The 60,948-nt window shown below is 41.4% G+C and overlaps 2 protein-coding genes and 1 pseudogene across 9 annotated transcripts; 1 reads left to right on the forward strand and 2 right to left on the reverse strand.

Annotated features, from left to right (window-relative positions):
• Positions 1–7,522: 7,522 nt before the first annotated feature.
• Positions 7,523–8,165, reverse strand: LOC118520113 (mediator of RNA polymerase II transcription subunit 20 pseudogene; annotated as a pseudogene).
• A 6,845-nt stretch (positions 8,166–15,010) lies between these two features.
• Positions 15,011–20,520, reverse strand: HNRNPDL (heterogeneous nuclear ribonucleoprotein D like). Of its 2 annotated transcripts, none has more exons than XM_036067802.2 (8): positions 19,668–20,520; positions 18,703–18,871; positions 18,443–18,604; positions 17,832–17,963; positions 17,582–17,696; positions 16,874–17,044; positions 16,428–16,520; positions 15,011–15,270 (listed from the first exon to the last, which is right to left on the reverse strand). In XM_036067802.2, the coding sequence occupies exons 1-7, from the start codon at positions 20,108–20,110 to the stop codon at positions 16,450–16,452; spliced, it is 1,263 nt and encodes a 420-aa protein (XP_035923695.1). In that variant the 5' UTR covers positions 20,111–20,520; the 3' UTR covers positions 15,011–15,270; positions 16,428–16,449. The 2 variants fall into 2 exon arrangements, with proteins under 2 accessions (XP_035923695.1, XP_077924959.1); XM_078068833.1 differs by lacking the exon at positions 15,011–15,270 and adding an exon at positions 15,952–16,056.
• A 58-nt stretch (positions 20,521–20,578) lies between these two features.
• ENOPH1 (enolase-phosphatase 1) lies at positions 20,579–59,987 on the forward strand. 7 transcript variants are annotated; one of them, XM_036067814.2, is made up of 7 exons: positions 21,027–21,349; positions 34,138–34,205; positions 47,117–47,218; positions 48,837–49,039; positions 51,393–51,525; positions 53,401–53,524; positions 58,882–59,987. In XM_036067814.2, exons 1-7 carry the CDS (start codon positions 21,295–21,297, stop codon positions 59,019–59,021), a joined length of 825 nt encoding a protein of 274 aa, XP_035923707.1. In that variant the 5' UTR covers positions 21,027–21,294; the 3' UTR covers positions 59,022–59,987. The 7 variants fall into 7 exon arrangements, with proteins under 7 accessions (XP_077924960.1, XP_035923734.1, XP_035923707.1 ...); XM_078068834.1 differs by lacking the exons at positions 21,027–21,349; positions 34,138–34,205 and adding an exon at positions 20,579–20,732; XM_036067841.2 differs by lacking the exons at positions 21,027–21,349; positions 34,138–34,205 and adding an exon at positions 20,589–20,726.
• The last annotated feature ends 961 nt before the right edge of the window (positions 59,988–60,948 follow it).

The following is a 60,948-nucleotide window of genomic DNA, read 5'->3' on the forward strand; positions in this document are numbered from 1 at the left end:
CAGAGGGAGAGGGAAAGAGAGCATCTCAAGCAGGCTGCATGCCCAGTGCGTGAGCGCAAGGTGGGGCTCTATCTCACAACTCCAAGATCACGACCTGAGCCAAAATCAGGACGCTTAACTGACTGAGCCACCCAGGAGCTCCCTTAATGTGTTTTAAAACTGTCTTGTCATAGCTGATAGTTCAAATCTTTTTCAAATATAGGCATATAATTTGTATTGGATGGATATTTATTTATTTATTTTAAAGATTTTATTTCTTTATTTGACAGAGAGAGACACAGCTAGAGAGGGAACACAAGCAGAGGGAGTGGGAGAGGGAGAAGCAGGCTCCCGGCTGAGCAGGGAGTCCGATGCGAGGCTCGATCCCAGGACCCTGGGATCATGACCTGAGCCAAAGGCAGACGCTTAACGACTGAGCCACCCAGGCGCCCCGGATTTATCTTTTTTTAGTAACAACTTTAAAGAGATATAATTCATAAAGTTTAAAAATTCATCTTTTAAAATGTACAATTTAATGGTTTGTAATCTGTTCACAGAGTTGTACAATCATCACCACTTTAGAACTTCTTCTTCACTCAAAAAAGGAATTGCATACACAATAGCAGCCATTCCATACATCTTCTCCTAGCCCTTGAGCAACTGTTAACCTATCTTGGTCTCTATGGATTTACATATTTTGGACATTTCATATAAATGGAATCATATAATATGTGACCTTGTGTGTCTAGCTACTTTCACTTATCATGATGTTTTCAAGTTTCATCCATGTTGTAGTATGTATTAGTGCTTTATTACATTTTATGGCCAAATAATGTTCTATCATATAGATATTCCACATTTTGTTTACCCATTCATCAATTGATCCAAAAACATTTGGATTGTTTCCACTTTTTGGCTATTATGAACAATGTTACTATGAATATTTAAGTACAAGTTTTTGTGTGGACATATTAACATGTTTTGGGTGTAAATTTAAGAATGAAATTGCTGGGGGGCACCTGGGTGGCGCAGTCAGTTAAGCGTCCGACTCTTGGTTTCGGCTCAGGTCATGATCTCAGGGTGGTGAGATTGAGCCCTGGGTTGGGCTCCACACTCCACACGGAGTCTGCTTGAGATTCTCTTTCTCCCTCTCCCTCTACCCCTCCCCCTGCTTGTGCTCGCTTTCTCTCTCTCTCTTTCTAAATAAATAAATAAAATCTTTAAAAAAAGAAAGAAATTGCTGGGTCATATTGTAACTCTACATTTAACTTTTTGAGGAAATGGCACATTGTTTCCCAAAGTTGCTCCTATTTTATATTCTAACCAATGATATATGAGGGTTCTAATTTCTCCATATTCTCACCAAAACTTGTTATTGTCTGTCTTTTTGATTTAGTTATCTTAGTATGTGTGAAGCAGTAACTCACTGTGGTTTTGATATTTGCATTTCCCTAATGACTGATGATGTTCAATATCTTTTCATGTTCTTTTTGACCATTTGTATATCTTCTCTGGAGAAATGTCTGTTTGGATTTTTTGCACATTTAAAAATTGGGCTATTTGTCTTATTTCTGAGTTGTAAGTGTTCCTTATATATTCTAGATACGAGTGTTTTATCACCTATATGTTTTGCAATATATCCTATGTGTTGCCTTTTCACTTACTTGGTGTTGTCCTTTGAAGCACAGAAGTTTTTAATATAATATAAAAAGAATTATACACTACGACTAAATGGAATTTATCCTAGGAATGCAAGCTTTATATTAATCTTGTACCCTTTAATCTTGCTGAGCTCATTTATTACCTAATATTTTGTGGAGTCTTTAAGATTTTGTCATATACAAGATTATGTCATCTGCAAATAGAGAGAGTTTTACTTCTTTTCAATCTGGATAGCTTTTGTTTTTCAATCTTGCCTAACTGGCTTGGCTAGAACCTTCAGTACAATGTTGAATGGAAGCGACAGAGTTGACATCCTTGCATAGTTCCTCATTTTAGGCGGAAAGCATTCAGTCTTAAGTGTGATGTTAGCTGTGGGGTTTTCTAGACAGTCTTTATCAGGTTGAGGAAGTTCCCTTCTATATGTCTGCTCAGGTTGTCATAACAAAATACTAAAAACTGGATGGTTTAAACTATAGGCATTTATTTTCTCATAATTCCGGGGGCTAGAAGTCCAAGATCAAGGTGTCAGCAGGGTTGGATTCTGGCGAGGCATTTTTTTAGAGATTTATTTATTTATTAGAGAGAGAGAAAGAAAGAGAGAGAGAGCATGCGAGTGGGGAGAGGGGCAGAGGGAGAGAGAAAGAATCCTCAAGCAGACTCCCTGTTGAGTGTAGAGCCCAATGCAGGCCTGATCCCAGGGCCCTGAGATCATGACCTGAGCTGAAATCAAGAGCCAGCGTCCCTACCGACTGAGCCACCCAGGTGCCCCATGGTGAGGCATTTTTTTCCTGGCTTACAGATGTGTTTCATCTTGCTGTGTCCTGGCATGGCCTTTTCTGTGTCTGCGTGTGTGTATAGGAAAAGATTGATCTCAGGTGTCTCTTCATTTTCTTTTTTTTTTTTAAAGATTTTATTTATTTATTTGAGAGAGAGGGAGAGAGAGAGCACACAAGCAGGGGGGGGATGGGCAGAGGGAGAAAGAGGAGCAGACTCACTGCTGAGCGGGGAGCCCGATGCGGGACTCAAACCCAGGACCCAAGGATCATGACTTGAGCCGAAGGCAGATGCTTAACCAACTGAGCCACCTAGGCACTCCATCTCTTCCTTTTCTTATAAGGATACCAGGTCTATCAGATTAGGGCCCTATCCTTATGACTTCATTTAACCTTAATTATCTCCTTAAAGGTCCTATTTCCAAATACAGTTAGGGGTTAGGGCCTCAACATATGAATTTTGGTGAGGGAACACAATTTAGTCCATAACACCTTGCATTCCTAGTTTATTGAGTTTTTTGTTGTTGTTGTTGTGTTTTGTTTTTTTTTTAGATCATGGAAGGGCATTGGATTTTGTCAGGTGCTTTTCTGCAACTATTGAAGTTATGTAGTTTTTGTTCTTTAGTATATTAAAATATGGTATGTTACATTGGCATTGATTTTTATTTATTTTTAAAGATTTTATTTATTTATTTGAGAGAGAGAGAGAGACAGTGAGAGCAAGCATGAGCAGGGAGGAGAGGGAGAAGCAAGCTCCCTGCGAGCAGGGAGCCCGATGCAGGACTCGATCCCAGGACCCTGAGATCATGACCTGAGCTGAAGGCAGGTGCTTAACTCACTGAGCCACCCAGGCGCCCCAGGCATTGATTTTTAGCTGTTAAACCAACCTTGCATTCCTGGGATAAATTCCACTTGGTCATAGTGTGTAATTCTTTTTATATGTTGCTAGATTCTCTTTCCTAGGATTTTTTGAGAGTTTGTGTGTGCATATCCATAAGGGATATAGATCTGTAGTGTTTTTGTTATATCTTTATCAGGTTTTGATATCAGAGTAATACTGGCCTCATAGAATAAGTCAGGAAGTGTTCTCTCTTCTTTTGTTTCTTGGAAGAGTTTATGAAGGATCGGTGTTAATTCATTTTTTGGGGGGGGAGTGTTTATTCTTTAAACATTTTGATAAAATTCACCAGTGAAGTATCTGGTCATGGGTTTTTCTTCATAGAAAGCTTTTTTTTTAATTTAAAATTTTTACTTTAAAGTAATCTCTACCCCCCCCCCAATGTGGGGCTTGACCTCATGACCCCAAGATCAAGAGTTGCATGCTCCACCAACTGAGCCAGCCAAGCACCCCTCTTCATAGAAAGTTTAAAAAAATTATTAATTCAATCTCTTGTTCAATTTGTCTGTTTCTTCTTATGTAGTTTCAGTAGTTCTTATCTTTCTAGGAATTTGTTCATTTCACGTAGGTATCTAATTTGTTGGTATATAATTGCTCATTGCATTCCCTTTAAGGGAAGTTACAACATCATAAAGCTCTCTTTTCTGAGATTCAGTCATTTAAAAAAGTGCACCTTGGATTGTTGCAAGACTTTATTTCCAGAGTTCTAAAAAAGTGGACTTTGGCAGTTTTTTGCCACTGTTCTCATTGCTTTTACAGGGAGTGAAATTTTGGATGCCCTCATTCTGCTGTTCTGGAAGTGCTTCTGATTAATACGTCTGTTGAATATCTACTCATGTATATATTTAGCTAAAAATGAATTTAATAATGTCTATTTTAGTACCTTACACCCTCTAGGAGAGTTGGAAAGCCACATTTGGGAACTCTCCTCCAGCAAGGATTTCCAAATCACACCACAAAACTGGCTCCACTGAGATGCTTCTGTTTCTACTGCTGTTGCTCCTGCTGCACACAGACACCGCTGTTTGAACATCGACCTGAGCCATGCTAGAGCCTTAGGAAAGTAGCTCCGCTGAGTGGTTGCCACCATGGCTGCCACCTCTCCTAGCACTGACTCCACTAAATCATCTTGACTCACTAGTTCCTGTCTCCATGTCTAATGTAGGAGAATTCCGATCGATAGGCCACATATCTATGCTCTGGCTCTAAGGGAGCCTGGGAATGTGATTATTAAATTTCGATTTTCAGTGTTACTCCTCATTTCTCACCAAGACTCATATGAGAATTCTCCAGACATGGGAAGGCTGTCTCCATTTTCCATGTAACTCACATAATGTCATAATTAAGGCAAAATGATTTGCATTTAAATGCTTGCTTGCCATAATAAATCTTGCTTTCCATAAGTCTTCTTTAATCTTAGAACCACTTCCTTCCACACTTTTTTTCACACAATCTATTCGTTGAAGAAATGGAACATTCTAATTGTTGAGTTCTCCATATTCTAGGTTTGGATGGTTGCATTCTTTTTTTAAAGATTCATTTATTTATTTGAGAGAGAGAGAGCATGAGTGAGGGGAGGGACACAGGGAGAGGGAGAGGGGGAGAATCTCAAGCAGACTCCTCACTGAGTGTGGAGCCTGACATGGGGCTTGATCCCATGACCCTGAGATCATGACCTGAGCCAAAATCAAGAGTCAGATGCTCAACCGACTGAGCCACCCAGGCGTCCCTGGATGGTTGCATTCTCATGTGCCTCTATTTCTTGTATTTCCTGCTTACTGGTAGTTGGATCTAGATTTAGCTACCTTGAAGGTTTTTCTCTCTCTTTTTTAAGATCGATGCATTTTATTGTGTGTAAATGACATCTAAAACACACCTCAATTTAAAAAATCAAAAACAAAACAAAGAAACAAAAAAGCCAGGGGAAAAGGAGAACAAAAAAATGCAGATGGCACATCCTATAGTTAGAAAATTAAATTGAGCTTTCTGCCAGTGAAAGCTAAAAGAGAAACACGACTACTACCTGATTCTGTTGCACAGGCTTTAGATCTCAAAATAATTTCTCTTAGGTACCTTCAATGAGGGACAGTATCCTTGAGGACAGCTCTGTAGTATGTATATTCTTTTTTTTTTTAATTTTTTTATTGTTATGTTAATCCCCATACATTACATCATTAGTTTTAGATATAGTGTTCCATGATTCATTGTTTGTGCATAACACCCAGTGCTCCATGCAGAACGTGCCCTCCTCAATACCTATCACCAGGCTAACCCATCCTCCCACCCCCCTCCCCTCTAGAACCCTCAGTTTGTTTTTCAGAGTCCATCGTCTCTCATGGTTCGTCTACCCCTCCGATTTCCCCCCCTTCATTCTTCCCCTCCTGCTACATTCTTCTTCTTTTTTTTTTCTTTCTTAACATATATTGCATTATTTGTTTCAGAGGTACAGATCTGAGATTCAACAGTCTTGCACAATTCACAGTGCTTACCAGAGCACATACCCTCCCCAGTGTCCATCACCCAGTCACCCCGTCCCTCCCACCCCACCCCCCACTCCAGCAACCCTCAGTTTGTTTCCTGAGATTAAGAATTCCTCATATCAGTGAGGTCATATGATACATGTCTTTCTCTGTTTGACTTATTTCGCTCAGCATAATACCCTCCAGTTCCATCCACGTCGTTGCAAATGGCAAGAGCTCATTCCTTTTGAAGGCTGCATAATATTCCATTGTGTATATATACCACATCTTCTTTATCCATTCATCTGTTGATGGACATCTTGGCTCTTTCTACAGTTTGGCTATTGTGGACATTGCTGCTATAAACATCGGGGTGCACGTACCCTTTCGGATCCCTACTTTTGTATCTTTTGTAGTATGTATATTAACATGTTTCCTAAGACCATCCCTGACTGCATACACCAATGTTAGCCCTACTGAACATTTCTGCAGCAGGAGTTGGGTGGGCAGGCAATGTTAAGTCAAATGAGCAGCTTGGAGGCTCAAATGAGAGGAGGACCAAGAGCTCAGGAAGCTGTGAACCCTTAGGCAAGGGGTGCAAAATTGACTGCCCAGTGTGACTAAGCCAGCGAAACTCACAAGTGGCTTTGGCACCTGCCCTATTACAATGCAATTCACAAACAAATGGCTTCGTTACAAGGGTACTCTGCAAAATAACAACCAAGGGCACTCCTGGGCTCATCCATTGAGCTCCATGTAGCAGAGGCTCCTGACTGGGCCCCCACATCCATTTTCTCCTTCATCTTTTAGTTGTAGAAGCCCCTGAGTTTTAAATGGACACATGGTCACCCAAATAAGAGGCTCTATGTCCCAGCGTCCCTTTCAGCAAAGTGTGGCCACACCGATTTGAGTGAATCCAGGTCATATCCTTTAAAAAGAAACTGCTTTGTTCTCTTTCCCCAGTGTATTGTAGACACGGAGCTGACCTTCTGGGCAAGGTCAACACCCCAAGGTTGGCTGAACAACAAGATAGAAGGAAACCGAGGTCTCGGTGACCTTGTTTATTCTTCTTTCTTCTAATAGTACAGGTGTAATCAGATGGTCTGGGGCAGATTTTACTAAGAGCCACTGTACTTTAGGTTCTCTTTGTTATAGCGGCTTAGCCTGTGGCTTAACCTCATTCACAACAGAATGGAAAGATGCCAGAGGGAGACTCCAAAGGACTCCGGCAACACCCTAGAAAAGTCAACTCACAGTTCACTTCAGCAAACAGGTCAGGAAATGATAGCCATCACACCAAGGGATGCCTCTTACTCCTTCTCCAGGAGAAGCCTAGCTGCATCCCTGGAGTAGAGGAAGAGGCCTTTAGTACAGCGCAGCCCAGCCTGTCCACGGCGGACTTAGGCCAAATCCTCAATAGCTGGAGATACAGACTGCTGTTCCCACCAACCCTAGGCAGGCACAGCCCTGTCCTACCTTTTCCCCTCCACACTTCTCCACTCTTCATAATTACCATTCTTGAGAACAGGCCAAGTCCAGTAAGGCATAGGGTGATGCCGCTGCTGGGGGGCTGTGTGTGAGGGTCAGGGGAGGGGAGTCCAGATCCCCAGAACAAAAGTCACAGCTGGGAAGAGGGAGAGAAGCCTCCACGTCTGCCCTGGGTTTGTGGGGTCCAGGGGTCTCAGGGTGCAGCACCTCTCCTCCTGCGTGGCCCCCCTGGTGACAGAGCTCAGCCGGGCAGCTGCCAGTCACTAACAAATCCCAGCCACTAGCACCTGCTGCTGCTTGCGGATCTTACTGAAGAGTTCCATGTGCTGGACCATGGTCTTTGCTGGGCCGTACATGGCATTGCTGTTCCCAGACTCTGTTCCCTGGTGCGTGTCTGCCTAGAAAACTCTGTGGGAACTTGAGCAGCAAGCTCCAGCTGCCGCTGGCTACCACGCAGGGGCCATACTCTAGCCATGGAGATGCCTCGGGCACTGGGCCCCTAGATGGGTGGACTGTGTCCACCTTCACTAGGAAGTCACAGTGCTGGTAACAGCTACTCCGGGTCTCAATCTTGCTGGCCTTGGCACTCTGGAAGAAGCCCTTGAGCTTCACCATGAGCTCATCGAAGGTGTTGTCGGAAATAGGCAAGGGCCATTCTCAAAGGGTACTCTGAGTTGTGCATCACGTACATCAGCTTCCCAGTCTGACCTTGGCTGCCAAGAGTAGAGGCAGCTGTGCGGTAGGTCTCACAATCCACACAAAATGTTCCTTGCTTCGCCGCCTCAAGCATCTCCAGTTTCCAGTGAGGAGCTCCACGGTCTGCGGGACACTCATGCCCTTAGCCACAGGCATCTGGGACACACAAGTCACACCCACAGTATTGAGCCAGTAGGGTGGCAGGTTCAAACAGTTGAATCACAGTATTCTCCAGCTGCCCACAGTAAGTGAAGCCCCCGAATGCAAGGTTCTGTCGAGAAGGTTTTTCCTCTTTGTTGTTAAACATTTTAGTTTCACCAAGATGCATCTCTGCATAGATTTCTCTATATTTTTCCTACTTGCAATTTGTTGGTATATTCAATCTGTAGATTGTATTTCATCACTTCTGGAAAAATTTCAGCCATTTTCTCTTCATATACGGTCTCATTCTGTCTTTTACTTTTTTGGGGGGTGCCCCCACCCCACAGGAAGAGTCTAAGGCTCCTCTGCCATCCCTGCCCCGTGCTCACCTTCTCAGTGGGCTTCTGTGGGAGCCTCTGTCTCTTCTTCTACAACCCCAATTAAACATGTTATGCCTCTTACTATAACCTTTATGTCATTGGCTCTCCATGGCAATTTTCATGTTTTTGTCTTTCCATGCTACATTTTGGGTAGCTTCTGTTCATCTCTCCTTCAGTTTACTAATTCTTAACTTGCATCTACTCTTTTTAGACCCATCCATCCTTAGTTTTTTTTTTTTTTTAAAGATTTTATTTATTTGACAGAGAGAGAGACAGAGCGAGAGAGGAAACAAGCAGGGGGAGTGGGAGAGGGAGAAGCAGGCTTCCCGCGGAGCAGAGAGCCCGATGCGGGGCTCGATCCCAGGACCCTGGGACCATGACCTGAGCCGAAGGCAGATGCTTAACGACTGAGCCACCCAGGCGCCCCCCATCCATCCTTAGTTTTTAATTTCATTTATTGTTTTATTTGTATCAGTTCTGTTTGATTCTTTATCAGTTCTACTGCGTTGCTTTAATAGTTTCCTCTTCCCTGAGGTATTTTCAAGCTTATATTTTATTTCAATGTAGTAAGCAAGGAGACCTGTTATCTTCTGGGTTTGTTCATTGTGTTCTCACTCATGGTGGATTTTAATTTATTATGTATCGGTCATTATGTTTGAAAAAACATTCGTGGAAACCATCAGAAATCTAGGGTGAAGAAATGATTTTCATTTGCTTTTTCCAGGCGCCTGAGGCCCCTTACATGACTAGAACTATCTTAATCTAAATTCTGAGATTAAGGTTCCCTTAACTACCCAGGTGAGGAAACTGGGTTCTCAGGTCTTTTGGAAGCCCTTAGTTTAATGGGGGTGATTGGGGTATCAGAGTCTCCACCTGGGGGTGGCCTAGGCTTTTGACTTCTGTGCCCTTTGTCTGGTAAGGCCATCAAACCCAACTTTGAATGCCAGGCTTACTCTCTAGGTTTTGACCTTCTCTAAATTTTAGCCAGGTGAGCTTTTCATTATATTTTTAGCTCTTTAGTTCTTTTAAGAAGACTTAAAAATATATTTCATCCTACTTGTGTTCAGGATTAATTTGAATTACTTAGGCCATAGTTGGTGAAAACAGAATTAAGTATTAAATACTTTTTGAAAAAATGTCTAATGAAAATTTTATCTAATATAGGTGTATACCTGAGTACATATTCTTACCCTATTGTGAGGAACGTGCTAATGCATGGAAATATGAATATGTACTGCTAAATTAAAAAACAATATGATCTTAGGAGCATTTTATGGAAGAATTTAAGAACTGACATCTTCATGTAAGGCATTTTCTTTTCTCATGGCAACAACTGGAGTTAATAAACTCTGACCATTGTTCTTAACCAAGTTATACTAAAAATTTGCATACCTTTTCCAGAATTGCCAAGAGAACAGTAATTAATGCCTGTGTATTTCCTGGCTGAGTGTCTGCCTGTGTCTGTTAAAGGCAGGGAGTGAAATTTGCCCCCTGGTGGCCTTAATAAGTAAGAGGATGATTTCATCAAGGGGCAAATATTTATACCCAGGAGAATTTAAAAAGATTCAGATTAAACAACACTCGCCTGTAGTACTGTGGCTCTTGGCTATGGGTCAGTGGCAAATCTCTGCACCTGCCACTAACACCAAGACCCTCCTCTCTTGGGGGGTCAAGATAATAAAATAAATAAAGAATCCCACTGTCAGCAGAGAACGGGAAGTGAGATGATGTCCCCGAATTTGTCACTGTGTTGGATGGGGAATAGAAGAAAAATAAAAATCCTTCTGATGTATCTCAGTGTTCTAAAACATCATGATAATAGCAATTAAAATAACTTTAATTAAAAGAATAAGGGAAGACCTAGGCCAGGGTGAAGTTTTTCTTAGTTTTGACAGGCTCTAAATCCTAGTTTACGTGGAATGTAACTAAAGAATACATATATGAAAAACATAGAAGTATATATTTCAAATGACATCAAAGGTATAATTTGGAGGTCTGTTTCTGATTAAGTCATTCAAAAGCAGGATTTAAACAAATTTAAATTGGGGCACCTGGGGGCTCAGTCAATCAAGCATCTGCCTTCAGTTCAGGGGCCTGGGATTGAGCCCCAAATTGAACTGCATCGGGCTCCCTGCTCAGTGGGGGAGCCTGCTTCTCCCTCTCCCTCTGCCACTCTCCCTGCTTGTGCTCTCTCGCTCTGTCAAATAAAATCTTAAAAAAATTAAAAAAGGAATTTCAATTGTATTCATACTGCAGGTACTTTAAAATCACTTTCCCCAGAATATGAAATACATACTCAAAAATGCATTTTCTTTTTCCTTATTCCCAATGATGTGGTCAGTGTAGTGCTCAAGTCCTAGAAAGCAGTAATGAAAATTCTTAAGACTTATTTTCAGTATTTTAGAAGTCTGATAGAAATCATGTATTTTTAAAAATCTGCACAAGCTAATGAAAGTATTGTTTCTTTGCTTTTAGCTGGTATTGTAGTTGATGGTATGATGCCAATTATCACTGTGGAGAATTCTGACAGCTATATGCTTTTTTTTTTTTTAAGTAATCTCTACACCCAACGTGGGGCTCGAACTTAGAATCCTAAGATCAAGAGTTGCATGCTCTACCGACTGAGCCAGCCATATGCCCTATGTACCTTTTTAATAGAAACGTCATCACATAATGAGCAATATATTTGGTAAGTATATAGCCATTCAAAACACAGTCCAGGGGCACCTGGGTGGCTCAGTCACTTAGGCATCCGACTCTTGATTTTGGCTCAGGTCATCTCAGAGTTGTGAGATCGAGCCCATCAGGCTCTGGGGCAGGGCGTGGAGCTTGCTTGAAATTCTCTCTCTCTCCCTCTGCCCTTCCCCTGCTCTCAAAAAAAAAAAAAAATCAGTAAGAAAAAAAAAAAAAAAGAAAACCAACCCCCCCCCCCCCCCCGCCACGAGTCTGTGAAACAATGTATTTAAAGGGTGTCCTGGTAATGAAAAATGTTGGAACTACCCTAAAATGCCATTTAGCCCCCACTATCACTGTTCTTTCATCCCTCTACTTGCAACATCTATGGAAAACTTACGTCCCGTTCCAACTGTCTCATGGTTTAAGACAATTAAATAATCCCATAGGACAGATCTCTCATGAGAACGGTTTGCTGCAGACTATCAAGACTCCAGTTTCATTAGAGGAAAAAGAGTCAATTGTAACAAAAATCTTACTTTCCAACAAAGATCTCAGCACTTACAAATTAATTGTATTAAAGACTGCTGACCAATCTTCCTGGAAGTGACAAAAGCTTCTGTTCAAAATCTAAGACTCAAGAGATGCTTAAGGTGCCAGAAATTGAAGATTCCAAAATGCTGTGAGTTGGTATTTCCAATTAGCTAATTTCTCCAATTGGAAAAGGGGATTAATCATATTTTTGCCCTAGGGCCTTTTGTGGGGTTGGTCACTCCTGTCTTCTAAAGCAATCACTCTCTGTTGAGTGTTGACCAGCCAACACACAAACACCCAAGTAGAGGACATCTGAAGAAACCTCTACCTGCAACTTCATGAAGGATAGCAAATTCAGTAAATTTTAGTCAGTTACCATAAAAGCCAACCACCTCAAGAGCCTTTTAAACTAGATGGCTTTCAAAGATGTAATTTCTCTGAAACTACATTTAAAATATTTATGTATAGACATGCATCTTTTTTTTTTCGGTCAGAATTCATTTTTGGTTAGATTCTCAAGAGATAACCACTACAGTAGCATAAGGAAACTTGTCTGCAAGACAGTGTTTCTCACATACTTCTCATTTGTGTTGGCCTTTTGACAAACCCAAACCTTAAAACATTGTTATTTGAAATTTCTACATTTAAAGTAACAAATCGGGAGTACACTGAATACCCTTTTTCAAACTACAAGTCAGTCCCAACACCCTCTGAGATGGAGATATACCTCCCCCCAAATGGAGGTACATCTTTTTTTTTTTTTGAAGATTGTCCAAAAGTAATCTCTATACCCAACATTGGGCTCAAACTTAAAACTCCAAGATCAAGGCACATGCTCCACTAAGCCAACCAGGTGCCCAAGGGGTACACCTCTTAAATTAAGTACTGAAAGAATAAAACCAGATTAAGCTGCCACTTAAACATAAATCAAGTCTTCAGAATGTACATCACCCTGTAACCCCAGGAATGCACTATGCTCTACCCTAGTTTATAAAAAGCAGTGGTTGAGAAGTCAAAGGTGAATTTTATTTTTTGCCATTCAACCAAAATTCGTTGAAATTCCACATCCAATTAAACTATTTCGAGACAAAAATACAAAACCCCAACTAACCCTAAAACAACCCATATTTTTATGACAGTATTTTCAAATGACTTCATAGAAAAGGTTAACAAAAAAATTGCAGTACACCTGCAGTGTCCTTGAATCACTTTTAATCAGTGAAACTTAGCATCCTGTGGTTGACATCCTAGCAAAAAATCTTGGTAATGGGTAGTAATTCAATTTTCAGATATTAAAAATTAAGTATTAAAATTTACAATTAGCAAAAATCCAGTCCCTGTCACCATCAGGGAATGGAATAAAAGCTCTGCTTATCCACGTTAGTATCCCAACAGACATCTTAATCTTACAAACATAACTATGAGACTGCAGAATAAAAGTTTCTATTATGAGTAACACCACACAGAACTCAGTCAAAACCATTCAGGAAGCACATTTAACAAGATACACAGGCTCATCAGATACACAGGACCTCAGAATCTCCACCCTCACGCCTCCAATTAATTTGTCAAATTACTTAGTTCTAAATGAATACTTCAGGATGACACCTTGGTAACTATCGTTCATCCAAATGAAGTCCTACAGCTTAGCCTTGCTATATTTAAAATTTACATCAGTTGGCACTCATAGAGCCTAAAATCTGAATTTAGAGTCCAAAGCCCTTTGGGGAAAAAAAATGCATTACTTTCAGTTCTTCGTAAATCTCAGACAATAATCTCTAGATGTAGTGTATTTCTTCAAAGTCATATATATCAAGACTTGATTGAAAAGTTTGGATTTTGTTTAAAAAGCCTTTATTCATTTTTGATCAGGGAAAGGACAATCTCAATGTCAACTTCTCACCTAATCATAAATTTGAACAGGATTCACTGCCTTAGAAGACACTGCGCCTACAGATTTTGACAACAACTTAAAATGAAAATCTCCCTTGTTCCCTAAGGTTGCATGTTGAAATAATAAACAGTCCCTTGCAATAACCAACATTGGTACTTGGCCTAGGTTTAAGGTCAAATAGCAAAACATGAGCAAAAGGAGGCCAAGTGCATTGTAACTTGATAGCCAGCAAGTACAAACATCATTCAACAAAGAAAGTTGCAGGCACCAAATAAACAAAAGGCAGGTTCAACAGCATAAAAAAATTTACATTTGGTTGAAGGTGAAGTCAACTACTCTGCATGTGAACACGTATGCCAATCCTAGAGGCTAATGTGGAACCACAGAACACAAAACTTAAAAACCTTGAATCCAATTACACTGCATGTAAAATTCTAAACTTGAGTTTACCCAGGAAATTCTCCCAAATCTAGGGCTAAAACTGCTTTCTGATGCACCAGGAAGATGTTTTAATGACTTAGTCACTTAGATTTGCACTGACATACATAAAATTTAAAGTATACTTTTCCCTACTACTCCTTCCTATGTCCGAATCTGGGTATGCTTAACTACCCAGCTCATGCACTAATGCATTAAAAATGATGAAATCTACTACCATGACTTTTTCTAAGAACTCACATCACATTAACAGTTAACACCCAATATAGCTTCCTAAAAATGCCCCAATAGAAAACATTTTGTTCAGTTTGGTGCTTGCTGTGACAATACCAACAATACAACTAATTCCCTCAGCCACTACTTCAAATACCTCAATCTAACTTTTGCTCAAATTTTAACCTCATACCTATCTGCCAAAATGCTTGTTAAAATTTAACTGTTTTAAATTGTAGCTCCTATACACAGCTTAACAGGGCCTTTTCCCTGGGTATATCTGGACATTTTAATCAAGAAAACAAAGTCATGGTATTATGATTAGCCAAAGCTCTTTCTAGCAGACCACGGATTCTGATTTAGCGTATCTTTAATAAATGGCTTCCCAGAGACAGGAACAAAGCACAATCTTTTCTATTCGTGAAAGGAGCTACCAACATGCTTTGTGCCAGAAAGGTGCACTTTTCCAAGACATAGTCCAGAAGACTCATGGTCTGCTAGAAAGCTTCCACTAATGACAACCCTAGGACAAGGTCTCCAGATATACAGAAAAGAAACGTTAAAGGTGTGATAGAAACGTCATTTAGCAGGGAAACGAAGCCTTAGATAGTATACATCTAACAAAAATGGGGAACAGGGGGACACTGTAGCTGGCTATTCATAAAGGACCACAGTTTCTCCCTATGGACCAATACTCCCTACAAAATAAACTGTGCCTTAATTATTGCTTATTTTAAATTACACTTTTACAGAGCTATTTAGTACCTGACGCAGAAAAACAATCACATAAGGAAGCATTTATTTGAGGTTTAACATGGAATCATACAAATAAAATTTGTATAAACACAAATCCACATCGAGTCATAACACAGATAGCAAAAGACAAAGTAAAAACAAAGAAAACTAATTGGCGGCTATATACAGTTGGACACAGTTGTGTCTTGTACACTAGAAAGTCTTTTACAAAATAATCATCTTAGATCAACAGAAGACCAATCTTCAATGTCGTCCTGCAAGATGGGTTAACTTTAGCAATCTCCTCCTAAAAACAAAAACAAAATAGCAATTAGATCTGTGCAACTCTGAAAGCTTTCAAAGGTCCATTTTCATGAATTGTTTTAAGTCCTCAATTTATTCTTTTCTTCAATAATTAAAGATCACATGCATGTTCAATGGCAAAATGTAATTTGGGTCATTAATAAATTCACCCTGGAGTTCCCAAATGATACTAAATTTAAATTTCGTTAAGGAATTGGGGAATGCAATCTTCCCATATTCACAGGTTGAACTGTGCTAGATTAAGGTCTACTAGAAGTATCTCTAGTAAGCCAAAAAAACGCTCTTACAAAAATGAATTTCTAATAGGCTTATTATATTGTAAGACAACAAATTTCTGTGTGCATATGATCTTTAATTTATATCCCAGATTTTAAAGTTCTTGTTTTGGTTTGTAGATTTCACTATTAGCTATAAAAAGAAAAAGCAAGCATTAAATCTTAAAGAATGAACACTTAAAATGAGGCTCCACAATTGAAATACAACACTAAACAGAAGACCAAAATGATTAAGCTGTAAAAAGGCATTTATGTACTTTAACTCCTGTAAAAAACCATTTAAGTTAAGTTTAGACACTTAATCTTCAAAAAGATTAAAAAAGAAGCCAAAGTCTGAAGTTTTCCACTTTAATCTTTACGCTGGTACATGAAGTTGGAAGAGACCATACCACAGGACAGCGTTTTCTGGTGTATGCCTTGCGCTCTGCCCGCAACGTGCGACCCCCAGAGATAGACGTGGTCAGGGTGACACACGGCCTGCAATGAAGTTCCCGCTGGCGGGTACAAACAAGGTATAATGTCAGAGTTAGAAGACAACATTCTTGTTTTCCTTAAGTTGTACCCATTTCAGTACTTTACCTGTTAATAGTTCTAAAAAAGTTTAATTATTCCTCTAGACCACCTGGTACACAAAGCAAACAGAAAAACTCTTAAGTTTTTCTGTAGTACTAAAGAAAGTGAGATAAGACTTTAAAGTTAAAGATCTATAGACACTTTAGGCAAAACAGGCTCATAAAGCAATTAAAAAGTTAACAATTTAGTAAAAACAGACTACATAATATTGTTTTTACTTATTTTTCATTTGTCTATTGATCTTTAAATTAAATTAGACATTTCCACTGGTTTCTTGTACTCATACACACACCTGTTTTCTCCAACGTCCTCCTTTAGTATGGCTGGTAATTGTTTTGGTGATTGCCACCCCCTCGAGACGCCTTGCCATAAGTGCTCTGTTGGCCTAGTTTGGAAACACACGGAAATTATATTAAGATAGTTTTCTACAAAATGGTTTCATTATAAGTACTTTATAAAGCTATTAAACATGTACAACTCTGCATGCCAAATGTTAAAATTATCAGATATCTTAAATAGGCATTATAAACTAGTCATGTATCACATATTCTAGAACATTTCTAACCACCGAAGTTTTTACATTAGTATAATCACCCGGTAACTATCAAATGCCTAAAAGCTTAACTCCCAACACTTCAAGAACGAAAACCCACACACAAACAATTTCAGAATGGGATTGTACTTTTAACATGGAATTTTAATACCATTGGTTTATGAAATTAAGTTAAATATTCTTACCACTGTAGTCTGCATATCCCTGTCCATATCCATAGTTCCCATAGTTATACCCAGTATAATCATAGCCGCCATAGCCACTATAGTTTTGATCACCACCATAGGCACTATTGTAATTTCCATATCCTTGATCATAATAGTTATTAAATCCTTGGTTCCAGTTTTGGCCCTGACCTGAAACAATGCACAATGATTGTTAGATAACAACTTCTGATCCCCAATCCTAACACAAAATGTTGTGTTCTGTCCCTCACTCTGAAAATCTTAAACAGGTGGAATAAACATCTACATAGTCATCTGAGAAAGTTATTTTTCCAGTTGTCATAAAAAGGGGCAGAAAGTCCAATTTTGCCAATTATCAAGCTTCCTAAATTTAATGGAAAAATCAGAACAAAGGTGAAGACAACTAGGCTGTTTAGTTTTAAAACAAGAACTCCTGCCCCCAAAAACCCAGTATGCCATGGTGTTTTCATGTAATCATAACTACGTTAAATTGGCATTATTTTCCCATTAAAAAAGGACACTGTCAGAGGGACCATTCTTCAAAGAGGTGAAACCAGTAAACTAACAAAAACCCATCCACTAACTTGAGCATTTTTTATGTTGAAAACCTGGCTTTACTTTCTCATGGGCTTATTCCTATTTAGCAGTTTATAGCTTAAACCAAGGAGTCATTTTCAAAGGATTAAGTTCCAAAGAATGAAGCCTCACCTCGACCACGACCCCTAGTACCACCTCGTCCACCAGCTGCAGCACCTCTTCCTCCTTTTTGTTGTTGCTGTTGCTGCCTGTATACCTCTTTGGGTTGTGCAACTTTGATTTCACACTATAAACACATTAAAACACCTTTTTTACTGTAACGTCAAACCATTTTATTCTTCTCAAAACAAACTGAGAAATCTCATCTGAAGAAAACAAACCACCTTCAAATTTTCATTTAATAAGAGCAAAATGGCTTTACCTTCCCAGAACCAATTTGATGATATCTGCTTTCTAATAATTTCTTTACTGGCTCTTCGTCTGTGTATGTGATAAAACAAAATCCTCTTCTTTCATTTGTTTTTGTATCCATGGGAAGTTCAATATTTTCAATCTGAAACCAAGAAGCACACTCGAGATCATCCAGCAATGATAAAAACTACCAGAAGGTATTACAACACCAAAGGTCCCTGGTCCCCTTCAAGCGTCAATATAACATGCTGCACATTACTGTAGTCAGATTGCTTCTGTATAAAAACTCGTATTATATTATCAACATCGCACCACAAAGGTTCATCTGTGAAGCAGAGAACAAAACTTAGTATTATTTTGTACCTAACAGATGCCACTGGTCAAGTCCAAACACTGACCACCCCAAAGCACCTGTGTTTTGGCCAAAATAAATTAAGATGTTTATTTCCATCACAGGACAGAAAAAACAGCAATTAAGGTACAGTGACTAGAAGGGACTTGAGCAGTTAATTTAACCTCTTCCTCACCTGACAAATCAATTTGTTCTGTAAAAAGCTGGGGATTAACATTACATAAACACACCAAGTATGAAACACATATAAACGTAATCACACAGCGCACCTCTCCAAAGGCTCCAAAATATTCTTTAATTTGTTCTTCAGAAGTATCTGGGCTCAATCCACCCACAAAGACCTTTTTGGGAGGTTCTTTCCCTTTTAAAGCTTTGGCCCTTTTGGGGTCTATCAATTTGCCATCCAATTTGTGTTCTTTCAGTTCCAAAACCTAAAAGACATATGTATTTAATTTGACAACATACAATCAAACCCCCAATTTGCAAAAAAAGCACACAGAAGCAGCACAATGCAAGTACCTGCTCCTACCTTATCAACACTAGCAGCATCTTTGAAAAGCACAAATCCAAATCCTCTTGATCTTCCAGTTACTGGATCTGTTTTAATTGTACAGTCTACAACTTCCCCAAATCGAGACAAATATTCAGTCAGATCTTTCTTGCTTGTATCCCAGCTCAAGCCTCCAATAAACATTTTACTAGAAATAAAGTTATTTTTTAAAAAAAGATTAGCAGCACCTCAAGGATTACTTCAGTTCTGGAATTATGTTTAACTACGAAATAACTGGGGGGGGGGGGCGTTTAACCGTATATGCAAGTAATTCAATCCGTGTGTACACATCACATATAAACAAAAGACCACAAAACCCCCCAAATTCCATCGAGGTCACTTATTCGAAACAGTGGACATTTTGCTCACCATACTGAATACGAAATTTAAGCGAGGCCAACCAAGTTAGTTCTACATTGATTTAGTATTAAAAATCCAACTTCCTAACCCGATCCCTCACAATTTAGGTCCACCCCCTTCCACAGCTGTCAAGGCTATGTTCCACCTAAAGAACTCATAACGCGTTCTGGGGATCCGGGTACCAGTCACACACTGATTCCCAAACTAAGAATTCCCTAAACTCTCCCCAGTAAAACTGTGCGGGGGGCCCTAACACAGACACAATAAAAAGGCGGCGGCAGCTGCAGCATGTGGCGCAGCGAGGCCGGCCCCTCCCCCTCAGGCCCCACGCGGCGCCTGCGCACTCGGGACATAGACGCCGCCGCCCTCCTCCTCCAACTCCTCCGCCCTTCCCCCACCTTCCGCGGGCCTCTCGAGGCACCCCCTCCGTCTCCTACTTTCCTCTTCCCTCCAAGCTAGTGCGGCCCAGCGGGCATGCGGGGAATCGACTCGGGGCAAGAACCGGGGCAGCACGCGGCTCCCGAGGGATGAAGGGCGCGTGCGGCGCGCTGGGGGAGGGGGAAGAGAGGAGAAGCGTGCGGTACCCGTCATCCTGCTGATTCTTGCTCGCGTTGATCTTGGATCCCTCTGCGAATTCCTCTATGTTGCTGTACTCGTTCATGTCCTCCATGGTGGCGGAGTTGTCGGCCGTGTGGTGCTGGCGCGCAGTCCGGGTCGCGGCAGCAGCGGCGGCGGAGCGTTGTATGGAGCTGGATTTAAAATGGCGGCGGAAGAGATCCGGGCGCCGCCTGCGCCCTCCCTTTATAGCCGCCCCGCCCGCCAATCGGGAGGGCTGCTGGGCGGTGACGTGGCGCTGGGCCCGGCGCGCCCCCTGCCGGGCGGAGCTGGGAGCGAGCGAAGGGAGGAGCGGGGCGAGCTGCCGCGGCGGCCGCGGCCGCCAATGGGAAAGGCTGCGGGAGGCTAAAGTAGCGGGAGCGGAGGGGAACAATGGCGGCGGCACATGGGAAAGCCGGGGCGGGACCTCCATCGCGGCCCTCCCGGTGAGGAGCGAGGTCGTGGGTGAGGGGACGCGGGCTTAAGATGAGAGAAGCGTCAGAAGAGAAAAACGAAGGGGCGAAAAGTCCTGGGGTCAAAAATCCCGAGCAGCGCCGTCGCAGGGCCACAGTCCCTCTTGTCTTGAGAGCCTTTGTCTCTGGCGTCCGGTCCAGCCCACTCCTAGCAAAGAGCCGTCAACCCCGCCTTTTTCCAAAGCCCTCGGTCCCCCAGTGCGGACTGCTGCGGTGGCGGCTGCTGCTATCGATTAGCACCGTGGCCGGGGTGCTCCGGGAAAAGGCGGACTGCGCCCGGCGCCGGCGGCTGAGACAGCGAGCGCGCCCGCCCGCCCGTCTGCCGCGCGCACGCGTGTTTTGTCCTCGAGCTGGCTGGAACCAGCCGAACAGGAAGCGGGCGCGCGGCGGCCCCTCCGGACAGCGGCGCGGCGCGGATGCCTCTTCCGCTACCGCGGCAGGCGCGCGGGCCGAGGAGGCGCGGCGGGCCTCCCTAACCGATCGGCCGGAGCCCGGGCCAACGCAGTCAGGCAAACCAGTCCCGGCACGGCCTCTTTTGCTGGCTGAGGACGGGAGGAGGGGCGCGAGCCCGATCAGGTTACTGTAAATATGCAAAAGCGGAGGCAGTGGGCGGGGAGGGGGCTAGGTGCCGTAGAGGGCAAGGGGCACTCACATCCCCGGCGCGCCACTCGCGGGGCTCCCGTCTGCACGTGCCCCGGGCCTCTCCCGCTCGCTCAACCAGTCTGCGGAGAGGGCGCGCGCGCCCGCGCACCCGGCTCCCGCGTTCGCTTCTTTGTTCCCGCCCACGCGAGGCCCATTTTGACGGATCGGGTTCGAGGCTCTCTGGTGGCCAATCGGCGTCGACGCCTTTACCTCCCCCCACCCCCTCGGAACTACGCGAAGGCCGCCCCTTTTCCCTGCCCACGTGGTCTCGGCCTCCGGCCCTAGGCAGCTAGGTAGTTCAGGGCGCCTGTGCGGCCGTCTTATCCACCTTCAGGGGCGCGGAGGTGGCCTTGTTCTTCGTGCTGCGGCCCGCACGCGGCTGCCGGGTGGGAGATTCTTGCGGGGCTGTCGGAAACCCAGGACTGTGCTGGGGGAGCAGTGTGCGCCGCCTTCCGCCCTTCCTTCCAGTAGGCCGATTCCGGTAGTTGCATCCGGTAGGGAAATGGTCGTGCTTTCCGTGCCCGCCGAAGTCACTGTGATCCTGTTAGATATCGAAGGTACCACAACCCCGATTGCTTTCGTGAAGGTGAGGGGCGGAAGGGAGCGGGGAAGTGACTTGTGCTTAAAAGCAATTAAAAACATTTTTTTAAGTGTTGCATACCTTGTACCAGAGACATGAGGCGTAGGAGAGGCGGTGTGGCTTTGCACCCGCTGTGGGGTGGGAGGAAGTAGTGCGGCGGGTTGCGGGAATGCTTTTCCTCACCGTACTCTGTTCGTCCTCCCCAGTCCCTGCCCTTGGTTCAATGCAGATGGATAGGAAAGGGGTGGAGATGGTGGCGAAAAAGGGCGGAGGAGGGCAGATCCGCCCGGGTGGGGAGAGGGGACGTGGGCGCCCCCCGCCGGCCAGGTATGCGCCCCATCGCCCCGCAGGTGAGCGCCTGTTCGGCTCTGGGTTGGGCCCATCTAGGCGGCAGCCGCGGTGGAGCGGTCCTGGAGGCTTCTAGTCCCGCAAAACGTAGACTGAAGTGTCAAGATGACTTTTCAGTTAGCCCTGGTATCTTGGGCCGTGGTGGTTACTTTTCGCCCCCTCCCACTCCTGCTATTAGTGTGCCGAACTGCACTCCTCATGTTATTGGGCTAGACACTGCGGAACGCTGTGCTGATTTATTAAGCTATAGAACAAACATGTCTAGATTCCGTTCATTTTCCTCTGAAAACCATGGAAACTTGAACCTCTTACCCAAAGCCTCTATCCTAGCCTCTGTCACTATTAACCAAACAATTGTCTACACCTAATTCGTAAACTTATAGCTCTGCATTATAGCAGGGCTTTTAAAAAAATACCTGTATTCTATCTATCAGTAAATATTAAATATTAATATAAATTTAAAAAGGGCCTAGTCTACGCTTTATTCGACTTATAGAGGTTTAAGATGAAAGCATTAACTAGGAGGGTTTGCATACAATAATAGATATTGTTTACAACGTAGGGAAAACCCATCTTCCAACAAATTGAGCAGTCTGAGTTTAAAATTTTTTTTAGTTTTATTTTTAAAATTGCCTGTGAAGAATGTTTTTTTTGATGTGGATTATAATGTAAAATCAGTGTACACTTTTAGGACTCCAATATAACAACCACTTACAAATTTTTTAAAAGAATCACAATACCATCTTAACACAAGTTCTTAAAAAATCTAGTTTGACATTTTTTTCTGTTTTTAATCACACCAGAGGCCTCTGCAGAAATAGTCAGGATTGACCAAATGCTGGTAATGGAGTTGACTTATTTTTTCTTAATGACTGACAGAATAACCGCTTTCTCGAGTTTTCAGAGAGAAAAGGATTCCTCATCTTTGTGGGTTACAGTTCACAGCTTATTAACTCCACCAGGGATAATGACAGGAGAGGTAGTGATGCGGCATAAGATCATGTACCATTCTTGGAAAGTTGATTAGGGACTAGGATACCTCACGCAAATCAGTTTTGTAACAAAACATAGGTCCCTCTCCCACCTCTCCACTCCCCAGCCAATCCTTTCTTTTGCCAGATGACATGAGCCACTTCTTGAAATCTTCGTTATGGTAGATTTATCCTGACATCTTTCTGAGAGTTAAAATGTCTTCATAGCCTAAATAGATTTTTTTTTTTGAGTTTGACACTGATCTATAGGTAAAGTCAAGGCAGCCTGCAAAAAATGATTTTGGGGGGTTTTGTTCATTCATTTTTCAAATTTAATTATGTTAATCACCATACATTACATCATTAGTTTTTGATGTAGTGTTCCATGATTCATTGTTTGTGTACACCCAGTGCTCCATTCAGTACGTGCCCTCTTTAATACCCATCACCAGGCTCACCCATCCCCCCACCCCCTCCCCTCTAGAACCCTCAGTTTGTTTCTCAGAGTCCATAGTCTGTCCTGGTTCGTCTCCCCGTCTAATTTCACTGCCTTCATTTTTCCCTTCCTACTATCTTTTTTTTTTTTTTAACATGTAATGTATTATTTGTTTCAGAGGTACAGGTCTGTGATTCAACAGTCCTACACAGTTCACATCGCTCACCATAGCACATACCCTCCCCAGTGTCTATCACCCAGCCACCCCATCCCTCCCACCGCCCACCACTCCAGCAACCCTCAGTTTGTTTCCTGAGATTAAGAATTCCTCATATTAGTGAGATCATATGATACATGTCTTTCTCTGATTGACTTATTTTGCTTAGCATAATACCCTCTAGTTCCATCCACATCATTGCAAATGGCAAGATTTCATTTTTTTTTGATGGCTGCATAATGTTCCATTGTATATATATACCACATCTTCTTTATCCATTCATCTGTTGATGGACATCTTGGCTCTTTCCATAGTTTGGCTATTGTGGACATTGCTGCTATAAACTGGGGTGCATGTACCCCTTCGGATCCTACATTTGTATCTTTGGGGTAAATACCCAGTAGTGCAATTCCTGGGTCATACGGTAACTCTATTTTCAACTTTTTGAGGAACCTCCGTAAAGTTTTCCAGAGTGGCTGCACCAGCTTGCATTCCCACCAATAGTGTAGGTGGGTTCCCCTTTCTCCACATCCCCGCCAACATCTGTCATTTCCTGACTTGTTAATTTTAGCCATTCTTAGTGGTGTGAGGTGGTATCTCATTGAGGTTTTGATTTGGATTTCCCTGATGCCAAGTGATGTTGAGCACTTTTTCATTTGTCTGTTGGCCATTTGGATGTCTTCTTTGGAAAAATGTCTGTTCAGGTCTTGTTCTTTGGGTGTTGAGTTTGATAAGTTCTTTATAGATTTTGGATACTAGCCCTTTATCTGATAGTCATTTGCAAATATCTTCTCCCATTCTGTCAGTTGTCTTTTGGTTTTGTTGACTGTTTCCTTTGCTGTGCAAAAGCTTTTTATCTTGATGAAGTCCCAATAGTTCATTTTTGCCCTTGCTTCCCTTGCCTTTGGTGATGTTTCTAGGAAGAAGTTGCTGCGGCTCAGGTCGAAGAGGTTGCTGCCTGTGTTGTCCTCTAGGATTTTGATGGACTCCTGTCTCACATATAGGGCTTTCATCCATTTTGAGTCTATTTTTGTAGGTGGTGTAAGAAAATGGTCGTTTCATTCTTCTGCATGTGGCTGTCCAATTTTCCAAATTTTCCATTTGTTGAAGAGACTGCCTTTTTTCCAATGGACATTCTTTCCTGCTTTGTTGAAGATTAGTTGACCATAGAGTTGAGGGTCCATTTCTGGGCTCTCTATTCTGTTCCATTGATCTATGTGTCTGTTGTTGTGCCAGTCCCATACTGTCTTGATGATTATGGCTTTGTATTAGAGCTTGAAGTCCGGAATTGTGATGTCACCAGCTTTGCTTTTCTTTTTCAACATTCCCCTGTTATTCAGGGTCTTTTCTGGTTCCATACAAATTTTAGGATTATTTGTTCCATTTCTTTGAAAAAAGTTGATGGTATTTTGATAGGGATTGCAATAAATGTGTAGATTGCTCATGAGCATGGAACGTTTTTCCATTTCTTTGTGTGTTCCTCAATTTCTTTCACGAGTATTTTACAGTTTTCTGAGTACAGATTCTTTGCCTCTTTGGTTAGATTTATTCCTAAGTATCTTATGGTTTTGGTGCAACTGTAAATGGGATCGACTCCTTAATTTTCGTTCTTCTGTCTTGTTGTTGGTGTATAGAAATGCCACTCATTTCTGTGCATTGATTTTATATCCTGCCACTTTACTGAATTCCTGTATGAGTTCTAGCAGTTTTGGGGTGGAGTCTTTTGGGTTTTCCACATAAAGTATCATATCATCTGCAAACAGTGAGAGTTTGACTTCTTCTTTGCCAATTTGGATGCCTTTCATTTCTTTTTGTTGTCTGATTGCTGTGGCTAGGACTTTTAGTACTATGTTGAATAGCAGTGATGATAGTGGACAACCCTGCCATGTTCCTGACCTTAGGGGGAAAGCTCTCAGTTTTTCCCCATTGAGAGTGATATCAGCTGTGGGTTTTTCATAGATGGCTTTTATGATATTGAGGTATGTACCCTCTATCCTACTACACTCTGAAGAGTTTTAATCAAGAAAGGATGCTGTACTTTGTCAAATGCTTTTTCTGCATCTATTGAGAGGATCATATGGTTCTTCTTTCTTTTATTAATGTATCACATTGATTGATTTGCGGATGTTGAACCAATCTTGCAGCCCAGGAATAAATCCCACTTGGTGGTGGTGAATAATCCTTTTAATGTACTGTTGGATCCTGTTGGCTAGTATTTTGGTGAGAATTTTTGCATCCATGTTCATCAGGGATATTGGTCTGTAATTCTCCTTTTTGATGGGGTCTTTGTCTGATTTTGGAATCAAGGTAATGGTGGCCTCATAAAATGAGTTTGGAAGTTTTCCTTCCATTTCTATTTTTTGGAACAGTTTCAGAAGAATAGGTATTAATTCTTCTTTAAATGTTTGGTAGAATTCCCCTGGGAAGCCATCTGGCCCTGGGCTCTTGTTTATTGGGAGATTTTAGATTACTGCTTCAATTTCCTTAGTGGTTATAGGTCTGTTCAGGTTTTCTCTTGCTTCCTGGTTCAGTTTTGGTGGTTGATACATCTCTAGGAATGCATCCATTTCTTCCAGATTATCTAATTTGCTGGCATATTGTTGCTCATAATATATTCTTATAGTAGTTTGTATTTCTTTGGTGTTGGTTGTGATCTCTTTCATTCATGATTTTATTTATTTGGGTCATTTCTCTTTTCTTTTTGATAAGTCTGGCCAGGGGTTTATCAGTCTTGTTAATTCTTTCAAAGAACCAGCTCCTAGTTTTGTTGATCTGTTCTACTGTTCTTTTGGTTTCTATTTCATTGATTTCTGCTTTGATCTTTATTATTTCTCTTCTCCTGCTGGGTTTAGGCTTTATTTGTTGTTCGTTCTCCAGCTCCTTTAGGTGTAGGGTTAGGTTGTGTATTTGAGACCTTTCTTGTTTCTTGAGAAAGGCTTGTATTGCTATATACTTTCCTCTTAGGACCGCCTTTGCTGCATCCCAAAGATTTTGAACAGTTGTGTTTTCATTTTCATTTGTTTCCATGAATTTTTTTAATTCTTTAATTTCCTGGTTGACCCATTCATTCTTTAGTAGGATGCTCTTTAGCCTCCATGTATTTGAGTTCTTTCCGACTTTCCTCTTGTGATTGAGTTCTAGTTTCAAAGCATTGTGGTCTGAAAATAGGCAGGGAATGATCCCAATCTTTTGGTACCGGTTGAGACCTGATTTGTGACCTAGGATGTGATCTATTCTGGAGAATGTTCCATGGGCACTAGAGAAGAATGGGTATTCTGTTGCTTTGGGATGGAATGTTCTGAATATATCTATGAAGTCCATTTGGTCCAGTGTGTCATTTAAAGTCTTTATTTCCTTGCTGATCTTTTGCTTAGATGATCTGTCCATTTCAGTGAGGGGGGTGTTAAAGTCCCCTACTATTATCGTATTGTTGTCGATGTGTTTCTTTGATTTTGTTATTAATTGGCTTATATAGTTGGCTGCTCCCATGTTAGGGGCATAGATATTTACAATTGTTAGATCTTCTTGTTGGATAGACCCTTTAAGTAGGATATAGTGTCCTTCCTCATCTCTTATTACAATCTTTGGTTTAAAATCTGATTTGTCTGCTATAAGGATTGCCACCCCAGCTTTTTTTTTTTGGTGTCCATTAGCATGGTAAATGGTTTTCCACCCCTTCACTTTCAATCTGGGGGTGTCTTTGGGTCTAAAATGAGTCTCTTGCAGGCAGCATATCAATGGGTCTTGTTTTTTTTTATCCAGTCTGATACCCTGTGTCTTTTGATTGGGGCATTTAGCCCATTTACATTCAGGATAACTATTGAAAGATATGAATTTAGTGCCATTGTATTGCCTGTAAGGTGACTGTTATTGTATATTGTCTCTGTTCCTTTCTGGTCTGTGTTGCTTTTAGGCTCTCTCTTTGCTTAGAGGACCCCTTTCAATATTTCTTGTAGGGCTGGTTTCGTGTTTGCAAATTCCTTTAGTTTTCGTTTGTCCTGGAAGCTTTTTATCTCTCCTTCTATTTTCAGTGACAGCCTAGCTGGATATAGTATTCTTGGCTGCATATTTTTCTCATTTAGTGCTCTGACTATATCATGCCAGTCCTTTCTGGCCTGCCAGGTCTCTGTGGATAGGTCTGTTTCTAGTCTAATGTTTCTACCATTGTAGGTTACAGATCTCTTGTCCCAAGCTGCTTTCAGGATTTTCTCTTTGTCTCTGAGACTCGTGGGTTTTACTATTAGATGTCGGGGTGTTGACCTATTTTTATTGATTTTGAGGGGGGTTCTCTGTGCCTCCTGGATTTTGATGCCTGTTTCCTTCCCCAAATTAGGGAAGTTCTCTGCTATAATTTGTTCCCATATACCTTTTGCCCCTCTCTCTCTTTCTTCTTCTTCTGGGATCCCAATTATTCTAATATTGTTTCATCTTATGGTATCACTTATCTCTCAAAATTCTGCCCTCGTGATCCAGTAGTTTATCTCTCTTTTTCTCAGCTTCTTTATTCTCCATCATTTGGTCTTCTATATCACAAATTCTATCTTCTGCCTCATTTATCTTAGCAGTTAGAGCCTCCATTTTTGAGTGCACCTCATTAATAGCTTTTTTGATTTCGACTTGGTTAGATTTTAGTTCTTTTATTTCTCCATAAAGGGTTTCTCTAGTATCTTTCATGCTTTTTTCAAGCCCAGCTAGTATCTTTATGATTGTCATTCTAAACTCTAGTTCTGACATCTTACTAATGTCCGTATTGATTAGGTCCCTGGCAGTCGGTACTGCCTCTTGTTCTTTTTTTTTGAGGTGATTTTTTCCGTATTGTCATTTTGCCCAGAGGAAAATAGATGAATGAGAGAACAAAATGCTAACAGGGTAACAATAACCCCAGAAAAATATACACTAAACAAATCAGAAGAGACCTGAAACCAGGGGGAAAGAAAGGGAAAGAAAGAAAAAAGAAAAAAAAAGAAAAAGATAAAAAAAAAATGATCAAATATGATCAGGCTGGTGAATAGATCAGTGCCACACATTAAATTTTGGGGTTGTTTTGGTCTGTTAGAAGAAACTGCCTTCCAAAATTTTAAAGAAAGAAAAACTTATATATGTTCAAAAATAAGGGTAAATACGATGAAGGGATGAAATATGACTGTAAAGATGAAAATTATAAAAGATTTTATAAAAGGATTTGATAATATAAGAAGTTGGTTGAAAAAAGAAAGAAGAGAAATTAAAAAAAAAAAAAAGGAGAGAATGTGATCAGGCAGGAGACTAGAACAAAGCCATACACTAGAGATTTAGGATATATTTTGGTCTGTTAGAAGCAACTGTATCCCAAAATTTTAAAGAGAGAACAACTTATATATACATACAAAAATAAGGGTTAACTACTATGAAGGGTTAGAATATGACTCTAAAAATGAAAAATAAAAAAGATTTTTAAAAAAGGGATTGATAAGATATTGGTTGAAAACGGGAAAAAGAAAAATTCAAAAAAAAAATAGAAAAAGAAAAAATAAAGATAATTTAAAAAATTAACTTTGAAAGACTAAAGAATCAGGGGGAAAAAACCATGAATTCCATGTGCAGTATTCCCCTAGCACTGGAGTTCTGCCGTTCTCATTGATCCGTAAACTTGGTCTCGGCTGGCGGTTCTTGCTGATCTTCTGGGGGAGGAGCCTGTTGCCGTGGTTCCCAGATGTCTTTGCCGGAGGCGGAATTGCCCTGCCCTTGCCGGTCCGAGCTAAGTAATCTGCTCGAGTTTGTTCTTGGGAGCTTTTGTTCCCTGCAAGCTGTCCGTACAGCTTTGGAGGCTGAGAGTGAAAATGGCGGCCTCCCAGTCTCCGCCCCGGAGGAGCCGAGAACTCGGGGTCCCGCTCCTCAGTGAGCCTCCAGAGAAAAGCAGTCAGTCACTCCCGTCTCCCCGGTCTCCGGCCACACTCCGTGCTCACCCAGCCTGTGACCAAGCGTTTCTATCTCTGGCACATGACCCCGTGTGGAGTCTCCAAACCCAGCAGATCCCTGTGGTGCACTCCCGCGCCACTCCTCCCGGGGGAGGAAAGGGAGTCTCCCCGGATCTGCCGCTTGTTGGGTCCCTGCTGGAGGAGCAGTGGCTGGACTGTGCCGCCGATCACGGTTTATGGCAACCCCGAGCTGAGAGCCTGCGCCTTGCTTGGTCTCTGCAGCCGGCTTCCCCACTCCGATACCTGGGAGCTCTGCTGCACTCAGGCACCCCTGGTCTTTCTGTGACCCCGAGGGTCCTGAGACCACATTGTCCCATGATGGTTCCACCCCCCGCTTAGCCACTGGAGCGACGTCCCTCAGCGGAGCGGACTTCTAAACTTTCCGATTTTGTGCTCCGAGGCTCTATCACTTGCCAGAAGCAGCTGACAAAGGCCCCCTCCCCCGCCGTCTATCCTCCCGAATATCACCTTGGATTCACTTCTCCGCACGTCCTACCTTCCAGAAAGTGGTCGCTTTTCTGTTCAGAGAGTTGCTACTATTCTTTTCTTCAATCTCCTGTTGAGTTTGTAGGTGTTTAGAATGGTTTGATCCCTATCTAGCTGAATTCCTGGGACCAGACGAAATTTAGGTCTCCTACTCCTCCGCCATCTTGCTCCTCAAGATTCGGTTTTGTTTATTTTTTAAAATTTATTTTTTTTAATTTAAATTCAAGTTAGGGTATTATTAGTTTCAGGGTAGAGTTTAGTGATTCATCAGTTGCATATAACACCTAATGTTCATTTCAGGGGTTTTGTTTAAAGGATAGTTTCTTGTGCTTTGTCCTGTAATCTATTTTTATTTTATTCACATTAATTATTAATCTGTTATAATCTAATAAGCTATTATTAATTTGTTACAGATTAGTTTTTCAAAACTGATGTTTCCACAAGTATATTCAGAAGAACGTTAAGTCTATGTGGATATTTATAGTAATTTTGCAAAAAAGGATTCCATTATTAAGTGCACTTTTGGGAGATGTTAGGCTATACATATTCAACTGGTTTCTTTATTGCACAACTTCTCAGAGCCTTTATATCATACACATACATGCACACATATGCTTAATGAGTCTTCAAGAGAGTGACATTTCACAAATTTACTTGAACAAAAAATTTTTAGCAGAGTTATGTGAAGGATTAATCTTTTTTAAAAAACACCTTTAAAGAGATACTAAATCATATCCTTCTTGAATCTCTGAGTATGGAGGCGGGAATTGGGAGATGTTTGTTCTACTTTGGACCTTATAAGTCACATCAGGTGTGTGGAAACAAGCATCGAGTACTATATATATATGCGACTTGTATACTTGACTCATTCTCAAAGACTGTGAGGTATGTGTGCATTGTCCACGTTTTACTCATAGGAAACTAAGATTCTTAAAAATTGAACAGTATGACTGGAATTTGAACCCAAATTGCCTGCCTCAAAAGCTCTTACTTTTTACATTATTACATTTGACCTCTAAAGTGGAAACCACAGTGCTTGTTCTCTGTCTTTGCTTGGCTTCTGTATATGTTAAATGACCCAGTTGATATGAGAGCACTTTAATCAACCTAAAGTACCTTAAAAGGATATGGTAAGAAATTTCAGTTTATATATATATTTTTTTTTAAAGATTTTATTTATTTATTTGACAGAGAGAGACACAGCGAGAGAGGGAACACAACCAGGGGAGTGGGAGAGGGAGAAGCAGGCCTCCCGTGGAGCAGGGAGCCCAGTGTGGGGCTCGGTCCCAGGACCCTGGGATCATGACCTGAGCTGAAGCCAGGCACTTAACCGACTGAGCCACCCAGGCGCTCCCAAATTTCAGTTTATACTACCTCTTGGTGATAGGTTTAGTAGTGAAACCTTGAGCCACAGTAACTATAGTTGAGTCTTTATTTGGAGATTTGGTTCTATAGTCAGTGTATACTGTGAAAATTGAATATGTCAGAAATTGCCCTTGAAAGACTCTTAGGAAGTCATTCCTCTTTGGAGACTGATTTCCATTTTTCAGTAAGCCATGCATTAATTTTTCCTTTAGGTTGGAAACATATCCCTGCTTCTTCCCTGGGACATCAGAGGAAGTAGTTGGTTTGGGATTTGGTGATATAAATGAAAAAATACATTGTGTCAAACATTAGCCTCATACTGTGCCACTCACACTGTAAGAGACATTGGGGAACTGAAACTATTCCACTGGGGAACAGAACACCCCACTGAGTGCAATAACACAGATTGCCAGCACTGACTATGGTTATTTTTTCCTTTCCTCCTTTTTTTTTGGTCTGAGCACTTACAGTTAAATGTGTATATGATGCCCCTTAACTATATAACACGAACAGTCTGGGATATCTCATGGGATCCCCTAGAACCCTCTCAGTCTGGGAAGTGGTCTCTGGACAGCTTGCTGCTCTTTCGCGACGTGCCTCAGCCCTTCTGTGTCAGACAACAATAAAAAACAATGGTTTTATTTACCAGCTGTTATATCTTATTTTCTCTGAGTCATAGAATTGTCAAATTTCTAGAACAGGAGGGGCTCCTAGCTAGGATCGTGCAGTGAATGTTGCAACCAGCTAATTAATTTCTCATGAATTGATGCCTGGAGGGAGGTCCTATATGAGGTCATCCCAACTTGTTGGGAGCACAGCAGCTCTAGAGCCCAGCTTTCCTTAGATGTTCCCCGTGCATCTGAATCCTCAGCCTCCAGCCCTGCCCCTCACTGCAGGACACATGCCTCTGGAGTTGGTTTTCTTTTCACGTGCTAATTCTGATCCTTTTACAGTGCTGATCTCCCAGCACTTTTTGGTCATGTACACCATCAACAGAATTGGAGCAGGCAATAGAATTTATAAATTGTGGGGGCGCCAAATGTAAATATGTTTGCCTCAATGTGGTTCAGTCAGTTGAGTGTCTGACTCCTGATTTCGGCTCAGGTCATGATCTCAGAGTCATGGGATCAAGCTCCACATCAGGCTCTGAGCTCAGCAGGGAGTCGGTTGGGATTCTCTCCCTCTGCCCCTCTTCTCTCTCTCACTCTCTCTCTCTCTCTCGTAAATAAATATTTTTTTAAAAAGAATTTATAGGGCGCCTGGGTGACTTAGTCGTTAAGTATCTGCCTTCGACTCAGGTCATGATCCCGGGGTCCTGGGATTGAGCCCACATCGGGCTCCCTGCTCAGCAGGAAGTCTGCTTCTCCCTCTCCCACTCCCTCTGCTTGTGTTCCTGCTCTCGCTATCTCTGTGTCAAATAAATAAAATCTTAAAAAAAAAGAATTTATAAATTGTGTATACATACTATTATTATGTTACATTGAAATTTGAAGATGAGATTAGAATAATAAATGTGAACAAATGTTATACTCTCTTCCCTTACCCCATTGAATCATCTTGCATGCCCCATGGAGCCACCACTTGAATTTTGTCCGTGGTGTTGTAATATTCATTTTCTAACTTTGTACCTTGTATTATTCCGGTGTGTTTAGTCTGTTAGCCTATGAAATAACACCGTCACCGGTTATCCTGTCAGGAACCTTCAACTATTGTTTCTGGGTTTGGAGAAAATTATCCTCTTTTTTCTGAAAATACTCTTTAATTTGGTGGCTTTCCTGTTGTTATGTGTTGACATGTGCATGTAACATGTACATGCAACAACAGTTGAGGTGGTTCTGTTCTACAAGGTCACTGAGAACCCCATATTAGCAAGAAATGACTCATTGCCCCTAAAGAAAATACAGGGCTTGGTTCCTGTGAGCCTCTGGTCACAACATTTCTCTGAACTGATCAACATGTAACCTTGTCTCATGTGTGTTTCTGTTTCCCTTATTTAATATATATTGTTGATTGATTAACATTGAGCTCACAGCCAGTGGTGCTGTAACTGCTTTAACGAAGCCTATCTAAACACATATATTTTCTCCCTAAGGCCCAGCACAGTTTCTTGTGCTCAGGACCACTAGGCAGCGCTTCAGCATTTTGCTTGGGGGCCATTTTGAAGTGCAAAATCATCAACAGAAGGCACAAAATGCAAAAAATATGGCACTACATAGACTCTGAAAAGGATGTTTAAACTACAAGAGGTGAAATAAGGCATATTGTCACTTTGTGCTGGGAATGTGTACAATGAAGTGTTTACAGATTTTTGCCACATGCACATGTACTTATTTCTGAATGATGAGGAAAGTGCAGCAAGTATTTTGGGGTTACAAATAAGTTTTAGTGAGTAGGAGAATTTGCAAGTATGGAATCCACCAATAATGAGGACTGACAGTATAGAGTAGTAGTTACATGTATGGGCTTGGACGCTATACAGGTCTGGATTAGCATCCTGGCTCCTCTCTATGTGTTTTATGGCAAGTTAATGTCTCTGAGGGTAGGTACATATTTCCTCAGCTGTATTATGGGGATATCTACCTCATAAGGCTATTATGGACATTTAATGGGTGCTTAGCCTTAAAAAAAAACTTTGTAAAATGAATGAATATGTTTACGTCAATATTTCATCTACCATCCCAATAAATCTTGTTAGGGAATAGTGGGCAGGGGACATGTTTTTCATCTATGCCTTAGGAAAACTTTGTGCTTGAGAATAAAATCTTGGTAATAATTAAGAAGATCCCGTTCACTGAAAATATGAATCTGATTGGGATTTTTGCCCCTAAAATATTTTAAGTGGGGGCATGGTGGGTCCCCTAGCCAAAGACTCTTTATAGGTGTGCTTCTCAGACTTGAGTATATATACAGATCATTTAGGGATCTTGCTAAAATGTAGTTTCTGATTCAGAAGATCTGGAATGGGACTTGATGAACTTTTCACAGGTGCCCAGATGCTGCTGCCTTGCTGCTCCCCGTACCACACTTCAAGTATTGAGGCTTCATACACATTTGTAAGTCATACCTATATGTAGGCCTATTAGCCCTGCTTTTTTCTAACGGCTCATTTCATATGATAAAGTAGACCAAGCAAGAGAGTATAGATGAATTAGAAGAGGTCTCCATCAACATTAACAGAACCACGACCTCTCAGAGGTTAAGTTAGTTGGTTATGGAGAGAACAAGGTAATGCAGTAAGCCTGGTAGACAATGAAGCATTATACGAGTGGCCACTTCCCAGCTTTAGCAAATCATCTTCCAGAACTGAAATGTAAAGAAAGCATAAGCACTGTTTGTTATTCAGGGACAAAAAGAATGTTAGCAAGGAGTTATGTGTACTTACAGGACCAACTAGATAGTACACTTAAATATTTATTTAATTGAATGTGTATGTACGATAGGGACCTGCGTAATAAGCTTTTGGGATAGTATCCTGGCAGATGGGCAGGTAAATAGTGCTTTGCTAAACCTGTTGTATTAGTTTCCCATGGTTGCTGTAACAAAATTACCACAGACTTAGTGGTTTAAGACAATACAGACTTACCGTGTTACACTTCTGGAGGGTCAACTCTGAAATGGATCTCTCTGAGTTAAAATCAAGGTGTTGGGGGGGTTGTGTCCCTTCTGAAAATTTTAGAAAATTCTAGAAAAATTTCCCTGCCTTTCCCACTTTCTAGAGGCTGCCCACATTTCCTGGTTCATGGGCCTTTCCTCTGTCTTCAGAGCCAGCAGCACAGCATCTTCAGACCAGTCTCTCACTCTCTGAGTTTCCTACTTCTCTTTACCTTTAAGGATCCTCGTGATTATATCAGGCCCAACCACATAATCCAAGGATAATCTTCCCATCTTGATTCTTAATTTAATCATGCCCACGGTACTTTTGCCATATAAAGTAACATTCACAGGCTTTGGGATTTAGGATATGGCTATCTGAGAGTGGGGGAATTTTCCCTTCTACCATGCTTAATTAGCACAAACATTTCTAATAGATGCCTTTATAGGTTCTAGGCTGCATAGGAATTAGAATTTATAATGGTTCCACTTTTGTTTTGAAATTTGTCAGTAATGGTGTTGGATGCAATCTATATTTTCTTTAAGATTTATAATATTTTCTTTAAGATTTGACAGATTTTTAAATATATTATTAATATATATAAGTATATAAATTCTATATATATTATGTAAATATAAATATATATTATATATATTTTTATATATATCTGCTTATATACTTTTCCTGGGGTTTGTTTAATATTTTTTGAGATATATTTTATGTTAAAACACTTTTAGAAATGAATAATGTATTCTTGATTGTTTAACGATGGTTGTAATTTTATAGTTCTTTTTTAGTTCTTTTATAGTTCAGTATATTTTAGGGGATAATAATTGAGAAATGTTGAAGTTGACATTTCTTTCTCATGAAAACTGCTATGTTAATTTTATGGTCTTTCTAGGAAGAGAGCTTGTGCTGTCTGATAGTATATCGCAACTCAGTTAAACATCCATTTGATAAGTATTGCTTTTAATGTTTTCAGCACTGAGAGGTATATTATGCTCATTCTGCCCTCAATAGGAAACTGCTAGAAGACAACCCTCAAGGGACAGCAAACTTCCTTCTACCTGTGCTGTTTATTTGACACCTGCAATTGAGTCATGTTCCCGGTCTTCATTCACTCTATGAACTTATTAGGCTTTTTCACCTGCAAGGATGAGGTTATAGGATCTGTTGTGCTTATAAAGTGGTGATGAAGATTGAATGAAGTGAATGCAAAAGCCTCTGAAAATTATAAAGCTCTGTGGAAACACTGATTATAATGCAAGAAGTACCAGACTAATACAGAAAGTGCTTGTGAAGGGTCAATAAGGAAAAGGGGGAACTAACATTTAGTGAAACCCACCTGCTCCACATTTTTTCCCACCACGATACCTCCACCTCTGCTCCTTATGACCCTAGTCAAAAATATGGTAAGAATGAGACCCAGAACATGTCTAATCTCAAAGAATCTGTGGAAGCATTGAAATGGCAGGACTGTCTTGATAAGTTGCTATTGGTGATTTGCTTCACATTCCCCCAAACCTTCCCCATTGCTTAATACTATCTCCCAAAGGGAGATAGACCTATGGTGGTATGTGAGCAGAGTTTTGTTGATTCAACCAGAAACAAAGGGAAGAGCCTTTGAAGAATCATTATATTGGGTCTGAGTATATCAAGTGGATGGAAAGCACCGCCAGCCTATATTTCTGGTCTCTTATTCTAGAACCTTTTGTGTCATGGCACTTGCATGATCTTTCCTTCCCTTCTGTCACATCTGTTTGAATACCTATCATGTGCCAGGCTCTGCTAGGAATACCAAATCCTTAAGACCCAGCCATCACCCTCCTGGAACCTGGTAAGGAGGACAGGTACATAAATAGGTTGTCTTTGCACCGTGGAACTCCTTTGTGGTTTCCTGTTGGCTAAGAGATAAAGTTTCAACTCCTGAACTTCAGTGAACAGGGTTTTCCAATTCCCTATCCCTGTATTCTGTTGCACTTCTTAGAGCTGAACATGCCTGTCCAGGTCATGCTCTTTCATGCCTCCCTGTTCCTCCAGCCTGGAATGTAATACTTTTTTTCCCCTCCAAGTGCAGGTTGGTTCCATGTACTCATTACCGTAAAAAATATTGATTGGGCTAGGCTGTGGGCATATAGAGGTGAAACTTGCTTCTGCTCTCAGAGGACTTTGTTTAAGCAGGAATTTTCGAGTCCTCTCCCCTTTTTGCAGGGCCATGCGTTTGCCACTGCAGCACTTACTGCCTTTGGGGTTGTATTTGTGTCCTGCCTTCCAGCAATGCTGAGAGCTCCTTGTGGACAGAGCCTGAAGCCTTTAAAATATATGTGTGTGTATATATATATTTATTTTTTTTTTTTTTAAAGACTTTATTTGGGAGAGAGAGCACGAGCGGGGAGCGGGAGAGGGAGAAGCAGGCTCCCGCTGAGCAGGGAGCCTAACATGGGACTCGATCCCAAGACCCTGGGATCATGACCTGAGCCGAAGGCAGATGCTTAACTGACTGAGCCACCCAGGTGCCCCTATTTATTTATTTTTTTAAGGCTTTATTTATTTATTTGAGAGAGAGCATGTGCGTGCCTGTGCATGGGCGGGGGGGGGGGGGCGGGTAGAGGGAGAAGGAGAGGGAGAAGCAGGCTCCCCACTGAGCGGGGAGCCTGACACGGGACTCGATCCCAGGACTCTAAGATCATGACCTGAGCCGAAGGCAGATGCTTAACCAACTGTACCACACAGGCACCCCTTTTTAAAATTTTAATAGCAACTGTTTAATTTCCTTATAAGATGGAAAGCTTGGTAGGTTATTAGGGTAATGACTTACAAGTATATAGCTTAACTTTGTACATATGAATTGATTGGGACCCAATACAACCTAAAACATAGAAATTCAGAACCACATAAGGCATTCAGCCAATGTTTGGTGATGGTGATATGATGCATTCCATAATGGGCATGGGCACGGCTGGGATTAAGTTTCTCCTAGCCTCTGCTATCGTTGCTATTTCAGATTTCCTCAAGGTGCTGCTTTATCTTATTTGAACAGTGTGCAACTTAGCTTAAGTGTTTCCAGAGTGACGTTAGAATTTTCATTGAGCCAACATTTCTAAAACCTAGAGGTCCAAAGGAAGAAATCAGCTAAAAATGGACATTAAAAACTACGAAAGAGGGATACCTTGGCTGGCTCAGTTAGAAGAGCATGCAACTCTTGATCTCGGGGTTGTGAGTTTGAGCCCCATGTTGGGGGTAGAGTTTACTTAAAAATCATGAACGATAGAAATTTTATTCACAATTAAGTTAAAAAGCTAAATATATCATGCTATGGAAACTTGTATGTTATTTTGTGGATAGAGGAAAGTGTTTTTTCCCCCCAGATTTTTCCTCAAAATAATTCATGCTTGTTATAAATTGCAAACATTACAGAAGAATATAATATAGAGAGTAAATGTCGTCTTTTGCTCCTGCCACCCAGAGATGACCATTAAAAATTTGGTGAATATTCCTTCTGATTTTTTCCTATGCATGCAGTAATTAAGATTATTAAAAGAAATGTAGTTCAATCTACTCCCCAAAAGGCACCAATTATAATATGTAACCCTCACTTTTTTTTTTTTTAAAGATTTTATTTATTAGAGAGAGTGAGAGAGAGAGAGAGCACAAGAGGGGGTAGCGGGAGAGAGAGAAGCAGGCTCCCTGCTGAGCAGGGAGCCCGATGCGGGACTTGATCCGGGGACTCCAGGATCATGACCTGAGCCGAAGGCAGTCGCTTAACCAACTGAGCCACCCAGGCGCCCCTGTAACCCTCACTTTTTAAATAAATGTAGGTAGGCCTCTGTCTTGCTCAGATAAGCTTGTTTTTTGTTGTTGTTTTTTTTGTTTTGTTTTTGCTCAGATAAACTTTTTAAGGACATACTGTATTTAGCTCTGAGAAGTCCTTCCTTGTCTGATGATTCTTAAAATTTTCCATTCTTACAGCTTACCCTCATGTTCCCCCTTCACTAAAGGAAAAAAAGGCATTCTTTTTATAGTAAAAGCTTATTTTTATGTAATACTTTTGATTTTCGTGTTTATTAACTCTTTTAATTTTCAAAATTGGTTTTGGTGGAGGTAGGAGTCCGGAGAAGCCAACCCCCTGTGAGCCTGTTGTACCTGGTTCTCCATCACCCCTCTGAAGAATGTTTGGATAGGCAGTAGCCCTGTCCTCAGAGGCCCTCTTCCCAGGGGACTCCATTTCAGAAACACGGATTTCTTTCCAAAGACAGAAGTCTTTAATACCAAAAAGGGTTCTTTGTCCTCTGGGTGTGTACATGAGGGGTTCATTAACTTGATTTTGTTTTCAGTGATTCCTTACGCGCCTTTCAACAAGTTCCTTTTCTTAAGTCTAAAAAGTATGGAGCTGACACCCTTCCCTGAGTAAAGAGAGACTAAGACACGTAGTTTGGACACTAATGGTAATCACGGCAGTGGGTCCTGGGTGGGACTTTGGAGAAGAGCCACAGTCAGGCCAGTGTTTGGCAGTTCACCGGTATGCTCCAAGAGGCTGGCTGACTCCTGGACTGGGCCTTGTGTGGGTCTAAGTCATTGTAGGTTCATTTAAGCTCATTAGATCCCTGAAGCAGGATGATGAAGCTCTGGGATCTGGCTCTTCAAACTAAAAAAAAAAAATCTGATTGATAAACTGGTACCATAGTCTGTTAATTTGTACTTAACCTTTATGTGCTTATGTAAAATGGAATAATAGCACTTGTTTCATAAGGTTATTATGAGAATTGAAATGAGATCATTAAGACCATTCATTAATCAATTCGTTGCATAAATTTGGAGTGCTTGGTAGTTGAGGGAGAAGGTCCATGCTAAAGCTATGGATTTGAGGATCATCAGCAATAGATGGTATTTAAAATCTTGAGATTAGATGAAGTTACTAAAGATTGACTAGATAGAGATGTGCCTGGAATAGTAAGGGCTCAGTAAATGTTGGCAGTTACTCCCACTATTATTACAACTACTTGTATTATTATTACTATTTATTAGAAATGTTACAGAACTACAAGATGAACCGAAATCTCTCATTTTCTTAGTGCAAATGTATTTGAGAAACCAAAGCTTTATTAGAAATTTCTGTAGAGACTATCAGGATCCAGGGACTTGGGTGATCCCAATGAGTAGTGCTCCCCAAAGTCATCCATCTGCAGAGCTGGGTAGGCTTAGGCATTGGGATTTGATAGGCCTGGATTTGAGTCCTGCCTTTACTTTGTACCAGCAGTGAAACCTTTTAGAACCTCAGCTTCTTCATGTGTTTAGAGGGATTGCCTTGCAGGGATGGCAGGTGGATTCAAAAAGGTAATTATCAGGGCGCCTGGGTGGCTTAGTCCGTTAAGCCTCTGACTCTTGATTTCAGCTCAGGTCATGATTTCAGGGTTATGAGGTCGAGCCCCGCATCGGGCTCCAAGCTGGGCATGGAGCCTGCCTAAGATTCTTTGCTCCCCGGGGGCGCCTGGGTGGCTCAGTCGTTGGGCATCTGCCTTTGGCTCAGGTCATGATCCCAGGGTCCTGGGATCGAGCCCTCCATCGGGCTCCCTGCTCGGTGGGAGGCCTGCTTCTCCCTCTCCCTCTCCCTCTGCCTGCTGCTTGTGTTCCCTCTCTCACTGTGTCTCTTTGTCAAATAAATAAATAAATAAAATCTTAAAGAATATATATATATGTATATATATATATATTCTTTTCCCCTCTGCCCCTCCTTCCCTGCTCTCTAAAAAAATTAAAAAAAAAAAAAAAAGTCAATTCCTTCCCTTTCCCTTCCACTGCTAGGGGCTAGGACTTCAGGCCAATCAGGTTTCCTTCTCTGAAACTCCAGAGATACTGGTATTCTGTCCCTGTGCCTCTTTTTAAAACCTTATCACAGCGGGCACCTGGGTGGCTCAGTTGGTTAAGCAACTGCCTTCGGCTCAGGTCATGATCCTGGAGTCCCTGGATCGAGTCCCGCATCGGGCTCCCTGCTGGGCAAGGAGCCTGCTTCTCCCTCTGACCCTCTCCCCTCTCATGTGCTCGCTCTCTCTCATTCTCTCTGTCTCAAATAAATAAATAAAATCTTTAAAAAAAAAAAAAAAACCTTATCACAGCTACTAGCCCCTTTTCCGTTTCCTTTCAAGGAAACGATAACCTTTCCTTGTGTGATATGATTCATTGCAATTAATTAGATTATTGTTTATCTTTCTTTAATTAGTTTAATCACCTTAATGGGATTTAGAAGACACTTTTTTCCTATCTGGCAATGCATTTATTAATTCATTTTGAATGTAGATGATGAAATCTAATGTATGTTCATTCCTAAAGGCTTCTGCTTTCAAAGGGGAATGGTTACGTCCCTGCTTACCCCATTGAAGATAGGGACACCAAAATTATAATCTCTGAGCCTCTGTGGCCCATGTAGCAGTGAGAGCACCGAACTTTTGGTAATTCCTAGTATGGTCTTCAGGAAGGATATTTAAGGAGCAATTTTAATTCCACAACTGCTGAAGCTGTCTAACGGATGGCAGGGATCACTTCCATGAAGTGGTACATTCCCATCGTTGGAAGTGTTCAAGCAGGGACAAACTTCCAGTTATAAAATAAGTAAGTTCTGGGATATAATGTACAGCATGGTGACTATAGTTAATGATATTTTTATTGAATATTTGAAAGTTGCTAAGAAAGTAGATCTTAAAAGTTCTCATTACAAGAAAAAATTTGTGTGGTGATGGATGTTAACTAGGCTTATTACGGTGATCATTCCACAATATTTTTTTTTAAAGATTTTATTTATTTGAGAGAGAGACAGATAGTGACAGAGATAGCGAGAGAGAGCACAAATAGGGAGGAGAGGGAGATGCAGGCTCCTGCTAAGCAGGGAGCCCGACGTTGGGCTTGATCCCAGGACCCTAAGATTATGACCTGAGCCAAAGGTAGACGCTTAACTGCCTGAGCCACCCAGGCGCCCCTCATTCCACAATATTATATGCATCTATCAAATCACTATGTTGTACATCTGAAACTACTATATGTTAGTTATATCTCAATTAAAAAAGAGATTATACACTGTCATTGCAGAAAATAGATAAGCAAAAAAAACAAAAACCTTTGTAAATGGCCATGTTCCCCTTGATTTTGTTTTGTGCATTAGATATTCCCCAGAATGGAATTATGCCGTATATTTGAAACCTGTTTTATTTCTTATTTAGATAATGTGATTTCTTTCTTTCTTTTTTTTTTTTTTTTAAGATTTTATTTACTTGACAGAGAGAGAGAGCACAAGTAGGCAGAGTGGCAGGCAGAGGGAGAGGGAGAAGCAGGCTCCCCGCTGAGCAGGGAGCCCAATGTGGGGCTCGATCCCAGGACCCTAGGATCATGACCTGAGCCGAAGGCAGCCGCTTAACTGACTGAGCCACCCAGGCACCCCGAGAATGTGATTTGTTTCTAAGACCCATCAACCCACTTAATTTTCCTTTGCTTTTTATCTTCTGAGACTAATAGAAAAATAGTAGTCCACCAGTATTGCCTTTGTGTTGTTTAATTTTCTGGCTGAAAAAGATTTATTTTTATTTAAAAAAAAAATTTTATTTTATTTTTAAAGATTTTATTTATTTGCCAGAGAGTGAGAGTGAGAGCATAAGCAGGGGGAGCAGCAGAGACAGAGAAGCAGACTCCCTGCTGAGCAGGGAGCCTGATGTGGGGCTCGATCCCAGGACCCCGGGATCATGACCTGAGCCGGAGGCAGATGCTTAACCGACTGAGCCACCCAGGTGCTCCTTATTTTTATTTTAAGTAGGCTCCATGCCCAGTGTGGGGCTTGAACTCACAACCCTGAGATTAAGAGTCGCATGCTCTACCGACTGAGCCAGCCAGGCACCCCTGGCTGAAAAAGTTTTAAGTTCTCAAATACTTTAAATCATTTGTTGCACTGTGTGGTTCATTGGAAGGCTTTTAAAATAGTTCCTTTAAATAGCTATACTTTAAGTATTACCCATTACCTTTTTATTATCCATTTTCCTCAAAGGAGACTTGAGTAAACATTATAGCGACTATTTAATTCTTATTGATTCTGTGACCTTTTTATTGAAACAGCCACTTGACCATAAAGCAAATCCATATTTGGACTTCTAAACATTAATGAGGCAACTTGTTTAATTAGATGTTCAGAAATGTTGTGGCCCTGAAGGAGACTTAATGGAGCTCTTTCAGAAAGCTACCGTTGAGCTGCATGGAGTAATATAAATTGCTGCTTGCATAGTATCCCCTCCAGCAGTTATAGTGGAACTTAATCATAGTCCCCTGAGAGACAAATACTCTTATTTAGTTCTATGGCCTTTTGTTATGTGTACTACTAAACCGCAACAGCCTCTTAGGTGCCTGGTGGACTAAACATATTTCACATGTTTATAGAACCCTGGGTTTATTGCAGCATTTTTTTCATACTGTAGTATTCTGAAATTACCCATAAATGGATTATGACTGAAGTTAAAACATTTGTCATCACACTTATTTCTGGAATTACTTTTAAAGCCTGAAAATGTTCAGTGGGCAGTGTTGGGCAATAAGCACTAGCTTTACCAACTCTTTTTTTTAGAGCATTCTTATATGATATCGTAACACATGTAATTCATATAATTACTGGCTTTTTAAAAAATAAGCAACTTGAAGGCATTTCATTTATTTTATAAAATAGGTTGCTCAAAAAGTATGTTGAAAGAATAGGATAAAATCTTCATAATTTAGTTATTTGCCCCATGTACCTTTATACGATGCAATAACACTGCACTAAAATAGAAGTCTGCTAATATGTCTACCCCAGGTAGTCTTGATATTCCATGTGTTATATACTAAGTTCTGCCTTCGTGGCCTAGCTTGTATGTTTACTCAGTGCACAGGGGAGTTTTATATCTAGAGGAAAGGGGCAAATTAGATGATCAGGAATTCTGAAGTAATCTCTAACTTTTAAAGCTTTTCCTAAAAGTTCAAAATTGTTTGAAACCTTGCACCCTTTATTTCTGTGAGTCCTCTGAGGAGAGAGGCTGTGGTTCATAACTCTGTTATCAGAAGTATCTGGCACTCAGTACGTCCTCAGTAAAAGTTGAATGTGAGTTCATTGTGCTTTGATTTATCCTCTGGGAACTTCTCTGCTATTATTTGTCACTAAATTTGGGTCAAAGGTGATCCTTGCCCAGTTTAAATGTTTTCTGTGATGGAGAATGTAAGTGATAAGGTCTAGGTCCTATCTATCTATCTATCTATCTATCTACCTATCTATCTATCTATGTATCTCTAATTACTACAGTGACCTTGCTCGGTATTATCATTCCCATTTAGCAGATGAGAAAACTGAGGCTCAGGGAGGATAAGTTGAACATAGCAATAAAAGGCAGAGGTAGGACCCCAGCCTGGCATACTGCCCAGAGTCATTTCTTCTCCCACAGAAGTTAAGCACTTGGGCTCCCGGGAATCACAGGCCCTTCACAAATTGTTCTTGGGACCAGTAAAGCTGGATTAGGAAATTGGGCTTTGTGAAGCACAAAGTAGTATAGCACTGCATCCGTTTTTATACCTTTTGAGTACTTCGGCTATTCAGTTATTGGGAGGCCCTGAATCTAACCAACAGTTTTCCCCCAGGAATGTTTCCAGTTTGAGAATTGGGGAATAATGGAGACAGGACATTAGAGAAGGATGGCCAAGTGAGAAAGAAGCAGGTAGAGGATGAGGGATCAAAGTTGACTTGTTTTTTAATTGTGAAACATTTTAAATAAGGAAGAATAAGGATTAATATAATTGCCATGCACCTCCCACAAAGCTTATTAGATTTTATACTATTTTGTTTCAGATCTTAAAGAAATAAAACATTACAGATATAACTGAGACTCTTGAGTACCTCTCATTTTGTGTTAGAGTTTTATTTATATGTTAGAGTTTATATTCATGTTTATAATTTAAGTGCACTGATTTTTAACTGCTATATATATATATTTTTTTTTTTTTTTTAAGATTTTATTTATTTGACAGAGATAGCGAGAGCAGGAACACAAGCAGGGGGAGTGGGAGAGGGAGAAGCAGGCTTCCTGCTGAGCAGGGAGCCCGATGCGATGTGGGGCTTCATCCCAGGACCCTGGGACCATGACCTGAGCCGAAGGCAGACGCTTAAAGACTGAGCCACCCAAGTGCCCCTAACTGCTATATATTGTTTTAGAGTATGAATGAATATACCCGAACTTATTTTCTAGCTGATGAAGATTTAGGTTGCTTCCATTGATTTTGTTGTAAAATGTAGTATTTTAGTAGTATTGCAGTATTGCAATAAACATTTTTTTACTTTCCTCTTTGTGCACATCTATTAGAGTTTATCTATGGTACATGTCTAGGAGAGGACTGGATGTGTGTGCACAAAACCTTCAGGTTTACTCTGTCTTCTCCAAGAGCATTCTTGAGTGGGGAGGCCAGCTTGCAGTCTACCACAGTGCATGAGTTGGGGAGAGAGAAGTAGATGAAAGGAAGGATAAGGAAGGGCACAATGGGAAAACCCAGTCTTTAAAGAAAAGCAGAAGTATAGCAGTATGGTAAAAGGAATCTTGCACAGAAAGCAAGCTGTCAATCTCAGCTCTTCATTTTCCTTCTTTGAGATCAGGAATGAGTTTTTATTGAGCTCGAACAAGGCTGTTCTGTCAAGCACGCTGAACAGTTTGCTTGATTACACTGTATGCTTTTGAGTCTGCTGAATGATCCATTACTTACTGGAATGCCACATGAGAACAAGCAAAATTGAATGACTTCTTTATTTTTACTAGGGCAGGTGAAACTTGAATAGCGTGTTATGAAGAGAGGTAAATGCTTCAGCCCTACTATTTACTTATTTATTTATCTATCTTTTTTTGTTGAAATATAGTTGACACACAGTATTATATTAGTTTCAGGTGTGCCAGCATAGTTATTGGACATTTATATACATTAGGAAATGATCACCACAATAAACTTAATTACCATCCATAACTATACAAAGTTATTACAGTGTTCTTGACTGTATTCCCTATGCTGTACTTTATATCCCCGTGACTTACTTATCTTCTAACTGGAAATTATAAAGGGCGTTCAGTAAATATTTGAATAAATAAATGAGTGAATGAGTTTATAAATAAACAGACTTCTTGAGTTCAACTTGATTGTAGAATTTTCCTTAAAATGTAAGACCTCCTCTGAGTTGTATATTTGGGGTCTACACTCCTAGCATAGATTCATTTTCTGGCTTTTTTAGACAGGTAATTGCTGAGACTGTTGCAGAGTCGTCATTCTCTGGATTTGTACAGCATTCTGCTCCTACTCTGCTTGTCTCACCCATTGCACCGTGTTGCAAGTCTTGGTTTGCCTGCCATCCTCCTGTCTCCCCACTAAATTCTTAAGCTTATTGAGAAAAGGGACTCTGATATATTTTGTCTTTTCAATTCCCTTTTGCATGCCCCACTTGTAGACGCTAAAAAAATTATTGAATGTGCCTCATTTGTTTTGAAAAGATACATATGCTCAATTGTAAGTAAATACAAATTTTGACCTAAGAGAAATCACCTTGCCAAAGTATGGATTATTGACAGGGTATTTATCTTTGAATTGTCTTGCCCATCACTCTCATATAGGGTGTTCTATAAGGAGTCTGATTACCAAGAAAGAATCACGGTGATCAAAAAAAATTTTTAAGCGTTTGTCATGCATGGACACCACTCTTTCAGCAGATATTTGAGTTGTGTGCAAGTCCCAAGTACTGTGTGTGTATCAGGGATACAGCCGTGAGCAAGATAAACTTGATCCCTGCCCTCACAGACCTGTGGTCTAGCAATCTAGTTTAGGAGTCAGCGGACTCTCTGTAAAGAGCTGAACAATAAATGTTTAGACTTTGCAGACCATATGATCTTGGTTACAAATACTCTACCTCTGTGGCCCAGAAGTAGCCTCTGACGCTATAATCAAATGAGTGTGGCCATTTCCAGTAAAACTTCATTTACAGGGAGTACCTGGCTGGCTCAGTTGGTAGAGCGTGTGACTCTTGATCTCTGGGTTGTGAGTTCAAGCCCCACATTGGGTGTAGAGCTTACTTAAAAAACAAAAACAAAAAATCTTCATTTACAAAAACAGGAGATGTCAGTCTGGCTTTGGCCCGTGGGCCATAGTTGGCTGACTCTTGACCTAGTTCATTTGTTTCTTGGTCTTTGTTTCTATAGCCACAACAGAAATTTTCATATTTTCCATGTAGGTTTCAGTGGCTTACTTGCTACAGTTAGCAGAGGTGAGATTGTTGAAGAACTTGATCTCATGCAAATGACAAGCTAATTCTTGTTTGTTTGTTTGTTTTTTAACTTGTTTATCCAGGACATTTTATTTCCTTACATCAGAGAAAATGTTAAAGAGTATCTTCAGACACATTGGGAAGAAGAGGAGTGCCAGCAGGATGTCAATCTTTTGAGGAAACAGGTTGGGACATTGCTCTTCCATTGCTGCCACATTCCCAAGTGTCTGAGAATTGAGGATGCCCGGAGACAGATGTGCTCTGAACGTACTGCAAAATAAGCGCTCTGGATTCACGGTGCTTGGACTTTGCAGTGACTTGCTTAGGAATTCACAGAACATAATTAAATGGCCAGATCATGGCAGTTTATTGTCTCTACAGTTGCCTCTCACTGGAGCTGTTTCGATCGCATAAAAATGTCATGTATTTTTTTAAATTATTTTTTTAAGTTTATTATATTATTTTTTTAAGATTTTATTTATTTATTTCACATTGAGAGAGACAGCGAGAGAGGTAACACACACAGGGGGAGGGAGTGGGGGAGGGAGAAGCAGACTGAGCTTCCCCTCTGAGCAGGGAGCCCGATTCCCGCTCTATCCCAGTACACTGGGGTCATGACCTGAGCTGAAGGCAGACGCTTAACGACTGAGCCACACAGGTGCCCCGTCATGTATTTTTAAAACTAAGCTTTTTCTGGGTAGTGTGCAAGAGATTTTGGTGCCATCTTACCACATTTTTCATTAATGTCTCCCAGTGATTCTCTAGTCTCTTCTGCCCCCTGCACAGTGCTCCTGGGGCCTCACCTCCACACAGCCCCGTAGACCTCGCACCCCGCTCACACTAGGCCCATCTTTGTCTCCTGTGCTATTCTACTCTGTTCTCTGCCCGGTTTACAGTCCGTTTTTCCTTCCGCATTCTGTGCTGTAGAACTCCTATTCGTTCTCTTCTTCAAATTGCTTCAGTGGCAAAGATCTTTCACACTGTGCAGGGCGAACTCTGACAGTTATTTTCTAGTTTGTTTTCTACATCAGACGATGTGGAATGCTCTAGAAATGTTTTAATGGTTGGGAGTTGGGATCGGAAATATAGCCTTTGGGCCATGGGGTATTTGGGTTTGTTAAATGTTCTAGATAACTCCGGGTTAGTCTGAAACACTCCCCTCCCTTAGCTTTCTGTTGTCTCAACTCTTGTTGAAATTATATATTCCCCCTCTATAGTATGTATATCATAGGTCTTTAGAAATTGGACATATGCTTCATCACAGAGTCATTGTTTTAAGTAGCTGTTAGGTTTTTGGGGCAAGATGAGGAAAACTGCAAGATACTGAAAAAGAACCAACCCCAGGCATTGCTTTGCTAGCTTGTTTTTGTTGAATTCCAGGCATAAACAGATTTTTTTGACATTTTCTTTGTTTCTTCCTCGGTTCATTATAGTGCCGAGAAAATGATCAGATTTAACTGAAGTCCTGGTTTGTTGATCCCTGTAAGTGAATCGACACACTGGGTCCCACTATATCATTTTATCATTATATGCTGTCTCTCTCCTCATGTACACCGTGTCTCTCCATTTAAATTCCAGCTTTAGCAATATAGGAAAGGTGATGCGAATTTATTAATTATAATCCACTTTCCTTTAGGAATCATTCATATCAGCCCCAGAGTGTAAGATACTTGAATTTGTAACAGTGCTGGGTGCCAATGATAGTTGGAGAAAGTTGGTCCGCTGGGTTTTCGTGTCTCATTTTAAGTGATCTTTTTAAAAATTAAAATAAGAAACAAACTTCATGTTGTTTATGACTTAAAGGCTGAAGAGGATGCCCACCTGGATGGGGCTGTTCCCATCCCTGCCTCATCTGGGAATGGAGGAGATGACCTGCAGCAGATGATCCAGGCCGTGGTGGATAACGTGTGCTGGCAGATGTCTCTGGACCGGAAGACCACGGCGCTGAAACAGCTGCAGGGCCACATGTGGAGGGCGGCATTCGCAGCTGGGCGCATGAAAGCCGAGTATGTAGCTGCTCAAGGAGCTCAAACATTTCACCAGCCCTGAAACCCAGTACATTTGCCACTGGTCCTCTCTCTGTGTGATTAGTGTTAGTTGTGTGATTAGTCAAATAGATAAAATCAACATTCTTTTATTTTATATTTTTAAAGAATTTATTTATCTATTTGAGAGAGAGCGTGAGAGAGAACGAGGGGTAGGCAGAGGGAGAGGGAGAAGCAGCCTCCCCGCTGAGCAGGGAGCCCGATGTGGGGCTCAATCCCAGGACTCCAGAATCATGACCTGAGCCGAAGGCAGACACTTAACCAACTGAGCCACTCAGGTGCCCCACATTCTTTTTATCTTAACAAGCAAGTGTTTGTTTTGTTTTTTCAAAGCCGGGATAAAGCATTCCACCCAGCTAAGTTCCCCAGAGCAGCATGCCTGGCTTTGTGGGATGGTTGAGGACTTTTATCCCAGTTTAAAACAGCTTCCCAGAAAATGGTGACTTCTTTGAGCTCAGTTATCTTTGATCTTTAGCAGACAGTCCTGTTGGGCTGCTTCTCAGAGCTGTTAGGGTACCTGCTTTCTGCCCTGCTAGAGAAGGAAGAATGCTTTGAGATTAGTTACATATCATTTTGGGGTTACTCAGAGTGTCAGCAGTACCGCTCTGTCCTGTGCTGATACAACAACTTCCACAGACCATCTGAGTCTGGGCTGTGGTGTTCCTGAGAGCCTTCCTGCCGAAGGAAGACTCATGAGTCTTGCATTGCTGAGGAATTTTTTTTTTTTTTAAGATTCTATTTTTAAGTAATCTACACCCAATGTGGGGCTCAGATTTACAACCCTGAGATCAAGCGTCGCATGCTCTACTGACTGAGCCAGCCAGGCGCCCTGCTAAGAAATTCTTAATAAGACCCTGCCACTAAGGATTTTGAGTCATTGCCTGACGTACACCCTAAGATCCAATACTACTTCTAGTTGCTGTATTTCTTTTGTTCTTCTGTCGAATGAAATGCCATTCCTTTATTTATGTACTTTACAAGGGGCTTCCACTTTTTCATATTTTTTTTTAAGATTTTATTTATTTCTTAGAGAGAGAGAGCGCGTGCAGGGCAAAGGGGGAGGAGAAACCGACTCCCCGCTGAGCGAGGAGCCTGACTCCTGGGCTCAATCCCAGGACCCTAAGATCATCACCTGAGCTGAAGTCAGATGCTTAACTGACTGAGCGACCCAGGCACCCCAGGGGGCTTCCACTTTTTAAAGGATGCATTAGAATATCAGGATAGGCCAATCATCTGGGAATATCCGCTAGTTCACTATATAAAACACTAAAGAGTGGAGCCAAGAGAGGACGCTCGAACTAGTTATAGTTAGTCCTTCCTTTTCTTGGACTGGTTTCCGTAATTATAAAACCAGGGACTTGAAATAAGTTACCTTAGACTTCTAAGCCCTGAATTGGAACGATAACAATCTGCAGATTCAACGTGGAAAAATCCTGTCTCTGTGATTGCAAATAACGCACAAAGTAACCCACAATTATGTGTGCTGGTTTCAAATTAGTTGATCTCTTTCCTTCAATTAGCGTAATCCATTAAGCTGTTTTATCCAGTAGGAGACTTCCCTGATATTTTCCAGTTAATCTTTTAAAGATGACTGGTTCCACATTCCAAGTTCCTTGTGCTTCTCTTTTCACCTATTTCTGCGATAATTCCACCACCAAATATGGAAGACGGTGTAGAACTGGGAAGTAGGACTTGATGTCAGGAATCAGAAAAGCTAGACACTTTGCCAATTAGCTGATGTGAGATGGTACGAGTCTCTTAACTGTTTTATTAGGTAATTTTTTTCTATATTTTAAAACTTTAGGTTTTCTTAGTTCTCAAGAAATGGAGTTCCATTTTCTAGCTAGTCACGTATGAGTAGCTTTGAACCCTCAAATGTTTTTCTTGTAATTGTTTGGGAGCAAATCTTTTTAAAGGCATTTCCATGCTTTCTGAAGGCACACTGGACATCATGTAACCTCTTCTTGTCATAATTACATCGAAGATTACATAATTGTTACTTTTTTTGAGTTCCTTGGGAATTTAAAAAAGCACTTTATTTCATCCCTTATTTGTAATCACGTTTTACTGTCGGTAGTGTGGCTGCCTGTCCAAAACTGCTCTCTCCACCTACGTTGCTGCTTCTAATCTGCTGTGGTTCTGGAGTCCCAGTGACAAGCTTGTTAGGTCAGCAGGAGTTTGCAGTCTCTTGGAGGTGTTTCTCATGGTGACCCTTTGGGCTCAAATAAAAGAAACTTGTTACAGCTATTTTGACTGGTTTTCATCAGGCTAGATACCATGTTCCTGCATTTGAACTTGATGGTCTTTCCTCTAGGTTCTTCGAAGATGTAGTTCCAGCAGTCCGGAAATGGAGAGAGGCTGGAATGAAGGTGTATATCTATTCTTCAGGGAGTGTAGAGGCCCAGAAGCTATTATTTGGGCATTCTACAGAGGGAGATATTCTTGAGGTAGGTTACCCGATTACTCTCTTTTTCTGATGCTATGAAAGCATGAAAGAATGAATCTTAAACGAATATCCTACAGTTATAAGCTAAGTCAACATTCAGATCACCACATGTATATATGCTAAGCAGGTGGTAAAGAGAAGTGGATAAACTGGGGAATGCATTCGAGGGAAGGGTGAAATGTTTGTCGTACCAGTCTTGGCATCGGAGGTTCTTAAGCTGTTGTGAGTAACGATCACCAGGGGAGTTTGTTCAAAGTGTAGTTCCCTGGGCCGTGCTTCCTAGCACAGCTGCATTGGCAGGTCTGGGATGGGGGGGTCAGGAATATATATATGTATATATATACATATATATACATGCTCATGCTGTCATGCTCATGTCCACTCAGACGAAACTAATGGCCCACTTCTTTTGGTTGTTTCAAGTAGCTGGTGAGCAGCAGTACAATAGTGGCCCGTGCCCCATCCAGACACATGTACACGTACACTTGTTTAGCGAAACAGAGTGCAAGGTAGATTCATTTGTTTCTGGCACTTTGGAGAGAGAACAGATTTTATTTTAGCAGAAACCTCATTCTTCTGTAAGAGAACTGGGTGTGTTATTAAACGGTGATATGTTAAGGCCACCTGTTACCTTTCTTGTAGAAGAGAAAATTCCTTCTGGCTCCTCTGTCCCACCATCCCTGCACCCTCTGGGGACAGGGTGGGCACTGGGAAAAGGGAAGGCATTTAGGACTTTATTTATTTTTTTAAGATTTTATTTATTTATTTGACAGAGAGACGACACAAGCAGGGGGAGTGGGAGAGGGAGAAGCAGGCTTCCTGCCGAGCAGGGAGCCCAATGCGGGGCTCGATCCCAGGACCCTGGGACCATGACCTGAGCCGAAGGCAAGCGCTTAACGACTGAGCCACCCAGGTGCCCCGCATTTAGGACTTTGAAAAGAAATGCCAACTAGCCGAATACAGGCTGAACTTAGTGATATGCAGTAGGTCACTCAGCCAACTATCTTTTAAATAAATATTTATTGAGCCTCTACTGTGCACAGAGAACACTTTGGCTTTGGAGATGTTGTATTCTCATTTTAGTACTTCCCTGTGTTTTATCTTAGTTTAAATCAAATATTAAATCAGGAATAAAACCCTTTAATATGTGTATCTCCTCTGAATACAGATGTAAGCTACTCTTTTATTCTCTCTGATGGAACAGACAGTAAGGTGATAGTAGATAATACACAATAGTTACTTACTGAATTCAAGGATAAAAATGTACTTGCTTATATACCTCTAACTCTTGCCTAACACAATAGACCAAAAGCTCAAAGGTCAACAGCAGAGAAAGTTAAGTAGCAGCTTAATAATGAGGCAGGTTAGAGAAATCTGTTCATTCTGGGATCAAAAGGACAATGTTCAGGACCTGTCATCAGGAGTGAAACCCAGTTCAATAAGTAATTTGAGTGCAAGTAGTGCTTTAAGGATAGAAAGTCGGGCATGTATATATTTTTTTTAACAGTTTTGATATTATTTCATTCAAGTACTTTCCCAAGTATCTATCAAATAGTTCTTCAAAGGAACATGGGCATGTATATTTTAAAAAATTTTGGATATAAAATTAATGCTAATCAAAGAAAACCAAGTAAATTGTAACATGATTTTATATACATTGAATTGGTAGTTTTCTTCCAAATGTTTATTTCTATAAAATCTACTTTATTTTCTGTAGCCTGCATAAAGTTCTCTATTAAGTAGACTTTCAGGGATTATTTAATGAGGGGACGAAATCACTATGATTGTTAACGTATTTCAGAGCAAATGGAGGAGAGACAAAGGGTCGGGTTGCAAGTGTATTTATAACATTAGTCTTTTCTTTCCCTGTGTGCAGCTTGTTGATGGGCACTTTGATACCAAGATTGGACACAAAGTGGAGAGTGAGAGTTACCGAAAGATTGCAAGCAGCATTGGGTGCTCAACCAACAACATCTTGTTTCTAACAGACGTTACACTAGGTGAGTAATGTGACTCCTTACATTGTAAACTCCAGGGCAGGTGCTGAGCCTGGCCTTATAAACACATGGCCTCTGTAAAGAAAATTTGTGTGGACCCTTGAAAAATGAAACAGGTTTATAAAAAGAAGCCATGAACCAACTGATCCATGTTTCTCTCCATTTCCCCATCCTTGGGGGTTGTGTGTGGGCAAGTGGCACTGGAAAGACTAGATCTTCTCACTGTAACTTTTATCCATGGTTCCCCACCCATCCTTCTGTACGTACACACACACACACACACACACACACACACACACACGAAATGGTAAATAACAAAGGACAATTTAAGGGGTGTCATTGTGGGAAGGAGCATGCAGGCAAGGGTATGAGGGTAGGTACATGGTTAGTTAGGGACATAAAGTGTATGTTATACACATAATGGACCTGATCATGTGAATTTAACAGCAGTGACATGAGCTAAAAACAAAAAAAGAAACAAAAAGCTATAGGGAAGGAGAACTCACTTTTGCCTCTTTGTTCCAGTTGATGAGCACTGCCCCACAGTGAGTAGGAGCCTCCTCTCTACCTTCCCTCAGGTGATCTCAGGCCCCCTCATGCTCTGGACCTCTGACCTGGTTGCTCATGATTCACCTGTTTAAAGACAGGCATCTTTTTTTACCCACCATGGCCCTCTTTATTATATATGGTATGTTATTACTTTAAGGAGTGAATGCAGGCAACAGTATATACTGTACTGTATTGGTAATTTAAGTGAGTTCAAGAGTACTTTTGACCAAATGTAAAACTCACACTCCAGCTCCTGTGTGAGAATGGAGACCCTCTAGAGAATTACAGCAGGAAGCTGTAGTGAATAAGGAAACAAGCAGCAGCAGGTGAAGCGGTAGTGGGTGCCGGCCGAAGGTTGGGCCCTGGTTCTCCTCTGGAAGCCTCTGCTGGGTAAGGCTTTCCCACACTCCCCCACCTGGCTCCAGCTTTGGATTGCGCGCTCACTGTCCTTAGAGTTTGTGCATCTCCCAGGGTGCCTACTTTTGGTGTGTTTATAATTGCACCTGTATTTGAGGGCAGTTCTTTATATTTGTGTTCCTTCTCCTCACCTTGGATTGTAAGTTTCACCTCCCATCTACCCCAGGGCAGGACTTTGTGTACCGTGCAGCCACCCTGACATTCTGTAGGATGGGGAAGGGCATTTAGGGAAAGAGGCCAAGGGCTGGGTGCTCTCTTGCCTGGTTGGCTCCTTGTGACTCCTGGGCCCCTTGGAGTCTGTAGGCCGTCTCCCTCTCTCTGGTCTTTCCTATCTTGTCATGGAACTACAGTCACCCCTACCCCCTGGGACTTTTAGAGATAGGGCCCACAGACAAATCCAAGCTGCTGACAAAGATATCTTACCAGAGGTAGTGTGTATGAACTGTATTCTTTCTCTGCTGCTGACCTTTGAGCTTTTGGTCTATTGTGTTAGGCAAGAGTTAGGGGTATATAAGCAAGTACTGATTTGATAAGTGGTTTAAAAAAAAAAAATCTTAAGCAGCATAGATCATGTAATGCCTTCAAAAAGTTACCATGTTTTCTAGAGAAAGAAAGACTTAATTTTACCTGACATACAGTAGACATTCAGTAATTGTTAAATTTCAGGCTTTGGTGAATGTAGACTGAAAGCTTTGATCCAGGTACATGGTACCAGATCACAGCCATTTGTTATCTTGAGTTTTGAAAACTCAGCAGATTGCATGTCTTACATGTCCTGGCTTGGGTCAGCTTCAGAGTCCAAGGGTTTCTACAAAACTGTTGTCTCGGTTTTCTGCATCCTGGAGAACTTTACATTTACTTTCGGACCGCACTGAAGGAGAGGAACAGACAGACAGACGGCATGGACACACTGCTTCAGGGTTCCCTGTGTAACTAGGTAGCCAGGCCACATAAATGTACCATCAGTGAGCATCAGCCTTGACAAAGTCATTTCACCTGGCCTCTACCCTGGACTATAAATATTTGCCTATCTTATTTCTCTGTAGAAACTTTAGCCAATTCAAAGCTATGATATACCCTCCCTTGTGAATGGCTTTTGGGGGCTTAGAGTAGTGGGGTGAGGAGGTTGCTTTACTGTCTCCATAGGTTCAGGGTGTGAAACACAGCAGTCCCTGTGTGGAAGGATAATTTGAAGACCTTTTACTTTGTTTTGTTCCTTATGGAAAGGAGATAGGCCTTGCTCTCCTGAGGTTAGCTGCTTTAATCTGTGAATTGCTTTTCTGTCATCATTCATATGAAAGGGGCTGTTGGAGAGGCAGATCCATGGTTTGCCCTCTGTTTAATTTCCTAGCACTTTGGATGGTAAGTTTCTGCAGGCTTAGAATTAGAGAACTGCTTTGTGGCTGGAGCTCCCCATGTAGTCAACCTGTCCCGAGTATTCTGGGATTGAATGTGTTGTGATCCCCAGATCTTCACCCCATTCCTCACTTCCTGGCTACCATTAATAATTATCCTTGCTCTAGTAAAATCACCTACAGGTTCTTCATATTCTTGTCTTTAGCCACATTTTCTTTTCTAGTTGTTATCATAGTACATCTGTAATTTTATGTCTTTCTCTTTTAAGCCATTTCCTTGGGCTGCAGTCCCAGAAACTATTCTTAACTTTAGCGAATAGAGATAATCCCCAAATTGGCCTCAAAACAAAATTGGCTTTCTCCAAGGTCTCTGCACGGAGGTTTTGTTCTTGTCCCTCATCATTTGCCAGTTCCACACCCATTTAGGCAGTGGGGCCAGAACTGGGCTCATGTGTAGCTGGGATGGGGCCAGGCAGCTGGCTGCTTGCCTTGTTCTTTTCTATTATTTCTGATCCTGTGTTTTTGGTACCACATGCCCAGACTCCATTGCCAAGGCAGAATGGAAGACTAAATTGATATCCCAGATAGCATCCAAGTATGAAAGAGAGACCCAAAAGACTTTTCCTCTTGGAGGAAAGGAGGGCGGTCCAGGGTTTTAAGTCAGTTTTATGCCAGCAAGGCAAATAGATGCTTAGGGACAACACTTGCCTGGTGGTGGTCTGGGTAAGAGGGTGAATGTGCAACAGCCACTAGCTAGTATCAGGTCCCACGTGCATCATGATGGCTAAACTCAGTTGGGATCGTGGGTTGCTAGTCAAGAGGAGAGCTGTGCTTGAGGCAGTCAGGCTGAGGACTAGGGATGAGTAGAATGACCCCTGCAGAGTTTACCTGGAGGAAGGGATTTCCACATGAAGAGGGGATGGTTTAGCACTTTGTTTGCTCTGGGAAGCTGAGAGCCCTTTCACAGGAAGAGAAGCTAGATACTTGAGGTGGGTCGATGGAAGAGAGAGCTCTGCCCCACTTACTCTCTCTGGGAACTTCTCATCTCTTTCAGCGCTACTGCCCTTTAACCCGTTCGGATGGTGTGACTGTTTAACTCCAAAGGTTAGGAAACCACTGAGGTTTCTTATTACACCAGATATAAACTCCATGGAACATGGTTCAGATTCTTTGCCAGTTTTGCTCCGTCTGTTCAAATATGCCCCACCTGACCCATGTCCTGTCTCCCACACTCTCTCGCTCCATTCTTCCGATATTTATACGTGTATTTTATGTCTGCCCAGAATGCCTCCTCTCTTGGCAGTTTTTTTTTCCTCGAAACTTCTGATCAAAACTTACCTTCTCTGCTGAGAAGTCATGTGTTAAATTGCAGATCCTAATTCAGTAGTTCCATGTTCGGGAGTTGAGATTCTGCATTTCTTTTCTTTTCTTTTCTTTTTTTTATATTTTAAAAAGATTTTATTTATTTAGAGAGAGAGCGAGTGGGGGGAGGGGCAGAGGGAGAAAGAGAATCTCCAGCTGACTCCCCGCTGAGTGCGGAGCCTGATGCAGGGCTTGATCCTATGACCCTGAGATCATGACCTGAGCCGAAATCAAGAGTCGGATGCTTAACCGACTGAGCCACCCAGGCGCCCCAGAGATTCTGCATTTCTAATAAGCTTGCAGGTGCTTCCCCTGCTATAGGTCCACAGGTCACATTTGGAATAGTATTGCTCTAGAGCAGGGTTGGCAAGCTCGTTCTGCAGAGGGCCAGGTAGTGTATTTTAGGCTCTGCAGGCCTACAGTCTCTGTCACAACTCTTAAACTCTGTCCTGGTAGTGGGAAAGCAGCCATAGACAATACACAGATGAATGGGCATGACTGTGTTCTCATAAAACTTTATTTACAAAAGCACGTGTCAGGTCATCATTTGCTCGCCCTTGTTCTAGAGCACAGACCAGAGAGTCGGGCTCACACTTTCCCAAACTTTAGCTCTACTGCTCACTAGCTCTCACTTTCCATGTCTCTAAAATGGGGATAGTAATACTAACTACCTCAGTAGTACCTTGTTGTGAAGATTTAGATGAGAATGGGAGCTCCACAAAGGCAGGAGCTTTGTTTTGTTCATATATGTCTGTTCCTAGAAAAGTACCTGGTACATCGTATGTGCTAAATTAATATAAGGCATTAGCGGTTATCTTTCACATGGACGCAGAGTGGAGAGAGGAATGTAACCCAAAGCATAGTAGAGATATCCCCTGCTCTACCTGGCTTACCTAGTTTTATTGTACTAGTCCTATTTTTCTTTTACCCACCATGCAGTCACTGATCTTAAGGTGCTCACAGTCTAATGAGAAGAGAGACAACAGGTAATAACGTGTCCGTTCATAGAGTGGTGATAGAGCTAAACACAAAGCGCTAAAGGAGCACATGGGATGCTCTAATACACATGGCAGTCATTCTGGAAAGTAAGATATTTGAGCTGAATTTTGAAGAGTAGAAATTTGCCAGGCAAAAAAGATGGGCAGGCTGGCCAGGGAGTAGGACATATTTGGGCTCCTGATGTGACAGCCGGAATTTTGGCCTGATTGGATCTTGGGCTTCCATTTGTCCCATCTCTCCCTAACTGGTATTATTACTGACAGCCTGACTTTTGGGAAACACTCAGTTTTCTGTGGGACTGATGAGAGGGAATGGAGGAAAGTCATGGCCAGAACATGGCTCTTTGCTTCTGCATTCATAACTACTTAATAAAAGTGCAGACGTCTAGGATACGTTCTTCACTATACACCAGAACAGGGATGTCTAGCCCATTCTAGTCTGCCAGGTACAGTCACGTATTTTTAAACATTTTTTATTATGGAAGTATTACAGTTACATGAAAGAAAGATAATGTGCTCAGACACCCCCCCCCCCCCCAGTATGCCCATCTTCTAGTTTCAACAATGATCAAATAGGAGCCCGACTTGTTTCTTCCTGAAACAAGTGCCCCTGATCACTTTGAAGCAAATCTCAGACGTCACCTGTTGATGGTTCTGACATGTACTTTGATTCTCATAGAGGCCAGCGCTGCCGAGGAAGCGGATGTGCACGTCGCTGTGGTGGTGAGACCCGGCAACGCGGGGCTGACAGACGATGAGAAGACTTACTACAGCCTCATCACGTCCTTCAGCGAACTGTACCTGCCCTCCTCAGCGTAGAGCAGGAGGCGTAAGGAGCACCAGCCTGGCCTCACAGACTTCTCCCTGTAGTCTAGTTTTATTCTAATGGTGAAAGTAACTTACTTAAAAAGCCATATATACACACACATAGGTATGCAGGTGTATATATGTGTATGTTTAAATTGCCTTCCACGGGCACATAAGTGGAAAAAAAAAAATCTCCGTTCAGTGAAAAGGAAACTTATTTAAAGATGCTTTCGATGTAGAAATTGTTTGAAACCACAACTCTAACCCTTACGGAGGGCAAAATGTAGCTGATAGAAGAATTACCACAGTGCAGATTACACGTGTTATGTTTATCAAGTCATGTTACCGACATGGAAAGGTAGGTTCGAGAAGTTATTCAGAAGCCTTGTTATTTTAAAAACTGGAAATATTTCACAGACTTATTCCCAATAATAATTCATTCCCCTTTTAAATTATGAGTTAGAAGATTGTGACAGCTGAATTTCAAAATATTAGCCTCCCTCGTACAAAAGACAGAGCCATTTGTTTCTGCTCCAAAAGAGCAAAACTGGGAGAGGAAACTCATTCGAATCTTGATGAAGCAAGCATCTCTTACTGAAGAAACTTGAGCTAATCATTGTGGCACGCCCGCAAGCGGTTGCCTTACCAATGAAAACGGTGCATTGATACAACAGCTAAAACTTACTGTCTAACAGAGTAGTCCTAATCCTGCCAGTTGGTATCATTATGGATTTGATAGTTGCCTTTCTAACTACTTTTTAGCAGTTTGAGAATATAGGTTGCTGTTTACTAAAAACAAAAGGTTTACTGAAATCATTCCATAAGACCCTTCTAGAAGAGCCCCAATAATGTAATATTTTCCTCTGAAATGGATGTGAAGAGTGTAAATTTTATAACAGCATTATTTATCCTGGTTCAATCCTAATGGGTTGTCATGTCAGTTTCATGTTGTGATTAATAAAAACATTTTCTTCTCCACTCAGTTTTATGTAGGTTCCTGAACCATACCACCTATTGCCATAAGCAAAAGACAAACTGAAGAGAGACTGAGAAGATAAGAACTTTATTTTAGTTTTTGCCTTAATCTTGTGTGTGTGTGTGTTTTAATGCAATGCCAGTGGAAAATTATTGACTATTATTTGAGTTATATATACATATATGATCTCATTGGTTATTATTTCATATGGATAGTAAGCATTCCTGTTATGAGTGGGGTTTCTTCGATTTTTGAGAATCTTACATTTGAGATACATAAAATAATGTTTGAAGGAGGCGTGTTTCCTTAATCAAGAAAAGCTGTAATGAATCCTGGAGGAATAATTTTGGGGATGCCTTGAATACAAAAAAGTTTTACGAATTTGAGAGGACAAGGAATATAAAAGACTTTATGTTGATAATTTTTATCTCCTAGTAACTAATTAAGAAGTCTGAGGACTATGAAAATGTAGAAGGATAGTAAAAGGGAAATGAGTTTAAGTAAATCTTGGAAATGGTAGTGATTTGTAAATGATAAAGCCATAAATGGCAATAAAGTGATGAACTTCTTATGATTTTCGAAAAAGCTAATGAGAAGATGATAGGAAAGGTGTCTCTTAATGCCAACAAAGGAATAATAGGAAAAGTAAGGAAGAAATGAGAGAAAATTATGCACCAGAGCCTAGATTAGAAAGGAATTAGGGGTGCCTGGGTGGCTCAGTCAACTAAGCTTCTGACTCTTGGTTTCGGCTCACCCATGATCTCACCCAAGGTTGTGAGATTGAGCCCCACATTGGGCTCCACGCTGGAGCCTACTTAAAAAAAAAGAAAAAAGAAAAGGAAGGAAGGAATTAAAGAAAAAGGAGGGTGCTCAGTATGTGGCCCAAAGAGAATTGAGGTAGAGGTGTTGTTATAGTCTGGGCCACTCTCACAAAATCCCAGAGACCTGGGTGGCTTATAAACA

Source organism: Halichoerus grypus, chromosome 3 (genome assembly GCF_964656455.1).
Source record: "Halichoerus grypus chromosome 3, mHalGry1.hap1.1, whole genome shotgun sequence".
In the NCBI taxonomy this organism is placed as follows: domain Eukaryota; kingdom Metazoa; phylum Chordata; class Mammalia; order Carnivora; family Phocidae; genus Halichoerus; species Halichoerus grypus.

What these genes read in the sequence shown, in the direction of transcription:
- HNRNPDL (XM_036067802.2), bottom strand. Translation starts at nt 20,110, where the DNA reads ATGGAGGTCCCGCCCCGGCTTTCCCATGTGCCGCCGCCATTGTTCCCC. An exon ending in AAGAATCAGCAGGATGACGG is followed by an intron (nt 18,872 to 19,667) that starts GTACCGCACGCT and finishes CTTTATTTCTAG; the next exon opens with TAAAATGTTTATTGGAGGCT. An exon ending in ATCAAATTGGTTCTGGGAAG is followed by an intron (nt 17,697 to 17,831) that starts GTAAAGCCATTT and finishes ATGTGTTTATAG; the next exon opens with TGTGAAATCAAAGTTGCACA.
- ENOPH1 (XM_036067814.2), top strand. Translation starts at nt 21,295, where the DNA reads ATGGTCGTGCTTTCCGTGCCCGCCGAAGTCACTGTGATCCTGTTAGAT. An exon ending in GATCCTGTTAGATATCGAAG is followed by an intron (nt 21,350 to 34,137) that starts GTACCACAACCC and finishes AACTTTTCACAG; the next exon opens with GTGCCCAGATGCTGCTGCCT. An exon ending in GCTGGGCGCATGAAAGCCGA is followed by an intron (nt 49,040 to 51,392) that starts GTATGTAGCTGC and finishes TCTTTCCTCTAG; the next exon opens with GTTCTTCGAAGATGTAGTTC.